At 36.4% G+C, this 72,089-nt stretch overlaps 3 protein-coding genes across 3 annotated transcripts in view; 2 read left to right on the top strand and 1 right to left on the bottom strand.

Moving 5' to 3' along the window:
• The window catches only part of KCTD18 (potassium channel tetramerization domain containing 18), a 23,633-nt gene extending 14,653 nt beyond the window's left edge, over positions 1 to 8,980 (bottom strand). Inside the window, exons 1-4 of the mRNA XM_044666423.1 lie at positions 8,936 to 8,980; positions 5,640 to 5,843; positions 3,162 to 3,373; positions 1,444 to 1,631 (exon numbers count right to left, since the gene is read on the bottom strand). Coding sequence (XP_044522358.1) covers positions 1,444 to 1,631; positions 3,162 to 3,373; positions 5,640 to 5,796 — 557 coding nt within the window. The 5' untranslated portion in view covers positions 5,797 to 5,843; positions 8,936 to 8,980. The remainder of the gene's footprint in view (positions 1 to 1,443; positions 1,632 to 3,161; positions 3,374 to 5,639; positions 5,844 to 8,935) is intronic.
• A 28,226-nt stretch (positions 8,981 to 37,206) lies between these two features.
• Positions 37,207 to 59,906, top strand: SGO2 (shugoshin 2). The gene is made up of 8 exons (XM_044666422.1): positions 37,207 to 37,354; positions 40,501 to 40,676; positions 42,933 to 43,010; positions 46,716 to 46,801; positions 47,765 to 48,042; positions 50,386 to 52,482; positions 54,069 to 54,216; positions 59,703 to 59,906. The coding sequence occupies exons 1-8, from the start codon at positions 37,207 to 37,209 to the stop codon at positions 59,791 to 59,793; spliced, it is 3,102 nt and encodes a 1,033-aa protein (XP_044522357.1). The 3' UTR covers positions 59,794 to 59,906.
• A 10,966-nt stretch (positions 59,907 to 70,872) lies between these two features.
• LOC123242136 (aldehyde oxidase-like) overlaps positions 70,873 to 72,089 on the top strand; it is a 104,795-nt gene continuing 103,578 nt past the window's right edge. Inside the window, exon 1 of the mRNA XM_044669665.1 lies at positions 70,873 to 70,929. Within this exon, the coding sequence (XP_044525600.1) occupies positions 70,873 to 70,929 (57 nt within the window). The remainder of the gene's footprint in view (positions 70,930 to 72,089) is intronic.

Below are 72,089 nucleotides of genomic sequence, written 5' to 3'. Positions count from 1 at the left end.
CATATGAGTTAGGGTGGGCTACAATGCGTGTGTGAAGAGGATTAATATGACATTATGCAGTACCAAATTGTAGATCTCCATAAAAGACAAAAACAGATCTCAATTTTATTCAGAAGGTAAGAAGAAACCGAAGAATTTATCAGAAGAATAATATGGTCAGAATAAAGTTGAAAAATATTATTCTGATAACCATGTTTTTGATTTGGAGCATAAATGGAAGGGGAGGAAAACAGGAGTTGATAGATTTAATATAAGAAGGCTTTAAGAGGTCTACAGGGATGGCAATGCGGGCCAATAATTAGAGGCAGAATGAAATAGAAAAAAAAAGGATATAGATGAAAGATATGCTATGAAGGTAGAATTGACAAACTTAATAACTAACCAAATATGAAAAATTGGAAAGAGAAATGACAATCTATTTAAGCCCTTACCTTCCATCTTAGAGTCAATACTGTGTATTGGCTCCAAGGTAGAAGAGTGGTAAGGGCTAGGCAATGGGGGTTAAGTAACTTGCCCAGGGTCACACAGTTGGGAAGTGTCTGAGGCCAGATTTGAACCTAGGACCTCCCGTATCTAGGTTTGGCTCTCAATCCACTGAGCTACCCAGCTGCCCCCAAGAGAAATGATAATCTTAAGGCTTTTAACTTGAGAGACTGAGTGAATGACAGTGCCATAAGCAGAAAGAGTGAAGTCAGAGAAGAAACAAATTTAGGTGGAAAGATAAGCTTGATCTTGGACATGTTGAGTTTTAGAGGTCTGTGGGAATTCAGGCAGATTGCTGAAAGCAGCTAGAGGTGCAGGTCTAAATGTCACAGAAAGAATTAAGGAGAAACAGATTTGAGAGACATACATATGAAGATGATACAGGTCACTATAAAATGAACTAATAGAGAGAATATAAAGGAATAAAAGAAGAGGGTCGTGGATAGACCTTTTAAGAACCTCCATTTTAAGGCATTTAAGAGAAGAACTCTGCTTGAAGAGAGGTTAAAAAGGAATGAAAAGAAAAAAGACAACATGGTAAAATTCCTGAACCCCTATTCTACTTTACAAACTATAAGTAAACTCATTTCATTTAAAAATAGAATTTTTTCTATTTTTTATTCAAAGATTTTATTTTCCAATTGCACGTAATAATAATTTTTAACATTTGTTTTCCAAAATTGTGAGATCTAAATAGTCTTCCTTCCTCCCTTCTCAGAGATAGTAAGTAATTTGATCTAGGCATAGATGTATTATCATACAAAACACATAAATAGAATTTATAATGTTTTTAATGGTTCTGGTAAAAATACAAACTTTATATGGTTTGTGTAAATATAATTTGTTTATACAGCTTATTTATGCCAATTATAGTCAAACAATATCATTTTTGTAACATATTGGTAGTATTCAATGTTATGCAAATTTTGCTTTTTTTTCCACATTAAAATCTATACTTACCTTTTGTAAATACTACGAATTCTTCCTCCTAGCTGTTTATCAATAGCATCAGTTCCATCTGCTTTTGTAGCATACACACCAATAATTCTACTCTCACAGCTTGCACCAGATGTACTGAGATAGTGTAGAACCCAAACAGTTGGTTTGTTACAGGCTAACCCATAAGAATCACAAAAGTCTGTCAAAGCCTGTAATAGAAACCAGAAAATCTGAAATTAATTCCATGAAAATGACTTTTCCAGACTGACTTTTACTTTCAGAAAGCAACCCAGGTCAGTCAAAAGGATACTAGACTTGGAGTTGAAAGACCTGGGCTAAATGCAACCTCTAACATTAAATGCAAAATGTAGTGTGAATATTTCATTAGCCTAAACCAAAGAAGCTCAGAACTTTGGTGCAGAAGAGTTTCAACAGCCTTAGTCTCCACAATAACAAGGATTATAGGAATGAGCCACAATGTTGAGTTATTATTCTATATTAAAAAAAATAAAAAGTTCACATCTTCATGTCTTTTCTATCTAAATCACAATGAAAGCTTATGGACCAAGTATCCAATGTGTGTATATATGTATTTTTAATCTTCTATAGTTCCTATTATAGTGTTATCAATATAGAAGACACTCAAAAAATGGGTAGGATGTGAATGTGTATATAGTAATTTCTTTCCTGATTATCAACTGAGAATAAAAGAATCATAAAGTATAAATCATAAGTTCTACAAGAATCTCAAACAATTCTCCTTACAGTAGTCAGTTTTTAAGCAGGTATGGTTTTCAACCCCATTTCACAGAAGAAGCAACTGATGTCCACAGAGATTAATTCATTTGCCCAAATCAATCCCGAAAGCAAATTCAGTAGCAGAACTAGGAAAGCCAGTAAAAGGCCCTATGAGGGTTGATTAAAAGACACTCAGGGATCTTCCTGAGTATTATGGCCTGAAGTCTTCTGTAGTATTACTTCAATTTCATCACACTATAATGATGGACTGCTAACTTAAAGTCTCAGATATGTAAATTAAATAAAGTAAATTAAACAAAATAATTTTATTCAAGTTTAATTGGTACCAAATACCTCTTAAAGTATGTAACATCAATTGAAGTGAAAGGCAACTAATAAAACTTATTGAGTCATGTTAATGGCTAAAGACATGATTAAAAATATATTACAAAAAAAAGCTTTAATGGTCGTAAGATGGCAAATTAATCCTAAATTTTACTAATTTTTACATTCACTAAATCTGGCTAAAATTGTTTTTATTCTATATGACAATCCTCCTAATATAAGGGGTAATTTTGGGAAAGACTGCCCCTTCCTATGACAAAATATGTCACAATAAGAACTTATAAACAAATTCAATAAGTCAGAGCATTCGTAAAAAAGAAATAATCAAGGAATATTGATCTTTAAGGAGGAAAAAAATCATATTCATATATATGTCTAAGTTCTAAAGTAATCTCTCTCAAATTAGAAAGGAAAAACACTAACCTCATGAGAGATCCCAAGAAACAATAATAAGTTCATGTTTTTTGTTACAGAGAGTGGTATTTTGGTCCAGTACATAAAATATGCATGAATTCTCCCTTCTAAATTTAGGAAAATGAAATGTCTTCACAATTTTTATATAAAACATGGTATTCAAAATAAGTGCTTTCACTGTTTTTTGCCGACTGATATGAGTTAATAAATACTTTAAAAGAAACTTAAGAAAATGCCAAGACCTTTTTAAGTTCTATATTTGACCTTAAAGCATATGTCTCCATTTCATTGGCCAAGTGGTCAGATAAACTGTAAGGATAAGGGATGCCAAAGTAATCAGCCTCCTCCTGCAGTGCAATTCGAGTTTGCTCATCTTTAGGAATCCGAACTTCCCCATGAAGATAATCCAAAAGGTACTTAAACAGATTTCCATCACGATCAATAAGACAAGCCCCTAGAAATACACATAATACAAAAAAAAGGTTAAAGTCGTCAGACTTTCAACAAAATTTTACCAAGCCAAATCTTTTTTTACCTAGCCAGTCCATGGATCTTTCATAATCATTTGGTACTTATATTTCTTAGTGGGTACTTTCTATAAAAGCAGTTATTTGTTTTTTTTCTCTAATTTTATAAGATAATTACTTCACCTAGGAAAAAAAAGGATTTTAAAGACTTGCAAAATATTATGGATATAATCCCTTTCATTCTAAGGATGAGGAAACTGGGGGAAAGGGGTGGTGAAATCTACTTGCCCAAGTTTGCAAAGCAAGTAAGAATCATATTGCTGGGCAAGAACTCGGGTCTCCTGACTTTCTTGACATAACTGTTTATAAAAATCGATATTTATAAATAATAGCTACAATGTAAATGATAGTAATCAATCAATCACTTATTTAGAAGTAGGAATTTCTCTCATCAGATAAAGAGAAAATATAGCCAATGGTCCCCAATTTACAAATGGATATTATAAAAGTTCATCTGTAAGTCAGTTGTTTGATGTAGTGATATTGCAACTTAGCTACACTATGGGTTAAATAGACTTTTGTGAATTGGCCTGGGAAACTAACCACTTTTTATAACATTGTTTCTATGAGAAAATGCATTTCAAGTTTCACTTTGGAACTCTGGACACTGAATGCATTTCACCACCAGATGCTGCTAAAGAAGCCTCTATTTGCTTCTGTCCTACAAGGGAATTTGTCCCTCACCTGTAGGTGGGGAAAGAACAAAAGAGAATGATAGCCTTGGTTGGAAAGGAAGAATCTTCTCCAGCCATTAAGCAAGGATAGATTCGCCTCCTTACACAAGAACAAGAGACCCACTATGGTAAGGATTTATATACTCGGGGTATTTTATGTTAGGTACTAATATATCAAGGAATTTCTGTATTTTAAACCTAAGTCCAGTCATTGTTATTTAAACTGGAAAAAATAAAGACAATATAACTGGCCAAATATTGCCCCTAAATATTATGCAGTTTAACAGACCAGCAAAAAGAAATTCTTTTTCTTCATCAATCTAGATATCCCAATTTGTGGATACTCCTTATTACTGACTTGGAAAACAGAGTAAAACAGTAGCATTTTGGAAGCCAAGGGAGAGCGGATGTGTCAGTTAAATGGAATCCTATCTTCTTACTACCTAACTGAGCACCCTAGGCCTGAGATATCAGCCTGGAGTGACAGCTTTGTGGAGGGTTTTAAGGTCTTTTCTCACTGTCTTTCAGCTGGGAATTTTTCTCTAGGCTTCACTAGCAGTAGAACCAGGAATACCTCTATCTTTCATAATCATCCAATTCTTTTGCTCTAACAGGAAACATGAAACAGGTTCCTTGGACCCCAAGGCAAAGCAAAACTGTAAGAATAGCACTGGGCCCTGGAATTGTGTTTTTAAAGTTTTCTTCTCTATCTAGCAGTAACTTTTGCATCTTTCTTATCTTCTGGATACATCACTGTATTGAAATGTTTCCTTGGGCATATGTCAGATCATGTAACAAGACTATGTAACAACTCTAACACTAATTCTACACTTACATTAGTTGTTCTTTGTCAGTTGTACGTCAGACAGCTGCTCTCTCCACAGAAATAAGCGCTCTACTGTGAAGAACACAGGGAGAGACTAATACATCTAATCATCCTAAATACCTTTATCCATGAAGTTGCTCTAATGTATCTTGACTTTCCAAATATAGTTAATCACATTTTAGATCTCAATTGGTCCTGATGCTTTCTGATTTCTTCCCTAAATTTGAGCCAAAGCAACATGGATTTTGGACATTGGCCTAAAGTAAATAAAGATGCACTTCTTTCATTTTCATATAAACTAACAAGAAAGAAAATGCCAAATATCATCAGTCAATGACATTATTAACTAATAAACTTATTATTACTAGCTAGCATTTATATAGTGCTTTAAGGTATGCAAAGCACTTTAAATATTACATCATTTTTATACCTCACAGCCGCCCCAGGAGGTAGTTGTTATTATTATCCCCACTTTATAAATGAGGAAACTGAGGCAGACAGCAATTAAGTGACTTGCCCAGGATCACATATCTAGGATGTGTCTGAGGCTGGATTTGAACTCAGGTCTTCCTGACTCCAAGCCCAGCACTCCATCCACTATACCACTTAATTTTAGAAAGCTGAAAAGCAGTTAAACTTGAAACCCCCTTTAATGAAGATTCACAACAAGGTTTATAACTTTAATACATTTACCAGTTTCATCCACCTTTAGAGGAAATCGTCCACTGAACATAGATGCAAGCATCGACTCCTTAAAGCGGCACAAGGACTCACGCCTGGCTGTATAAATACAGCCTCCCACATTAAGTCTGAGAATATCCAGCACCTCTTCTGCCTTGCTGCCTTCCATTGCTCCCACCAACTGTCCTAATTAATAGGCCACAGTACTATCCAAATCTGCAAAACAGTTGTGCTCACATGAATTTCCATGAGTGAATAAAAAAAGAAATATACAACCACTATTTCCTACAATACATGAGAGGTAATCTATTTCCTGTGTCTTTTAATTCTCCTTAAGTGACAATGACACTAATTAAAGTGCTTTAAAACATAAGATAGTTCAATTTATGCTAAAAGGTACAATATCATAAGGGTTTACTTGTTTCAAATACCTTATTCATTTGTATACCAAATATGAGGTGACTAAATGGCTCAAATGGTAAAATTAACCTGAAATAAAAATAATGAGCTATTTTCAGGTATTTTCTAAAGTATAATAACTAAATGTTAAGCTTGATAGAATTAAATACTACCATTCAAATTCAATTTAATAAATCTTCACCAAAGCCACTATGGATAAAATCAGTGAAAATTAAGGATGTGTGTTATCTGTCAAAAGGACTCAAGAAAGTCCTGTTAAAACACCTAGAAAGAACCCCACTCGCCCATGGCAGATTTATGGAAGGACAAAAACGGACCCAGAATGGAAAAGAAATGGATGGGCTACAATTTTTACATCATAGGAAGAAGGACCTACATCCTATATCAATGAGATCACAGCTCCAACAGTTTTGGACAATATACTATAGATAAACACTTTATATAGATGAAAAAAACTACATGGTCTCTGCTTCTAGAGAATGAGGTCCCTATATTTTAATTGGTGAAGAGTGAGTCAGACATATAAACAAATAACTACATTAAAACTTAGAATATTATTAAATGTATAGAAAAGATCAAACAAAGATTTGGGAGGTTCAAAACAGGGCAATATAACTAGCTGAGTGGAGCAGTCAGGGGAGATTTCATGGAGAAGGAGGCTCTTCAGTCTCTTGAAGAACTATTTCAAAGAGGAGAGATATTTATGCAAAAAAGGGGAGAGGAGACCAAGATTAGGTTGGGGAATGGAAAGAACTCAACTTGGGGACAATGAGTGGTAGAAAATAAGGCTTTAAAGATAGCAGTAATCAGGCTCTCAAGAATTTATTTATTAAAAGTATTTAAACTACTAAGAAAATAAAATATTCAAGTAAGTAGTAACCCATAATTGTTGCTGAAAAGATAAGGATAACAGTGATAATCATTGCTGAAATTTTGGTAACTAAGGCCTTTTCTACTAAAACTCTACCTTGATACCTAGCTCCAACACAGAAGTGCCAATGGATTGTCAAAAACTATGCTAATGGTTTGCAAGCTGTGACAAGTTCTACCAAGCTGAAAAGGCTTCAAGTGAGAATGCAGTGATGTTTGTCTGTCTGTCATCCAAGAATTAGCTTCATTACCAGAATAGCTCATCATCAGAAAATTAACAACAGGTAATAAATACTTTCAGCTACAGCAATTAATGAAAATTGCATTGTGAACCAGTGGAAAAAAACACTCACACCTGTTATATTTTAAGTATTAAAAAAGATATACTTTGTCATTTAAGTTCAGAATTCTGAGCATGCTGGTGGACAACACATCCTCCAAGTTCTATAAGAAATTATCTTTAGGTCTGCTTCATACTACAGTAGTGGAATTTTTCAGCATTAAGTTAACCATCTTAAAAATGGTTAAATGCCTTAAACCATGAAAGAAGTTGATGAAATATCACTGACAGAGATAAATATATGAAACTTAGAAGGTTCCTTGACAGTCATTCATGGTTCTAAGAATTGGATCACCTAAAATAAGAGACCAAATTTAAAATCTCTAGTAGGAAGTTCAAAAGACAATTCTGCTTTTTTCCTTTACACTTTCCTTTGGACTCCATTCTAAGAAAAATTGGAAAAAAAAACAATAACCACATTGCCATATCCCAAATTTTAAAAAAGTACAGGACCTGTGATTTCATTAGTATAGGAACTGCCTAAGTGAGGAAACACCCTCTTCCAATCAATTCAAGTTAGCACCTTCTCTGGAAATTATACTCTTTATAAAGAATAGTCTAAATACTGAATGTCTGAGGCCCAAGGCCACTTCATATTCTGTCTCTCTCTCCCTTTCTGACACCCACCCGCACTCCATCAGAAAACCACCTCTGAATCAACAGAACAACTGGCCAGTTGTTATTAAGGATAGTAAGACAGTTAAAATACTCGAACTATTTCCTAAATACCTTTGGCTCAGGTGCTATCTCATCAAGAAACCTTCCTTGATCTCTCCTCTTACTTGTGCTATCTCCTCAAATTTTTCTGCAGCAGTTTGTCAGTTTTCTGTAGGGCCTAGTTCCTTAACCTGGGGTATGTAGACTTATTTGTACGCTGTTTTTGTTTCTGATGATAATTTCATTATTGGTTTATATTATAGTTCTATATTTTTATGCATTTAAAAACATTAATCAGAGGAGTCCACAGGCTTCACCTTACCAAAGAGGGGTCTATGGGACTACAAAGATTAAGAACTCTTGTTCTAAGGTTCTTAATTACCAGAAGTCATAGTTACCTTTATGCAGTCTATTTTCCTCCTCTGCACCCAGGAAAAAGTAAGCTCTTGGAGGGAAAGAGGAACTAATGGCTTGAGTCGATACCTGGAAGCTTCCCAGCAGTGGAGTCCATCCATTTGTCCATTCATCCATCCATCCATCCACAAGCATTCATTAGGAGCTTACTATAAGGGATTACTATATGCCAAGGCAGGAATGCAAGTACAAAGAAAGCATCCCTACTAGCCAGGAAGCTGGACTCCCTTATTCTTCCCAAATCCTCACTGGGGATCGTCTTTCTAACCCATTCAAACCTCCATTCCAGGTCAAAGGAAACACCTCAGGAATCAAGGTCCTGGCTGAGGCGCCCCACAGGGCAAAGGGGGCCGAGGGAGAGGGAGGAGTTGCGTGAGCAGACAGGAACGGGGGAGGGGGTATGGTGCTCTCGCTCGCGCCCCCGCAACATGGGCGGGAGGAGCCGGCCCTGGGAACTTTCCCTCTCTCTAAGGGCTCACCGAAGACAGGCGCTGTGGGGGGCCAAGGGCGAGGCTGAATCGCTCCCCTCTCACTCCTCAGAGCTCTCCGGCCTCGCCCCTATCCTTCCTCCTCCTCCTCCCACCGCCGCAGCCACAGCCCTTCTTACCTGCGTCCCCGCCTCTCCTGGGTCTCCTGCCCCGGCCAGGAGCCGAGGCCCCTACCGGCTTTAGAACGGGGCCCGACAGAGCGTAGAGAGTTAAGCCGAGGCAGGGTAGCCCGGGCCGAGGCTTCCCTCCCTCCCGTAGGTCGACCCCTGGTCGGCGGCACAAAGCCGGCCCAGACACGGAAGTGGAAGCGGAGGCGGCGGAGACTGCGACTTCGGTGGGGGCGGCTTCAGTGACGCCTCCTTCTCCTACGACCTCCAGGCTGCGGGCTGCGCCCCCGTGCGGCCCCCGTGGGCCACTGCGGGCCACCGAGGGCAGCCGTGGACGGTGAGATAGAGAACGGGGCCCGAGCCTGAAACCCCGCCCCCTGGCCGCGCGCTTACCTCCACTACTCCCCCGAACCCTCCCACCCCAAACCTTGGCCTGACCGGGCTTCTGGGAGGGACTGTGACCCGAGGTGGAGAGAGAAGTCTTCCGAAGGAATCCCTGAAGGGGGAGAGCAGGCCTGGCTGGGCCCTGCAGCTCCGCCCTATCCAGCTTTTCCTGATCTGACAGACCCATCTTGCACACAGGTGCATCCATAAGCGCAGCCTTGACATTGGCCCTGCCCTCCTGGACTACCTCCAAGGCTTAGTCTTGGAGAACTGGTCCCATCGTATCTTTTCGAGCCTTATCTCCCCATTAATCTCTTAGAAGTAGGGTTTCCAGTCTTTTTGCCTTGGGAGTCTCCTCCCTAATGGGAGCAAAACCACAACTGAAAAATATAAGCCATAACTAAACACATTGGATCATTAAAATAATATGAGCTCAAGAAATCAAAATTGTTAAAATGCCTATTAGATGAGTAACCTATAAACTATCCTTTTACACTTCAAAAATCAACTGAATTGCAATCACAAGTGCTTGAAGTAAATCAAGATATAATAATAAACAAATTGGGCAGGTAGGTGGTAAAGTGGATAGAGCACCAGCCCTGGGTCAGGAAGACCCGAATTCAAATCCAGCCAGAGATACTTATCTGTGTGACCCTACACAAATCATTTAACCCTGTTTATCTCTGTTTTCTCATCTGTAAAAGAAGCTGGATGGCACACCACTCCAGGCTCTTTGTCAAGAAAGTTTGGCTGTCCCTAAAATAGATTTACCCCCTCAAATATATTCCCCAGAATACCCAGTACAATTTTTAGTCATTTCCCCATTGTGTCAGACTTTTTTCTGATATCATTTAGGGTTTTCTTGGCAAAGATAGTAGAGTAGTTTGCCATGTGAAAAAAATCAGGGGTTTTTATTGAACAGTGGAATGTAATATCAATCAAATTTAATGTCTTCTATGAGCCAGTCACAGTGTTAGGCACTAGGGATTAAAAAACAAAAATGAAACAATCCTTTCCTCAAAAAGTTTACATTCTATATTGAATGGTTACTTTGGGAAGGAGTAGATTCCCTCCCTTTACAGTTTTTCAGGTAGAGGTTGTTTTAATTTTCCAGCTCTGCAATTTCTTCAGATTCCATATCCTACTCTTTCCTTTCACTTCAAATACAAAGGAATGATTACACCCTAGATCTAGCCATCACTCACAAGTATTCCATTTACATAATAAAAATTTCTGACATTCCTCTATCTGATAATAACTTATCATTCCAACTATCCTTATGTCTTACCCCTCCTCAACCCTTTCTTTTTCTCAGGCTATTATCACTGTTTTAATTTCACTCTAATCCAGTCTCAATTTCAACTCTATAGTTAACAGCTCAACTCCACACTTCTAATCTCAAATCTCTTGCTCCTGTGTCCTATGGGTGTAGTTGTCTTGCCAAAGTACAACTAGAGTATTCTAACCAGCCATTTCTTCCAATCATACTTATATGCTACTGAATGAGAAGGAAACAAGCATATAGCTCCTACTATGTGCCGGGCACTGTGCTAAGCACTATACAAATATTTCATTTCATCCTTGTTATAATAACCCTGTGAGGTAGGTGCTTTTATTATCCCTATTTTATAGTTAAGGAAATTGAGGAAGCCAGAAGATTAAAGTTACTTTCTTAGAGTCATGCAGCTGGTAAATGTCTGAAGTCATATTTGAACCCAGGTCTTCCTGGCTCTAGATCTACCACTCTTACCTACTGTATCACCTATCCAGAAGTCACAATCCTGAACAGATTGGATTTACTACAAATAAATGTCTAACCTGACCTGAGCCTACACTGCAATAAAATATCCCATTTAATTCTCCCTAAATTATTTCCTACCCTACTACAGCCCCTCTCAGGAATTAGTCCAAGCCTCCTCTCTCCAATGTCTCACCTATAAAGATCTCATCCTATACTTTACTGAGAAAATAGAAGTCAATTACTATGAGCTCACTCTTTTTCCTTCTCTTCATCTGAAAACCCCTTGACATCATCACTTACTCTATATGCCCTTTACTCCAGTCTTTGATAATAATACTACCACTCTCCAAAACAAAGCAAACCCCACTACATACACTCTTTACCCATCTCTCTTCTTCTTCCTTCTAGTTGTTGCCTTAGATGATTATCATATACCTCATAAATTGTAGTATGACTGAAATAGTGAACTGTAATAGAAAACCATCTTTAATATTCTACCTATTCCCTTCTCATTTTCAAGGATTCTTTCAATGAATATAAATAGTTGTTGATTAGGCAATTTTCAGTCATGTCTGACTCCCTGACCTCATTTGGGGTTTTCTTAGCAGAGACACTGAAGTGGTTTGCCATTTCCTTCTCCAGCTCATTTTATAGATGAGGAAACTTAGGCAAACAGAGCTGTTACTTGACCAGGATCACACAGCTAGTAAATGTCTGAAGCCATATTATAAGTCACAAAGATGAACCTTCCTGAGTCCAGGCCTTGGAGTTTTATCCTCTATGTCACTTAGCTGCCCTTATAAGAATTTTATTTGTTTGCTTATTTTGTCCAAACTCATTATTTCATTAGTGTGGGAGTATTCTCAGTATGACTATGTGAATTAAATATCTAGGGGACCCCAATCTTGGAAAGACTTACCTCACACGTACCATAGAGTCATACACTTTAATTTGCCAGCATGGCAGGCAAGATTCCTGACCAGAGGAAGTCAATGTATATAATATGTTGTCTGCTAAGGTGAAGACTAAAGTAAAACCCTGGCCAATTAGAAAATCTAGGGAGATGGGATTAAAATAAAGTTTAAAAGGCCAACAGATCAAGCAGTTCTCACTCTGCCTTTTTTTTTTTGCAGGACCATCCTCTCTCTCTCTCTCTCTCTCTCTCTCTCTCTCTCTCTCTCTCAGCTTAGAGACCTTCTACATAGACTGCTCACTATTTTTACAAATCAATAATTATAAATTTAATATGTCTCCAAAGTTCATTTTTAATTATAACATTGAATTTCTTCCACTTATGCATATCAGCAATTCATCAAATTTATATAACATGAGATGGTCCTAGTCTTGGAAGCATACTCAAGGAGCTCACATTTCTTCTGGAAGTGCTGGACTTAGACTTCAGAGGACTTGATGAAATATACCTTCCATCTTTGGGCAAAAATGTGTAAGATGATAAGGACATAATATATTTTCAGACATAACCATGTGTTCTAATTTGTTACAAGGGAGTGTTCTAGTGGGAAAAGAGGGCTAGAATCAATAGGAAGTAACAATGATGAAAAAGAAAGAGCATCATTATAACTTTTTTTTCATAGTCTTAAAGAGTTTTTTGAAGCATTGAGAGATCATTTTTTCATGATTAAAGAGCTAGTAAAAAGCAGAGGTAAATTTTTTTCTGGATTAAGATGGTGGCAGAGTAAAAAGCAGCTGTTTAACCTCTCCTAACTGAAACATACAGGACTCCTCAAGGGGACATAAAAACAAATCCAGATGAATGGAGGGACCCCACAACAGGGCATAGTGTGGAAGGTATGTGGAATTAGGGCATTTCTATGCTATAAAGGGGTGAAACAGCTCTCACTAAATTGCAGACTAAGCAACCCCGCCCCCCCACATCACCTACAGTGCCAAAGCCAGCTCAAAAGAAGTAGAGCTAGTTTGGGGCACCCATTGAGTCATTGGCAGCTCCAGGGCCTGCTCCTGAGAGCAGCAAGACTTAAGACCCTAAAAGGCTAAAGAACACATGCGGACTTTGAGCACAGACACTGAGCGCAGGCACGGGTGGAGGCAGACACAGGCGTGAGCGAAGGCTCTGAAACCTTGAGTGGGGAACCAGTGCAGATGGGTATACAACTGTGGAAGCAGCACCCTGAGACTTGTAAAGGAAACTCCAGCAGAGGATCAAGCAAGGGGGACCACCAGGAGGCTTGACCTTGAGAACAATCAGACCTGAGGCCTCAGGAGCCTAAAGTGCACAGACAGACCCTGAGCGTGAGGATAAAGCAGAGAAGGTGCTGGGCTAAAAATGGCAACCAAGAATCAAAAAGCCCAGAAGAGAAAGATTAACAACAAGAAGAAGAAATCTTTAACACTCAACAACTTTTACACAGAGAAAATCCACACAACAGAGCAAACAGAAGAGGAGAACAAACAAGCAATCACATCCGAACGCTCCCAAAATAATGAAAACTGGTCACAAGCTCTTGAAGAGTTCAAATCTGAGATGACGAGAAAGTTGGAAAAGATTTGGCTAGAGAAATGGGAAATAGCTCAAAAGGAAATCAGGCAAGAAGGCAGAATGTTGCAATTGGAAATGAGGCTCAGAAATCAAATGAACTGATAAGCAAATTGAACACCAGAAATGACCAGATTGAAAGGGAAAACCAAAAGATTATAACAGAAAACCAGTCCCTAAAGGCTAGAATTGAGCAATTAGAAGCTAATGATCTCTCAAGACAGCAAGAACAAATAAAACAAAGTCAAAAGACTGATAAAATAGAAGAAAACATGAAATGTCTCAATGAGAAACTGACAGACCAAGAAAACTGATCTAGAAGAGACAATCAGAGAATCATTGGTCTTCCTGAAATAGCAGAAATTAATAGAAATTTGAACTCCATACTAAAAGAAATTATTCAGCAAAATTGCCCTGAAGTTCTACAACAAGAGGGCAATATAGACATTGAAAGGATCCATAGATCACCCTCTACACTAGACCCAGAAAAGACAACCCCCAGGAATATAATAGCCAAATTCAAGAGCTTCCAAGTAAAAGAAAAAAATTTTACAAGAAGCCAGAAAGAGACAATTTGGATACCAAGGAGCACCAATCAGGATCACACAGGATCTGGCAGCCTCCACGCTAAAAGACCGCAAGGCTTGGAATATGATATTCAGAAAGGCAAGAGAGCTGGGTCTTCAACCACAGATCAACTACCCATCAAAACTGACTATATACTTCCAGGGGAAAGTATGGGCTTTCAACAAGATAGAAGATTTCCAAGTATTTGCACAGAAAAGACCAGGACTAAATGGAAAGTTTGATATCCAACCACAAAAATCAAGAGAAACATAAAAAGGTAAATAAGAAACAAAGGGGAAAGAAAGAAAACTCATATTTTTAAAATTTGCCTCTTTAAGGGCTTTAATAAGATATAATTATCTGGATTCCTATGTGGAGAAATGCTATGTATAATTCTCTGTAATGAACTCTATTCACTATTATAGTATTCACTATTATAGTAATCAGAAGAATAATTCATAGAGAGAGTTTGGAATACTAAATGGTCTAAGATGATATAGGGGGAGGGAAAGAAGGGGGTGAATAATAGGGGACACTAAGAGAAACTTCAATGAATAAGAAAAATAGGATATTCTATTGCACACAAAGAGGGCATGGAAAGGGGAGAGGACAAATACTATTATAAGAAGGAGAGGAAGAGAGCATTAAGAGGTAATATTTAAACCTTTCTCTCAGTGTAATTAACTCTGAGAGGGAAGAGTAGCTATATTATCCATTGGGATCTAAAACTCTATCTAACCCTATTGAGAAAGACAGAAGGGATAAACCAAGGGGAGCAAGGGAGTGGGGAGGTCAAAAAAGGGAGAGGAGAAGAAGGGGGAGGGAATTAATTAGGCCTTTAAAAATAAAAAGAGGGGAATAATAAGGGAGGGGGTAGAAAGGGAAGTTAATCAAGGGAGGGGATAAGGGTTACCAGCATAAAGCAAACCACTGGTTTAAAAGGAAATAGTGTAAGAAGAAGGAGTAGACCTAAGGGAGGATACAAAAATGTCAGCGAATGCACAACTGATAATTATAACTCTGAATGTGAATGGGATGAACTCACTCATAAAATGGAAGCAAATACCAGAGTGGATGAGAAACCAAAATCCTACCATAGGTTGTCTACAAGAAACACATATGAGGCGGGTAGACATACACAAGTTTAAGGTTAAGGGCTTAAGCAAAATCTTTTGGGCATCAAATGAGAAAAAGAAGGCAGGAGTGACTATTATGATTTCTGACAAAGCCAAAGTAAAAATAGATATGATTAAAAAAGACAGGGAAGTCCATTACATCCTGATTAAAGGCAGTATAGACAATGAGGAAATAACAATGCTCAATGTGTATGCACCAAGTAGCATAGCATCCAAATTCATAAAGGAGAAACTGGCAGAGCTCAAGAAGGAAATAGATAGTAAAACCATAATAGTGGGAGATCTAAATATTCCCCTTTCAAATCTAGATAAATCAAACCAAAAAAATAAATAAGAAAGAGGTAAGAGAAGTGAATGAAGTCCTAGAAAAATTAGATTTAATTGATATGTGGAGAAAAATAAATAGGAACAAAAAGGAATACACCTTCTTTTCAGCTGCACATGCTACATTCTCAAAGATTGACCATGTAATAGGGCATAGAAACATTGCAAACAAATGCAAAAGAGCAGAAATAATAAATGTAACCTTCTCAGATCATAATGCAATAAAAATAATAATTAGTAAGGGCACCTGGACAGGCAAATCAAAAACTAATTGGAAATTAAATAATATGATTCTCCAAAACCAATTAGTCAAAGAAGAAATCATAGAAACAATCAACAATTTTATTGAAGAGAATGACAATGATGAGACATCCTACAAAACTCTGTGGGATGCAGCCAAGGGAGTACTCAGGGGGAAATTTATATACTTGAGTGCATATATTAACAAATTAGGGAGGGCAGAGATTAGTGAATTGGGCATGCAATTTAAAAAACTAGAAAGCAAGCAAATTAAAAATCCCCAGATGAAAACTAAATTAGAAATACTAAAAATCAAGGGAGAAATTAATAAAATCGAAAGTAAAAGAACTATTGAATTAATAAATAGGACTAGAAGCTGGTGTTTTGAGAAAACAGATAAAATAGACAAAGTACTGGTCAATCTAATAAAAAAAGGAAAGAATAAAACCAGTATCAAAGATGAAAAGGGAGACCTCACCTCTAATGAAGGGGAAATTAAGGAAATCATTAAAAACTACTTTGCCCGATTATATGGCAATAAATATAACAATCTAGGAGATATGGATGAATATTTACAAAAATATAAATTGCCTAGATTAACAGCAGAAGAAATAGAATACCTAAATAATCCCATATCAGAAAAAGAAATTGAACAAGCCATCAAAGAACTCCCTAAGAAAAAATCACCAGGACCTGATGGATTCACAAGTGAATTCCATCAGACATTCAAAGAGCAACTAATCCCAATACTATACAAATTATTTGATATGATAAGCAAAGAAGGAGTCCTACCAAATTCCTTTTATGACACAAATATGGTACTGATTCCGAAGCCAGGGAGATCAAAAACAGAGAAAGAAAACTATAGACCAATCTCCCTAATGAACATAGGTGCAAAAATCTTAAATAGAATACTAGCAAAGAGACTCCAACAAGTAATCAAGAAGATCATCCACCATAATCAGGTGGGATTTATACCAGGAATGCAAGGATGGTTCAACATTAGGAAAACCATCCACATAATTGACCATATCAACAATCTAACAAACAAAAATCACATGATTATCTCAATAGATGCTGAAAAAGCCTTTGACAAAATACAGCATCCATTCCTATTGAAAACACTGAAAAGTATAGGAATAGAAGGACCTTTCCTAAAAATAATAAACAGTATATACCTAAAACCATCAACAAGCAGCATATGCAATGGGGATAAATTAGAAGCCTTCCCAATAAGATCAGGAGTGAAACAAGGATGCCCATTATCACCTCTATTATTCAACATAGTACTAGAAACACCAGCAGAATCAATTAGAGAAGAAAAAGAAATAGGCAATAAGGAGACTAAGCTATCACTCTTTGCAGGTGATATGATGGTCTACTTAAAAAATCCTAGAGAATCAACTAAGAAGCTACTAGAAATAATCAACAACTTTAGCAAAGTTGCAGGATACAAAATAAATGCACATAAATCATCAGCATTTCTATATAGTTCCAACACATTAGAGCAGCAAGAGGTAGAAAGAGAAACACCATTTAACATCACCCTAGACAATATAAAATACTTAGGAATCTATCTACCAAAACAAACACAGGAATTATATGAAAACAACTACAAAACACTTTCCAAACAAATAAAACTAGATCTAAACAGTGGGAAAAACATTGATTGCTCATGGGTAGGATGGGCTAACATAATAAAAATGACCATTCTACCCAAATTAATTTACCTATTTAGTGCCATACCTATCAAACTACCAAAAAACTTTTTTACTGAATTAGGAAAAACTATAACAAATTTCATTTGGAATAACAAAAGATCAACAATATCAAGGGAAATAATGGAAAAAAATGTGAAGGAAGGGGGCCTAGCAGTACCAGATATTAAACTATAATATAAAGCAGCAGTCATCAAAACAATATGATACTGGCTAAGAGACAGAAGGGAGGATCAGTGGAATAGACTTGGGGTAAATGACCTCAGCAAGACAGTGTATGATAAACCCAAAGAGCCCAACTTTTGGGACATGAATTCACTATTTGACAAAAACTGCTAGGAAATTTGGAAAACAATATGGGAGAGATTAGGTTTAGATCAACAACTCACACCCTGCACCAAGATAAATTCAGAATGGGTGAATGACTTGAATATAAAGAGGGAAACTATAAATAAGTTAAGTGGACACAGAATAGTATACTTGTCAGATCTCTGGGAAAGGAAAGATTTTAAAACCAAGCAAGAGTTAGAGAAAATTACAAAATGTAAATTAAATGGTTTTGATTATACTAAACTAAAAAGCTTTTGTACAAGCGAGAACAATGCAGTGAAAATCAGAAGGGAAACAACAAATTGGGAAAAAATCTTTATAACAAAAAACTCTGACAGGGGTCTAATTACTCAAATATACAAGGAGTTAAATCAATTATATAAAAAGTTAAGCCATTCCCCAATGATAAATGGGCAAGAGACATGAATAGACAATTTTCAGGTAAAGAAATCAAAAGTATCAATAAGCACATGAGAAAGTGTTCTAAATCTCTAATAATCAGAGAAATGCAAATCAAAACAACTCTGAGGTATCACCTCATACCTAGCAGATTGGCTAAAATGAAAGAAGAGGAGAGTAATGAATGCTGGAGGGGATGTGGCAAAATTGGGACATTAATGCATTGCTGGTGGAGTTGTGAACTGATCCAACCATTCTGGCTGGCAATTTGGAACTATGCTGAAAGGGCTATAAAAGAATGTGTGCCCTTTGATCCAGCCATACCATTGTTGGGTTTGTACCCCAAAGAGATCATAGATAAACAGACTTGTACAAAAATATTTATTGCTGCACTTTTTGTGGTGGCAAAAAACTGGAAAAGGAGGGTATGTCCTTCAATTGGGGAATGGCTGAACATATTGTGGTATATGCTGGTGATGGAATACTATTGTGCTCAAAGGAATAATAAACTGGTGTAGTGTGGGTAATTGAGGAAGGTGTGTGGTATAAGGGAATTGAAGGAGGATGTTGGAGACTTGCTAAGTGGGTAATCTCAGTTACAGGTAGGCTGGGACTAAAGGAGATTCAGGGTATAATAGGACTGAAGTCAGGAGTATAACACAGAAGGGAAACAGAGATCTTCAGGGAGAAGAGAAATTAAACTAAACAGGCAAACACAGCAGGCTTACAGACTGGGACTTAGACTCAAACACAAGCTAAGGGAAATAGACTAGACTGAAATTAACAAACAGGCTTTAGTTAATTTCACAGGAAAGGACTTGTTTTGAAGTAACACCTTCCTTCAAGATGGATGCCCAGCTTTCCTCTAAGCCCAGAGTATGTTGTTTCTTTCCCTCTTCTTCCCTCTTGATAACTAACAGACAAATTATACTAATAGGGCTGTTGAAACACAAAAGGGTTTATTTTCTTTGAAGGATGTTTGTTAGGAAGGTGGATCAAAGGAAAGCCCTATCAGTTGTCTCAGGAACCTCAGGTGGGGGAAGGGAAACAAAGATGAAGTCTGAGTAAGGACCTGCCTTTAAAACTCAGTTTTATAAAGTGCTATTGCTATCTAAAGGGAATAAATGATGACTGACTAACTATAACTAATGCTGTCAATTAGGTAACCCTTCACAGATTTAACTCCTCTCTAATTACTCTCCTTATTAACTCCACAGACATATAAGGTAAGGGAGGGAAGGCAGGGATGGTATTAGGAAAGGAAGATATAAAGGGTTTATCTAAAATAATAATTTCTTAAGTAAATATGTCAAAGCTAGGCTAAATTTCAATATTAAAGTTAGGTAATCAAGGCAGCTCGGCTGACTGACGACCTCCCTCCACGGAAGATCCAACTGTCTTTCCTCAAGATTCCAAACCTCTAACAGCTTTTGGAACTCAGCCAAAGCTAGAAAAAACTATATCACCCCAATTTTGTATACTACACTGGAGGAATTTCATGTGAACTGGAAAGACCTCTAGGAATTGATGCAGAGCAAAAGGAGCAGAGCTAGAAGAACACTGTACACAGAGACTGATATACTTTGGTAAAATCGAATGCAGTGGACTTCTGTACCAGCAGCAATGCAATGACACAGGACAGTTCTGGGGGATTTATGGTAAAGAACGCTACCCACATTCAGAGGAAGAACTGCAGGAGAGGAAACATATAAGAAAAACAACTGCTTGAAAGCATGATTTGGGGTGGACATGATTGGGGATGTAGACTTGAAACTACCACACCAATGCAATTAACAACAATTTGGAAATAGTCTTGATCAATGACACATGTTAAAAGCAGTGGAAATGTGCATTGGCCATGGGTGGGGGAAATGCGGGTGGGGGGGTGAAGGGAAAAGTAGGAGCATGAATCATGTAACCATGTTAAAAATGAATATTAATAAATGGTTAAAAAAAAGCAGAGGTAAGACTTGAATTCAAGTCTTCAGGATTCCAAAGTCAATCCTCTATCCATTACAGTGATGGGCAAACTACTGCCCAGAGGCCAGATGCAGCCCCCTGAAATGTTCTATCCAGCTGCACGACATTTTTCCTAATCTGACAAATACAATGAGTAGGTACAATACAATGAAAATTTGAAAGAGTTACCTTAGAAACAGACTGACAGATGAGCATTTCCTTTCCTTTGGCCCCCTCTTTAAAAAGTTTGCCCATCACTACATTATACCATATTTCTCAAAGATTTTTTAGAGATAGAAAATAAGGTGATGAATTAATAGTTCTTTCTCCCCCTCCTCCCCACCCATTCTTTTCTTCTTTTTTGATAAAAGGACTATCTCTGATCTTTCTATTCTTTTGAAATCTTTCCCTTCCTTAGCATAAGCAGAAAAGTTGGGTAATTAAGCTTTGGATCTGAAAGTCTTTCACTCCAGACTGCAATAGAACTGAAGTTGCTTAGATATAAACTCTGGGTTTCTAAAGTAGCATATTTTCACGTATAACTGACTTTGTGTAAAGTGGGAAAATCACAGAACTCTAGAGAAGACTTTGCTGTCATTTTGGCTAACTAGGTTTATGTTTGTATTGTATTCCCACTGTCATGTGTGATCTAAGCAAAATCTTGTTCAATGAGCTATACTTAAAGCTGCCAAAAGGTTGACACCCCAAACAGCTTGGCCAGTATTAGGACTGTGTCTCAAGATCGAAGATGGCTTCAGCCTTATTTGACAAGACCTTTCAGAGACCCAGAGAGTATAAGACTAGCCTGGGTCACATAGGTAATAAACAGTAGTCATATTTTGAATTCAAGTACTCTGAATTGCTTTCCTATTTTTTGGCATGATCTGCCCATGTCAAAGTTCAGGTGCCCTGATACTCTCTTCTTTAACAGAAACCCGTAAGTATCCTTGAAATTGTTGCCTCTGAAACAGATACTTTTCTCTACTTTCTCTTCCTAACTTCATCTTAATTGCCAGTGTTTCTTATATTTCCTTGTACATATCCAAATGTGATGAGGCCCTACATATCAGGAGAGGCTGTTCCCCCACATGGGAGGTCTCAGTGTGGGGCTTGAAGAGAGGAAGAATAGATATCTCTAACCTCCTTCCCCATAATCCTTCACCAGTGGAGATAACTTTTTGTAAAAGAGAGGAAGTAGGAGAACAAGGGTCAGAGGCTGCTACTCTGCTCTCCTCAGAATGAAAGGGTACTGGTTTATAATTCTATCTATCTACTCTCTTAAGTATTATTAGTCTAGGTAGGAGATATGATAAGGTTCAAGTTAACATCTAGTTTTTATTCATTATTGGGGGGAAGCAAAACTCTTGAGTTTTATAGATAAGGTCTGACCCCTTTCCTGTCAAATATGGGTTCCACGATGAATGAAGTACTTGACCAATACACACAGTACTTGGCAAATCTGTGGCAAAACAGAAATTAGAAAAAGGATACAGATGAGACTATGTACTGGACATGAAGGAGCTCTACCATCAAGAACAAGGTATCTTAGCTCAATCAAGAGAGAGTGTTCTAGATCTCATCCAGGGGAAGTTCCCCAAATTTCATAGTATAGCAAAGTAGGGATAGGGATATGATGGAGACTTCCAGCCCCTCTCCTGTCTAAATGTTTTTGACTTATATTATTAATTTAAATTAAATATTTTCCTTGCTTATCATTAATAATTTTTAAAAAGAATTACATTTATGACCCTTTTCAAGGTTTTAAAAATATAATTTTGACAATAGTTTATAAAGATTAATAGGTTTTACTCTTACATATTTTATTTACTAATATAAAGTTAACTCCTTTACTACTCTGCCACTGGTACCTTTTTAAAGCTGAAAGGCTCCCTGAAGAAATATCACAAATACAGAAATATTTCCAAATCAAGGGACTGTTCTGCTCTCTCACAGTAACCTAGTTTTTCAGGCACACCTCTCTAGAGTTTTGGGAAACCCTATATAAATCCTGTTGATGGTGGGGAAAGGTGAAGCTCCATTAGAGGGGAAAGGTAAAGCTCCATTAGAGAGGAAAGGAGAATTTGTCTTAACTATAAATGGATTTGAGTACAAGTCCTCTGTACTTTTTGTGAGGTTAAATGACTATATTTGATGTATGGAATCTGAGAAGTAATTTCTTTTCTGTAGAAACCTAGGCACAAGTGTCTCACAAGAGTAAGTATCCCTTGGCTCTTCTAGTTTTAAGAAAACCAGATTGACAACACAGGGAAAATTAAAATAAATGTATTCCTACCAAATCTCTAGCACTTTCTTCTCCCTTGAGATCTGAGCCTGCATCTTCAATGTCTTCAGAATGTTTCAGTCTGAATTTTTCAACAGTTTATCAAACTCAACATGTACAAAACCCAACTTTTTAATCTTTCATTCCAACCCTACTCCTGGCAGTCATGGTGATACCAATATTCACCCAGTCTCCAAAGTGCTAAGAGTTATCTTTGAATCTTTCCTTTCTTTCACCTTTTATATCCAATCAATTTCGAGGTCCTGTTCATTCTGCCTTGAAATATCTCTTCCAATCCACTTCTTTTTCTTAATGCCCACTAAAACCACAGTAGTTTTTTCCATAGCAAGGGTTAAAAAAAAGTGAGTGGAGAGAGTTGATAGGATGCATCCTTATTTATACCCAGAACATCTCAGATCTTATTGGTCAATCAAAGTTTTATTCCATTGTAACTTTAGTTGCTGAGTAGCAATAAATACTTTTTAGGAATACATTTAACTAAGATTAATCTGACATGTATTTTGAAAAATTTTAAAAGAAAAAAATGTCTTGTTTCATTTCTTACTTTAGTTAAGTTTCTACAGAATGAATCAGAATATAATTCTTTGTCCATCTCCACTTGGATAAAAACATGATGAGATGTTTGCTGATTGTATCAATAAACCAAAGTTAGCTAATTCAAAGAACCATAGAAAGGGGAAATACTATTTTTTTCAAGTTAGCAAGCATTTCTAAGTGATTATTATGTTCTATGCATGTATTAAGTTCTGGGCTTATAAATATAAATAGAAAGACAGTTTTTACTGTCAGTGAGCTTACATTTAAAAAAATTTTTTTGTTGGGCAGCTAGGTGGCTCAGTGGATTGAGAGCCAGGTCCAGAGCCTCAGATACTTCTTGTGTGACCCTGAAAAAGTCACTTGACCCCCATTGCCTAGCTCTTACTGCTCATTTGCCTTGGAACCGATACACGGTATTGATTCTAAGAAGGAAGGTAAGGGTTTTAAAAAAGTAACAAGAACAAAAAAGGAAAAAAAGTCGAAAAAAGTATTCTTTGACCTGTATTCAGACTCCATATGTTCTTTCTCTGGAGCTGGATAGCATTTTTCATGAGTCCTTTAGAATTGTCTTGGATTGTTGTATTGCCAAGAATAGCTAAGGCATTCACAGTTAGTCCTTGTACAATATTTCTGTTAGTATGCAAAATGTTCTCCTGGTTCTAACTATACTTTGAATAAGTTCATGTAAGTATTTACATGGTTTTTTAAAAAAAAATCATCGTGCTTGTCATTTCTTATAGCACAATATTTTATCACAATCATATACCACAATTTGTTCAGCCATAATTGATGGACATCCCCTCAGTTTCCAATCACAAAAAGAGCAGTTATAAATATCTTTGTACATATAGTTCTTTTTCTTTCTCTTTTTTTATCTCTTTGGGTACAGTTTTTCAGGGTTTGGGGAGCATAGTTTCAAATTAATCTCTAGAATGGTTAGTTCAGTTTACAACTCCAACATCAGTGCATTAGTGTCCCAATTTTATCACATCCTTTCCAACATTTGGTATTTTCCTTTTCTGTTATATTAGCCAATATGATGGGTGTGAGGTGGTACCTCAGAGTTTAAATTTGCATTTCTCTAATTATTTGGAGCATGTTTCTACATGACTATAGAGAGTCTTGATTGTTTCTTCTGAAAACTACCTGTTCATGTCTTTTGATCATTTATCATCTGGGGAATGACTTGTATTCTTATAAATATGACTCTGTTCTCTATGTATTTGAGAAATGAGGCTATCAGAAAAACTTGCTATAAAATCTTTCTCATAGTTTTTTGTTGGGATTATTATTTTTTTAAAAAATTGATTCATATTCCTCAAAGATATCCCCTATAATAAGAAATTTTAAAAAGAGGGGGAAAAGTTCAGAAAAACTAATCAACATATCAGTCAAGACTCATGTTTTATGTAGTGTTCTACATCCATAGTCGTACACCTCTGATGGACCCAACACAGTGGGTCTCATTTCTTTTCTCTTATTCTCATTTCTCTTCCTTGAGCCCAAGTTTGATTATTGTGATTTGTTATAAGGGTTTTCTAACCCTTATTGATTATTGGTATAGTATGGTAATACCAATAAATTTGTCCTATGTGTACAGGCTGTTGAGACTGTTTGAGAAAAATGGCTTCTCAGAGCAGCCTAAGAATTCTGGCTCAGTCAGTTGTATAAAAAATATATTTTTATTATAAGTAAAAAAAAACTAATGAAAGAAATAATAAAAGAAAACAAGTGGAAAAGAAATTCTTATAATATATAAATCCCTAAGCTAATAATTCTTACTCTAACCACCCAAAATCTGATCTGCAAAGATCTTCTTCCCTATACAGAGTTGAGGCTACTCTTCTTATTTTATCTAAATCCCCCAAAGTCTTAGTCTATCTACCCTAATCTAAATTATACACAAGAGAAATAAGTTAGGTCTCTCTTTCTCTTCCTTGCTGTATATGAACAAACAGTTTTGAATCTCCACAGCCTCTCTCCACTCGCACAGCAAACTGCTGGGGCTTGCACTGATGTTTCACCCAACAATCTCCTTCATTTGTCAGTTCTTTTAGATGAATGTTAGATGTGAAAAACACTGAGATTTTCCCAATCTCACTGAGTAGCTCTTAGGACCTCCTTTCAGAACAGGGTTAGCCCATAGAGTGAAAGTCAGTTGGGTAACTGTTCCTCAAAGCACTCTGGGAAAATTCTCTCTTACTCACAAATCCATCTGAGATTCCATTCAGATTTTTTAAAAGAAACCCAACTTATAACTCTCATGCATCTAACAATAACTTATGCTACTTAATTCTATTTCCTAATGAGCTCTTAATTAATAAATAATTCTCTACAGATTTCAAAGAATTTGGTTTAGTTTCATTGGTGGTGGTTTTTCCCCATTAACACTGTTGTAGTCATGGTGTACATTGTTTTCTTGTTCTACTTAGATTATTTTGTATTTAGTTTATATAATTCCTCCCATTCCTGCCTGTACTCATATTCATTGCTTCTTTTATCACAATAATATTTCATAACATCATGTACCTTAGTTTGTTTAATCACTCTCTAATCAATGTATATCTATTTTGTTTCTAATGCTTTGCTACAAATGTTATACAATTTCACTCTATTTTATAAAAGTTTTTTGTTAGGAAGCTAAACTGAGGTGGAACACACAAAAACCCCCCCCACTAAATAATTTTATTTTTTATGATAGGATACAAAAAGAAATTATAGTTTTTCTTTACTTGGCCCAAATTATACTTATGACAATTGTATAAAAATATTCCGGAGGATAAAAATTAATAATGACAAGTGAAGAAAACTAAGGACCTAGTAATAAGGAAATTAGAATTAGATGCAAACATATTGATAGTTTACCTCAATAACTAAGGTTCATTTCATTTTTTCAGTAGCACCAAAAAGAGAGCTTATTTATCTGCCTACATATTTTACAATTTTGTAACTGACTGCATACACATTCAAGCATCTGATACATATTCACCAGATAAATCTTTTATATCAAAATAGACCAGTCCCAACTGCTTACATAGAGAAATAATGAACTTCTCACTAAAGATCTTTAAGAGGAGATCTGGTAATTAGTTGTCAGCATAGTGCATTGGGGTTTCCTATGCCTAGAACAAGTTGGACTACACTTCTAGGGTCCCTTCCATCTCTGAGATTTTGTGATTCTGAGAGATAAAGTATTTGAAATTTCTTTGCAAGTAGAAAGAGTTTTATAAAGAATGCATTCTGGAACTGTAGACTCCTTGTGGGTAAAGGTTGTTTCATTGTTGTGTTTATTACTACTAATAATAATAACTAGCATTTACCTACTATTAATAAAACACTCTTGTGTTATTTCATTTGTTCTTCACAAGAAATAGGTAGGAGTACTATTATCTCTATTTTCTCATCTGCAAAATGGGGATAATAATAGCATCTACTGCCAGAAGCCATCAAGGTTGTGACTTTTAGCAAGGCTAATCACCAGCTCTGACAATCCAGCACAGCAGGATGTCAGGAAGATGGAAATTCCACACTCAGTTTCCCCTATGTGATTCTTTTTACAGTGACATTCACTTGCATTGAAATTATTGTAATTAATATCCTTATTTGGCTCCAAGGAGACACAGAAAAACAATACAGGTTCATGGCAAGAACAACCACAGTCACAGACTACCCACTATCCCAAAATAAACCCCTGTACAAACCCCCAGAGTATAGAAATTTCCCCTAGAATCAGCCCAGCAAAAAACCAGCAGTTAGTGAGTTAATGCAAGTTTCTAAAGTTCCTAGCAAGAAAATACCTGGCCTGAGTTTGTTCCCAAACTCCCACAGACCAAAGAAACAGTGAAACACAAGGAAAACAGGGGAATGACAAATTAGCACAAAAATCACTCTTCCAGAACTGCATTCTTATTGACCCTATAGCAAAATGAATAGCAAACATACTTTTTTTTATATCTTTTTTTTTTTTTAAACCCTTGTACTTCAGTGTATTGTCTCATAGGTGGAAGATTGGTAAGGGTGGGCAATGGGGGTCAAGTGACTTGCCCAGGGTCACACAGCTGGGAAGTGTCTGAGGCCGGGTTTGAACCTAGGACCTCCTGTCTCTAGGCCTGACTCTCACTCCACTGAGCTACCCAGCTGCCCCCTAGCAAACATACTTTTAAAAAAATAGTGAAAAATGAAAGAACATCATGGGAACAAAATTTGGACCAGACTGATATTATTGTATCTTATTTGATGCAATCAACTACCATAACTATCTCCTCGATTGATGATGGGAATTAATAGTATAACGTAACTATATACATGATTTAATTAGTTAAAATATAATTAACTATTATGCTTAGCTAGGAACTGATGTTTTTATACCTTACGGATGGCTGAAAATAAGTTTCAACTAAGCCATTCCATAATGAATAATTCTTGACAAACTTGCTTCTTTGTTTAACCACAATAAGATAATTAGTAAATGCCAATTATATGATGTTTCAAAAGTTAATATGTGATTTTGAATATATGGGAAAATCAAAACCTGTATGAGAGCATAAGGAAAAAAAGGGTATAAAAATAAAAATTAGCAGATGGCAACAGAGACAGCCTCTGCAATTTGACTTGTACTCTGGCTCGTTTTCATTTCATTTTTCCCCACACCATCCCACCTCTAGAGACCCACAAGCGAAGAGCAGGCTCTTTGCAATCTACCTCCCAGCAGTTGTTGGGAGAGATGAGATAATAATCATAAAACACTTAGTATAGTGCCTAGCACATAATAAGATCTATATGTGTTAGCTATTATTATTTGGGCAGCTAAGTAGTGCAGTGGATAGAGAGCAAGACCTGGAGTTAGTAAGATTCATCTTCGAAAGTTCAAATCCAGCCTCAGACACATACATAGCTGTGTGACACTTGGAAAGTCACTTAACCCTGTCTGCCTCAGTCTCCTCATCTGTAAAATGAGCTGGAAAAGGAAATGACAAACCACTCCAGTTTACTTTTCTAAAACAGTCCCAAATGGAGTCAGGAAGAGTTGGGCACAACTGAACAAAATTATTGTTTTTTTAATTTGTTACATAAAAATTCCCAGGTTATCTCCCACCTTCTCTCCCCCTCCCTGCAATTATATATATATATATATATGTGTGTGTGTGTGTGTGTGTGTGTGTGTGTGTGTGTATTTATGTATGTATATGCATGTATACTGTGTCTTGCTTGTTTCTATTTATCAGTTCTTTCGCTGGAGGTGGACATATAAAGGGCATTCTTTAAACAATATTTCTGTTACTATATATAATGTTCTATTGGTTCTCTCTATAATTTTATGTAGATCTTTCCATGTTTTTCTAAAATCCCTGTTCAATTATTTCTTCCAGCACAGTTGTATTCCATCACAATCATATGCCACAGCTTGTTTAGCCATTATTCTACAGATGAAGAAATCAAAATACAGAGCTGCTTAGTGACTTGCCCCTTTGGTGTCACAAGGTCAGTAAACATCAGAGATTTGAACCCAGGTCTTTCTGGCCACAACTTGGAGGATTCTCTTCACTAGGCCACAGTGTCCTTCTAGTAAGCTATTGCTATTATTAAATAGTTTCCCTTTGTTTCACGTCTCATAAATGGCCTTTTTTTCCCCCTTTGTTTTACGACAAAACACCAGCAAAACTGCTGTGTGCTAGCTCTGTATAATTAAACTCACAACGGACCCAAACACAGGGGGATTCAAAATCTCTCACATCTGGCCGGCAACCAGCTCAGCTGAGCTGAGCCCCGCCCAGCCCAGCTTCACCCTCTGGCTGTCCCCAGGTTCCCAACCCAGGACCGAGAGGGCGGGTACAGGGGCTCTTCCGCCCCATGCAGACATTGACGCCGACGCAGTTTCCTTTTTCCCCGCCCCCAAATCCCGTCTCCGCAACCTGATTGGTTAACTGTCCGCGATCATTAACGGCTACGAGGTTTGAAAATCCAAAAGAGGCAGCAGAGCCAGAACCTGAGCTGCGGATGGTGTTTGTGGTTCTGGCTCCCTTCGTATGCGTCTCTGCTTAGGCTCAGGAGCCGCAGGTCAGACGCCGAAGGACAGGTAAGCGAACTGCGGCCGGGGCCGGGTACAGCTATCCGAAGGAACATCTTCTCCCCAGCCTGGAGGGCACAGCCAAGCCCGCGGCTGCGGCGCCTCTTAGGCTTCTTGGGCCTGGTGTTTCCTCCTGCCTTCCTTTGACCTTTCCGGGCCCCGTTCCTCCTGCTTGGCCACGGGGGCGGTTCCCAGGCTGCAGCTTACTCCGAGTCTTTGCTCCTCTTCTGCCTGCCTTGCGAAAGAGTTGAGAGTGGAGAGCCCCGTCCTTTGAAATTGCTACTATTGTCTTCTCCCACTAAAGTTAAATTCTTTGACATATGGATAGATTTAAGTCCTAAGAGGGAAAATGACTAGTCCTTTCTTTCCCCTTATAACCGCCCAAATGGCAGATCTGAGACTAAAACTAGTAGGTTTTCCACCCAAATTCGCTGAAATTGATGGATACTTTTCGGACATTTTAAGTTCCACGAGGACCCAGGATTACATACATATACACTTAGTTGTGTCTTAGTGTTGTTAGTCCCTCAAAAAATGCAAACAATTATGACTAGCGGGCATGTTAGCAGATTATGATTTTCTAAATGATGTGCTGGTGATTTAGCAATACTTACCAAGTTGAATAGGGTCTGCACATCAGATTTACTCAGAAAAATGGGAATTTGGAGACCTCGTTGCAGGCTTTGTCATCAAATAGCTAAGTGATCTTGAGTATGTCACTTCTTTACCTCTCTGTTTTCACATTTGTAAAACTAGGAGCTGAGGTGGAATACAAGATTTATAAGGTTCTGTTTGAACTGTGAAATTCCATGAGTCTTTGATTTCCAAATGCAAATCCAAAGATGGTTTGCTACTAGAGCTTAGGTTTGAAAATCTACCAATTTCCTGCTAGTACAGCAGTGTTAAAACCTGAGAAGTCATTCTCAGTCTTTTTGGAGTTGTGACATCCTGTAATTATTTGATTTAGTAATGTCCTCACTTTCTAAAAGTAATATATGATGTATGTTTGTTTTTTTTTTTTGAGTTATAAAGTTAAAAACTTTTTGTGGACTTTTGTATAATTTTGTGACATCCTTGAGTAACTGAAAACATTTTAACTATTGTGTAGACACCACAGATTAAAACTTTGCATTTTACCATATTTTTGATATACAATAAATGTATTAGTCAGAATAGAGTGCAGTTAACAATGCACATGGATAAGAATGGGGATTTGTCCCCCTATTAGTAAAATAAGCCATTAGGTTCTAGGCTTGCTCTTCAGGAATAAAGTATTCCTTTATCATAAAATCACATGCTCCTGGTTCCATCATAGTCAGACAAGTTGTTAGTTTTGCTTAGATTTTTTTTTAAGACTCTTAAGTTAGCCCAGTCTTTTAAAAAATGTGCTTATATCTTTCAATAAAGGTAACAGTACACCCTTATCAAAATACTTTGGGATTGATATATAAGCATCTTTTTTGTGCTAAGTACTGTAATTTGTTAAGAAAACAAAGGCAAAGCAGAAACAATTCCTGCCTTCAAGGATCTTATAGTCTAGTAGTGTGTACTGGTGTAAGCTTAAAAATTAATATACAATAACTCAAAGTATCATACTTTATAAGATTTATTAACAATCACTTGAAGTAAAAGGAATAAAAAGACAAAAGTAAAAGCCTGAATAAAGCCATTTTTCCCAGCTTGAATAAAGCCATTTTTCCCAGCCACAAACACAGGAGAAGGGAGAAAGCCTGCAGAGTTACACACAATGAGGACGCAAGGTGAGGATGAAAGAAAAAGGAATTTGGGGAGGAGAAAAAGAATTCTAGTGGATGGAGTCTTTAGGGTACAACATTCTAATTACACACTGGTCACATACAAAATAGACACTAAAGTAACCTTGGATGGGAATCCCTGGCAGGGGGCTGGAGATATGGATGTAATGGACAGACCATTAAAGACCTCCTAAAGAGGGTGACTCTTTCACCTGATTCTTAGAAAATTAGGGATTCTAAGTGGCAGCAGAAGGGTGGGGAAAAGGAGAATTTCAAGTTTGTGAACAGTTGTTACAAAGACATGGATATAGAAAATGGAGCCTTAAACTCTTCAGTCAATGACACTGGCCTTTTGGCTGTTTTATGACTGGACTCTGGCCATTTTCTCTGGCTGTTCCCTATGTCTGGAATGTTTTCTTACCTCTACTCTGACTACTGACCTCCCTGGTTTCCTTTTAAAGTGTCTACTTGGAAAAACACAGAACCATTAAAATGATTAGAAAAACCAAATCTTTAGTAAGGATAAGAGAAGTTATTAATATTCAGCTTCCACATAAAATCAAGCTCTAAATACCACACAGAGCCAAAGCTCTGAGACTCTGGGAACAGTGTCTCTGGGAGAATGCACTACCAAAGATGATTCTCCAAAGAACAATAGAACTTGGGGTCTTACATATCTTTTGGGGGAATAAAGGACAGGAAAATATGATTTATTAGCTTTACAGTGGAACCAGGAAATGAGTCCAGGCCTGGATCATCAGGGAGAGGCTAATGCTTTACAATGGATACAAAAGGATGATTCTAGCCAGGTGCTGGTCCACCTGGGAAAGGATCTCTGATAAAATGGGGGAAACTTCTAAGACAAAAAGAGTGATTGAGGTTTTGAGTCATTTTTATTATTCCTGTTCAGGATACTTGATGTCTGTTTGGTGATCCATTGTTCAGTCTGAGACTTCCCTTAATCTTAATGCAAGTTCCCACAGGACAGGGGCAGACTTGGGGGTTTCCAAAAACACAGTTGACAAAAGTCCAACTAAAATCATACCTTCTATAGAAAACTTTCCCTAACCCCTCTTAATTCTGGAGTGAAAGTTTAAGGGGACCTTGAAATATCAAGGTTTAACCTCTCTTTAGCCACTATTTATAGAACTGGGAAGCCATTTCAAATGCAGTGTTTTATTAAGAAAGAGAAAGAAAAGGTGACCAAAAAAAAATCTCCAGCTTACAGAAAAATCCCTTATATATAGGAAAATATGATCCTCAGGTTAAATGACATCATCACATGATCAATCACATTCCAGCCTTCCTGAAGGGAGTATCCTCCTCAGTGATTCCCAAAGTGGGCACTATCCCCCCTTGGTGGGTGCTGCAGAGATCCAGGGAGGTGGTGATGGCCACAGGTGCGTTTATCTTCCTATTAATTGCTATTAAAATAAAAAATAAATAATTTCCAGGGGGCTCTAAGTAATATTTTTTCTGGAAAGGGGGCGGTAGGCCAAAAAAGTTTGGGAACCACTGCTCCAAATTAATCCTTTTAGCAAATGGTCAAGGGTTAGACACAATAAAAGTAAATGTGTTAAGGCAGTATCCACTTTTTTCACTGTTAACCTGTTGCTCATTATACCTTACCTAATAAACTTGATTTGTTACCATTTTACCAAGAATTTGCCAAGGTTTTCCTTTATGGGTCTTGTTTGGCTCAAGAAAGATGAAAAGCAATTTGGAAAATGTACTCAAAGTCTCAAAGTGAGAGGATTTGGTATAATATTCTGCCTTTGCTATTTACTACCTGTATATATGTGGGCAAGTCACTAAAAGAAAGTCACTTAAATGCCAGGCCTCAATTTCCCCTCCTGTAAAATGGGAAGATTAAAACTAGATGGCTTTCAAGGCCCTTTCAGCTTTCAATCTGTGAGCTAATAAGATTATATACACAGGAGGCAGCTAGGTAGCTCAGTGGATTGAGGGTTAAGTCTAGAGATGGGAGGTTCTGGCTTCAAATTTGACCTCATACTTTCCAGCTGTGGGGAAGTCACCTGTTAAGATCCTGGGCAAGTCAGTTAGCCCCCATTGCCTAGTCCTTACCACTCTTCTACCTTGGGACCAATACACAGTATTGATTCTAACACAGAAGGTAAAGGTTTAAAAAAGGCTATCTACATAGAGAAGTATAAATACAAAATATATACAAAGTAATTTCTACATTGGGTCAGAGAAGAACACTAATGACTGGAGGAATCAGGACTGCCTCATGTAGGCAGTTGCAGTAGGGTTGAAGGGAGCTCAAGGTTTTGAGGGGCAGAGGTCTCACAGGAAGAAGTATTCCAGGCTTTGGGGGAGGATGAGGGAGGAATCAAATGTGTAAAAGAACATAGGCAGAAGATAGAATGTTATGTATGCTGAACAGTATTTGGGGCAAGTTTGTCTGAAATGTAGCTTGCATGAAGGGGCATAAAATGAGAGAAATTTGGAAAGGTAAGTTGAAGTCAGAATATGTGGTCCTTTAAAAAATATTTGTGCATTCTTTTTTTTTTTTTTTTTTTTTTTTTTTTTTTTTTTTTTAATTTTAAACCCTTAACTTCTGTGTATTGACTTATAGGTGGAAGAGTGGTAAGGGTAGGCAATGGGGGTCAAGTGACTTGCCCAGGGTCACACAGCTGGGAAGTGTCTGAGGCCGCATTTGAACCTAGGACCTCCTGTCTCTAGGCCTGGCTCTCAATCCACTGAGCTACCCAGCTGCCCCATTTGTGCATTCTTTATGTAACTATTGTATTCTGTGCAGACTAAGTTAACATTTTTTTCACTCAAGGGGTTTACTTGCTATTTGGTGGAAAAAACAACATGTATACAAATTAGGAAATATAAAGTAATTTATGGACCTTGGAGTTTATATTTTATCATAGAGGCAATATGGAGACAGCAGTTTCTTGAGCAAGAAAGTGTTGCAATTAGACCTAAGCTTTTGGAAGACTATTTTGGCAACTGTGAGGAGGGTGGACTGGAGAGGAAAGTCAGGGGCTTGAGTCAGGAAAATCCCTTAGGAGGCAGTCTTTTATTCCTGGAATCTCTTCTGTCTCACTTCCATGTCTTAGAATACTCAAATTCCTTTAAGACTCAGATGCTACCTTCTGAGGAGAATCTTCCCTGATTTTTTTATTCCATTCTTCCAATGGAATTCTCAATTTATTTTCTCAGTTTTCTCAAGTTATTTTCTACCTACTGTGTATCTTGAATATGCCTATTAATATGTTGTCTATTCCTTTAAGATGTATCTTTTTGATGGCAAAAAATGTTTTTGCCTTTCTTTATATCAGATCTCCTGTGCTTACCACATAGTGAACACAAACTTATAATTGGCTGTTGCAATGAAGGTAGAAAGTGACAAAGTTTGAAGTATGGCAGTGGCTATGTGAATGGAGATAAGGGGACCTGTACAAGGAAGACTGACTTCATAACCAACTGGTTGTTGGATTGAGTGAGAATAAAGGATTTCTCTGAGTTTGTAAACCTGGGCAACTAGAAGGAATTTTAATGCTCTGGAGAGAAATAGGGAAGTTAACGGATGAGTTTCTGGGAAAAATAATTAATTCTGTCTTAGGGATGTTGAATTTGAGATGCTTATGTCTACCAGTAAGCATTTATATCAGCCCTTATTATGTTCCAGGCATTTTGCTAAGTTTTGGGAATACAGAGGAAGTCACAAGACAGTCTGCCCTTCATTAGTTTGGAATCTAAAGGGGAAGACAGCAAGCAAACAAATATCTATATAGCAATCTATGTATGTGAGGAAATGAGGATGACACCTAAGTTGCCAGCCTGAGTGGGAGAGCTAGGAAGATGGTGGTACAGTTGTCTGTAGGATATCCAGTTTGAGACATTTCTTTGGAGGGCTCTTAAGTCTAAAAGATTCCCCATCCCCCATCTGTGTTCTTGAATTCTTTCAGTGAAAATAAATCTCTTTACTACAAAAGTACATACTTATTTGGTTTAAGGTTGAGAGGATCAAGAAGAGGTATTTGACTACTCTGACATCCAAGTAGAGATCTCTAGGTTGTTGTGATGGCCTGGAGTTTATTCAGTACAGAGAATAGGAGCAAAATGATATAAAGATTTTGGAGTCTTCTGCAAAGAAATAATTATTGAACCCATGGAACTTATATTCACACCAAGAGAAATTTTATGGAGAGAAACCTCATACAGTTCCAAGCTTTGGGATATCTATGAAAGGAAGCAAGATATGGATGATGGTCCATTGAGGAAGATCAAAAAGGAGTAACAATCAGGATAACAAGTTTCTTTACAAACTCTGAGGTCAGGGACAACAATATCAGAAGCTACAGGAAAGTAAAGAATGAAAACTTAGATTTAGCAATTAAAAGATAGTAAGCTTTCAGAAGACCATTTCAGTCAAATTATAGGATCATTGAGGTTGAGAAATGAGTGGAAGTTGAAGTGGAGATGACTACTGTAGGTGGTTTTTACTAGGAATTTGGCAATGAAAAGGGAGGAAGATATGCATTCAGATTCCTGACAGTTCTTTCTATAACTATGGATAGCATTTTTCATCAAGTCTCTTACCGTTGTCTTTGAATCCTTATATTGCTGATAATAGTTTAGTTCTTCACAGTTGATCCTCATGTAATATTTCTGTAACTATATATAATATTCTTCTGGTTCTGCCCACTTCACTATGCATCAGTTCATAATGTGTTTCTGGAATCATCCTGTTTGTCATTTCTTATGTTATTCCCTTACAATTATATCTCACAATTTGTTTAGCCATTCCTCAGTTGATAAGACATCATTGAGAGAGTATGTTGAAGGGAATTTGAGGTATAGAATTGGGGAGTTCATATTTTTTGGTAAAAGATGGGGTATGCCCGTTACTGAAAAAGGGTGAATAGAATAATGGTACAGGGAGCTTGAGAGAAGGCAAAGTTTGGAGTAGCAGCTATGGGGTGTGTGTTAGAGACAGTTAATGAAAGGATTGGTTAGATCAGTGGTTCCCAAACTTTTTTGACCTACTGCCCCCTTTCCAGAAAAAATATTACTTAGCCCCCTGGAAATTAATTAAAAAAAATTTAATAACAATAGGAAAGATAAATGCATCTGTGGCCATCACCCTCCCCCCCTCCCCCCATAGCTGCAGTACCCACCAGGGGGTGGTGGCGCCCACTTTGGGAATCACTGGGTTAGATCATCAAGGGTATAGTTGAGATTAAAAAATAAAATAGAAATGTTGAGGGGACTGAGGTTTTGTTAATTTTATCCACTGGCATTCAGCAGCACTTAAAGAGGTGAGGAGAAGGTAGCTGTTGGAGGTAATACTTTGTTGGGGTTTGGAAACCTTTTCTTTCTTGACTGTTATACCTCTTCTCCAGTTGCCTTGCCTGCCCAGGTATGACTGGCTCTAAGTCCTGCCCCTGATTGTTGAATCTTTTCCTTTGAATCTCCTTTTTTTTGAGAATCTTTCCGTTTCTAGCTGCTCTTTGTTTTGACTTCCTGTGTTAAGTTCCTTGTGTAAGTTCCTTGAGAATAGGGACCATTATATTTTTCTTATGTTTTTAAATCCAATGATTAGCACATGGTGGCCTGATACATAGTAGGTATTTTATAAATGTTCTCCTCTATTTAATTTAACTTCTTTTTTTACTGGCTCATTGGCTGCAAGGGAATCCACTTTGATGATCTAAATGCAGGAACTCATGACAGCCTGCATACTAAAACTTTTTTCTTTATTTCCAACTAGACCTTTGTAGAGCTTTGGAAGATTTAAATTATCCATTAAAATGTGTTAAAGAATCAATATCTTTCATATTTCATTCCCTCTCACACTTCAGAATGAGTTAGGCCAATTTGCAAAGGCAGCAAAGCCCAAAATTGAGGCTAAAGCTGTGATTGCTTTGATGCAGCTTCCTGGTGACCCTTGACTGTTGATATGCCTTCTTGTCATGTCTAGAGGCATGACAGATCCCACCCTTTTATGAAGGATGGTACCCTTCACACTTGGTGGATACCTGAAGATCATGTAAGTCACTCTGTCCTGCCCTGCTGACTAAATATATTTCCATATGAAGACAAGAGGGGCTCTGTTTGCTCCAGTTAAGTACTACTGTATATCCTTACTATGATAGGATCAAGAAAATCTCTTATGTTAATTGTTCATATACCTGAGTATCCCAATTTCCTCAGGTATCAAACCTGAACTACCAGGTAGCTGATATCAGATATACAAAATATAAAACTTAATTCTGGAGGGAACTAATCTTGTCTTTTTTCCCCCTCCTTTTTCAGCAACCAACTGTGTGCAATGTTTGCTTCAGAAATGGAGGATCCAGATTCCTCTGGAGCTTTATTTTTCACTCAGAGAATTAAGAGATATGTGAAAGATAAGAAAACTTCAAAAGTCAATAAGTTGAATACTTCTCTTGCATCAAAGATAAAAAACAAAATAATAAGTAAGTTCATTGCTTTTTTTTTTTTTAAACCCTTGTACTTCGGTGTATTGTCTCATAGGTGGAAGATTGGTAAGGGTGGGCAATGGGGGTCAAGTGACCTGCCCAGAGTCACACAGCTGGGAAGTGGCTGAGGCCGGGTTTGAACCTAGGACCTTCTGTCTCTAGGCCTGACTCTCACTCCACTGAGCTACCCAGCTGCCCCCAAGTTCATTGCTTTTTGTAACAACAGTAAAAAATAAAATGTTAGTGATGTTTAAATGTAAACAAATTGTGACTTTCACAACCATCCAACTGCTTATATAATTTCCCCCTTATTTTGTGAAGTACAAAAAACTCTTTTAAATTATATTATTCATTTGTTTTTCATTTATATGCTTTAAGACACTTTTTCATTTATTCTCCCCTATCCCTTAGCCCCACTTAGAAGAATTTATGCGATACAGCATCAATAGTAGGAAAGGGGGAGTTAACGAACAATAAAGCATAGATCTAAGGATGTCTTTATAGTAATTATTCCCGACAGTGAAAGATAATTCAGGATCAGTTTTAAAGGATAAATTAGCACATTAGAAGTAGGCTGCCTCTGTTCTTCTGATAAAAAGTAGTCTGAGGTTAGTTCTTTTGGAACATGATTTCTTCACAAGAAAGCAAGGCTAAATGGAGCATAGCAACACTGCATTTAGCAGGAGACCCATGGGAGTTTTGGGGACTGGAAACTGGCAAGACTCTAAAAGCAAATTTTGACTATACAACATTTTTGCCTGCTATCTTGGTGGAAACAGCTTTCTTTATGTAACAATGAAAATTGTTTCCATAGTTTGTTCATTAATGTCTTCTCTAAAAACTATGGGAAAGTATTATTCTGACTTTAACTTTGGATAAAGAAAAGCACATTTTGCATTTGCAGTCTATTAATGACAGATAACTCTGCCCCTTATTGTGGTTAAAAGAGCTTCATGTCACTAATTTATTCTAGCCCTAGGTAGGTTTATTTGAACCCAAATAGCTTTGTGGAACAGCTAGAGTTATACTCTGGTGTAGTAGAAAGAATGCTGAATGTCAAGTTCAAATTTTGCCTCCCTAGTGTGACATGGGGCAGTTCACTTCTTAAAGCCTTAGTTATTATCTTATGCTTAGACTGCACATGATATATATTTTCACTTCTGCTTCCTAATACTATTGTGAAGAGAGCATTATATAAGCCCAGAAGTGTCATAGGTATAGGAATTATTACTAGGAACTTCAAGGGTATCACTAGAAAAATATGCTTTTGCTTCCAATAATTTTAGATTACTTTCTCTCTAGTCTTTGTCATCTCTCTCTTCCAAGTATTGACTTTTTTGGAACCTATTTTAGATACCTATGGACTATGACTTTCAAGATTGCTCTAGAAAACTCCTAGGTTTCCTAGTGTTTTTGACAGGATTGCTCAATTTTCATGGGATGGCTCTATTTATAGTTGCTTTTCTTTATAAAAATGAAATGTGTTTGAGACCTCATTTGAACAGAGGACCTCCCATCTCTAGGCTTGGCTCAATATCCATTGAGTCACCTAGGACTATTATTTATCTTAAAGAGAATTTTCTATAATAAAAATATGGGAAACAAACTTTAATTCAGGGACTATTAACAAGAAAACCAGTTATACTCTTAACATAATTATCCAAAATATTAATAATTCCAAGTTCAAGAATCCCTTGAAATCTATCTATAAACATCAGGGAAATGGCCTACTTTTATATGTTGGTAGATTTTTTTTTTTTTTTTTAAGGGGAAGGTATAAGATCCTTTCTTATTATCTAGGCCTGTAGTGGCGAACCTATGGCACACATAACAAAGATAACATGCAGAGACCTCTGTGTATGCATGTACCATCACTGGCAGAGTTAGCTACTAGAAAGGCAGAGGGACTCTGGTGGAGCTGCTCCCTTCCCCCTCTCCACTGCACCTCTCCACCCCTCTGTGTTTACTCCCTCTCCTGAGCTGAGCACTCAGGCTACTCTTATCTGGGGTAAGTGGGGGAGAGACACTTCATCTGGGGGAACGGGACATGGCACATAGTCTCTAAAAGGTTCACCATCACTGATCTAGGCTAAGAGTACAGTGATCTTTCACAGGCGTGATCTGACTGCTGAATGGTATGGGAGCTTTGACTTGGACTTGGACCAGTTCACCCCTCCTTAGGCCAGCAGCCTGCTCTTGGGGTTCATCATACTGGTGCCAGGGTTAGTGCAGACACCTGATCTGCTTAGCCCATTGCAGCTCAGAACTCTCAAGCTCAGGAGATTCATTAGCCTTGGCCTCCTTGAGAAGCAGGGAATCAGGGAAATCGATATTTATCTACAATGTAATTCATCTTAAGTAGTTTATGTGTTCTTGAATTGTTACCTACAAATAACAAATCATAAATCTAGTTATACTTTTAAGTTCATTAAAGCAGTGCAGTTTTAGGAAACTTTACAAAGGATTCATACTAATAAAGCAATTCTATTAACATGTTTTAGGATTTATTTAGAATATGACTATGTAGCTCTTATACTAATGAGTTCAAGTTTAAATTGCCATGGATACCCAGAAATAATTGGTAGGTGATTTGTTTGGTGAAGGTAAAAATGTCCACTGAGGTTTAGATAATCTGCCAACTTTGAAGTGAGTACCTAAAGCTTATCTCCTAACTATTAGCAGGCATAACCATGTTTAATTTTAAAAGCCATTTTGCTTTGCATTTTCCTAATCCTATGAAATACTCTTCCTCCCTTTTTCTTATCTTGTACCTTCTCCCCACCCACCCCCACCCCAAACCATTTTGAAGTAACCATACCTCTCACATTGGTGATTGGGTACCAAAATCGGGTAACTTCATTTTGAAAAAATTGTTTCTATGATTTTCATTTCTGATTTACCACACATATGGATTATCTTTGGATGCCTCTGTTCTGTCTTCTGACACATTCTATATCCCCCTTGATGCTAATGCCTCCTCCTGTTTATTGTTTCCAAATTATCCTGTCTAAATTTTATTTGTATATAGTTGTTTGCATATTGTCTTTCCCCATTAGACTGTGACCTCCTTGAGAACATGTAGATATGTGAAAGAAATGCACCTCAAAGGATAATATATTAACCATTTTCTTCTCTTTCCATAGACAATTCTTCTATCATTAAGATTTCTTTAAAACACAACAACCGGGCATTGGCTCAGGCTCTGAGTGTAGTCAAAGAAAATTCTCGAAAACTTACAACTGAAAAAATGTTATTACAGAAGGAAGTGGAGAAATTAAATTTTCAAAATGCTTTTCTTCGTCAAAAGCTAAATAATCTGGTATGGCTTCTCTGTGTTATGTTTGAATTTATGTGATCACTTAAAACCTTTTACCTGGATTTTTGTAGTCACTAAATAAGAAAAATTGTAAAAAGCATCTAGGAATATTGTAGAAATTCCTTGCTATAAATTGTTGAAATTTATGATGCCATGATAGTTCAGAAAAGGGAGAAAACTGCTGTAGAGATTTCTTTTAATTTTACATATTGTAAATATACATATTTCTTTGCCATAGATTATTATCATCAACATGGAAGCAATATTCTTTCCTAAGGCTGTAAGGTATTTAAAGAGATCTTAATCCAGCTCAATCAGTGTGAGGAGGAAAAAGAATTCCCAGACTATTCTTTAGTATTCCCCTAGATACAAGTCAAATAGGATAAAGGCTTCTCTGATTCATCAATCCTCTCATAACAAACACCTCCCCACTCCACTACCCTCAATATAGATGGAATTTATTTGGGGGGAATATTTTAGACATAGACTCAAGACTAAAAATCAATAAAAATTTTAATTAATTTTAAAAATGAACCCCCAGATGAGGAAGTTCCCTCTGCCAGTGCAGGTTGGTGGTGCCTTCTCTGTAACTTAGAGTCATAGAGAATTGCCTAAAGGTTAATTTTTCACACTTAGTGTGATGGGTCACCAACATTGAACTTGTAATGAGATCCAGGCTTGAATTTAGACTCCTAAACCAAATGGTTATGTAAACATGGATAAGTTATTTGCTCCTTGGTTCCCTTATCTGCAAAATAAGAATAGTAATGCATCTATCTCACAAAGTTAGGAGGGAACTCTGTAAAATTTTGCTCTGGAATCACAGGACCTGTTTAAAATGTTGCTAGTGACCTCGGAAAAGTCACTTTATCTCTGTGGTCTCTAGTTTCCTCATCTCTAAAGTGAGGTAGACTAGATGGACTTGAGGCTCCTATGAACTTAATATCTATGATCCTTAATGATAGAATTAGTTTCTGGAGCTATGATTTCATTGAAGGAACTCCCAGAGGAGGAATTTCCTTTTGCCAGTGTAGTGTAAAGATGATTTTGGGAGTCCCAAAGATGTTATTTGGATGGACAGGCTTGGGAGTGTGATAAGCCTATCTAGGAAACTCTTCACCTCTACTTTGAGGGTAATCAAGAGGTTATCTCTGTGAATGGTATAGCGGACAGAGATAGACAGGAACCAGTGTTCAGTTAAGGGGTTTCTTTGGGTTTGGGTATAGACTGTTTTCTAGGACTTAAATGCCTGGACCTCAAGAAACCCTTACTGAACCTAGCCCTGCTGGGGAAAGACTGAATGACTGGCAGCCTTGGATTTTGTGTAACTAAAACTATAGACAGTCTCCCTCAGTTCCCTCTTCTTCCCTCTATTTACACTGTATCCCTTTAAGAAACTTTTATCTGACTGCTATTCGTTAACAAGATGATTTATTATATGGAAGGAACAAGATGGGTGAGGTGAGTGGGGTTAGGAAGCCCTGCTCTGTCACGATAACAGGTCCTTGGTGCCAGGCCAAGCCCTCAGGCTTTGGCCAGGATCTCTCTTACTCCCTCTCTTCTAACTGTTATCTAAACTAAACTACAGACAGAATAGGATTATGAGGGTCTTTCTCAATTGACACAGGACAGAACAGTGAGTCTTCAAGGTTGGCCCATTGAGCTATTCGGGTCCACAGACCCCTTTCAACTACTGGCAGATGTTTAAATTCTTCAATGATATATGTAAGAAGCAGGAAGCTATCAGGGAAAAGAGATATCCAGGGAAACCCTCAGGTAGTTAGCACCTTTTCTGAAACTTAGAGTCTTAGACTTAGAGAATTGCGTGTTGTTCTGAGAAGTTCAGTGTCTTGGCCAGGATTACACAGTAGAAGGAGGACTTAAATTCATCTCTTCCTAATTAGAGGCCAGCTCTGGTGTCAAACTCAAATAGAAAAAGATTCCTGTCAGCCACAGATTGACTTAGAAAACCACAAGTTAACATCATCTATGTTATATTGTATTTTTATTTATATGAGTTTTAACACCTCTGCACTAAGGTCTATAACAATGGAATCATTAATAATATTTTATCCTATGCTACTGTTTATCACACTATACAAATCATATGTGATACTAAAAAAATTTTGCAAAGCTTCAACAGACTATACAAATACATTTATATATGTGCGTGTGTATATATGTATGTAGATAGATATATAGATATATCACTGTTATTATTGAATTATATTTGACTAAAGAGTCTATTTTATCCTACAGAATAAAACCCTCATAGAAATAGAAGCCTTCATGAGCAGTAACTTGATATCTGCGATTGAAATGACAAACCACACTGAGGTAAATACTAATTTTATAAATATTATAGTTTAGTCATCCTTACAATTCAGGAAGATCCAAGTACTTCCCAATTATTTTCTTGTATTCTTAAAAACTCATGTATAAAATACATTTTACCCTGCTCAAGTATGTTTTAGTCTTATTTTTGTCTTTTGAATTACTAGTGTAGTAAACTATTCTAGTTGAAATTTTAACAGCTACAGATTAGGGCTCTTAGAGTATTTTGAGAGAGGATATTTTTATCTGACTTTAAAAATAAAATTGTAAAAAAATTTGGTGCTTTAAAAATTACCAAACTATACCCCATTATATTATCTGTTTATATAATTTGTTTTCCATTGTTGCCTTGACATCTTTTTCTTTTTTGTTACTATACATTCAGTTCTTTCTGAATTTTGTTATTGTTTACAGTTCTACTATATGTTACAGGCTGCTTTGAAGGTGGTGAGGTGCATTGGAGAATATGAGGTGGACCTGGGTTCAGTTTTGGCATTTACTCCCTTTGTGACCCACTACAAGTTGTCTATCTTATTTTCTCAGGATCCTCCTCTATAAAATGAGAGGGTGTAGATTATAGTGTTGTTAAGGTTTCTTCTTGACTAAATCTAAAACCCCATGAGAAAATAAATAGATTAAAAGATAACACAGGAGGCAGCTGGGTCACTTAGTGGATTGAGAGCCAAGAATAGAGACAGGAGGTCCTAGGTTCAAATTTGACCTCAGACACTTCCCAGCTGTGTGACCCTGGGCAAGTCACTTGACCCCCATTGCCTTCCCTTACCACTCTTCCACCTATGAGCCAATACACAGTATTGACTCCAAGATGGAAGGTAAGGTTAAGAAAAAAAAAAAAAGATAACACATTTCCTCTACAGGGCATAGAAGAAATAGAATCTAAAAGAAATCCATCTGTTTTCATATTGAAATAATATCATATGCAATAAAAATAAAATTATTGTTGTGTCTAGAAAACAATATCATATAAAGAAGAAATGCTACAAACATTTCCTTTTCTCATGAGACCTCTATTCACAGTGGAATATCTGGGTACAGTGGAGTGCATTTTGAGAAATACCAATTTAATCTCATTTATTTAAAAAAATTTAGTATAGCCCTGTGTGATTTCATTAATTTTTTTTTATCAATTTGTCTTTGAAATACTAATTTTCAGATTTGGCTTCCTAGTTACTTAGATATGACTACATAGGTTAATTTATTCTTTCAGCTCTCTTTGTGTAAGATAAGGGCAGGAAATATTTCCAACTGTACTATTAATGCATAGTCCTGCTTGCAAAATGTACTTCTGAGATGGCAAACTGGAGAAATGGACATAACTCTTAAGCTGTTAAAGAAAATTATCTTTGTAGATGTTACTTTAAGCCAATAATATTCAGAGTTGGTGTAATGCATGGGATTGTAATCATTATCCTGACAAAGAAAACCAACTTTATAAATTCAGTAAAAATTTACCTCATACTTTTATAAATTCAATTAATGGTAAGCATCACAGCAGATAACAGCAAAGTATTTAGTTCTTGTTTACATTTGTTTAAAGATCTTTCTATCTTCATTAAAATACTGATTTTTCAGGAAATTGTGTATTTTAATTTTCTGAATGGCAGTATTTACAGTGGCACTTGAGTTCCAAGACAATGTCTTTCAAACTTTGTTGCACATTCCTTTCAATACAAAATGTTTGAACCCTTACTGTAATATATGTAATTTGAATACTTACTGTAATATCTATAATTTTTAATTTAAATTATACAAATGCATGTAAAGAAATACAATTTAAGTTGATAAATTATATGCCTATATTATTATGTGACTTAACACTCATCAAATTCATAACAAAAAGGGAGGTGAGGCTCTTATTGCCCCAGGTGATGTGAGGACAAGGAGTGGCAATGCTTTGGGCTATCAGAAGAATTTTCTCAATGGCATCTCCCAACAGTTATGAATTCCTTATTATTACTGTGCTGATGGCCATGAGGTTATATTTGTCTGTTGCCTTGGGCAAATAAGGGGGAAGTTGAAATCTTGCAGAATTGGGAAGAGGGATTTGTCAAAGGATAATGGGAGAAAGATAGGTGTGGTTGTGTTCAGAAATGTACCATGCAATAGAGCAGGGATAATAAGATTCCTCTTCCCATTAGTTGGCTACATACCTCTTGGAGCATCCAACTTTGCATACCACTGTCCTAAGGAATAGAGATGTGAAGGGAGCTGCAGCTGACAAAATTAAGAAGTTGTAATGTACCAAAAAAGACCTTTGTAAGCAAGGCAGCTATCTTAAGTTAACACTGTTGTCATTCATAACCAACAAAATGGGATTTCATAAATTTATTCATTATTCATATAATCCTGGTGATAATTCAGTATATGCTGTATCTCTCAAATGAATACAGATATTTTCTCTTAGGCCACATAAATGTGAAGTGAGGAAATTGACCATTAATCAATGAGTTTTCTTAGGCCAGCCCAATTCATTATCACTCTTGTCATCAAATAGCATCTATTCAACACCTATATAATACCTTCATAGATTCTATATCAGTAAGAACTTAGAATTCTGGTTTCTAGAAACACTGAAACAAGACTTGGCAATTAAAACAGAAAATATATTTTATATTTAACTAGCCTTAAGGACCTAGTTAATATTCTTTTTGAATCAAAATAATAACCAAAAAATTGAATTTTCTTCCCCAAAAAGAGATTTACTTGCGAATTCATTAGTATTTTCTAATGAGTCTTCTTAGGCCACACTTTTTCTCCTCTCAGTCAACTGAAGCTGGTCTTGCATGTCCTCATTGGGAATTGAATGAGCAGGACAGGAGTTGTCTCTTTTATGGACTGTTAAAAGGCAGTCTTCTTCAATGGGTAAAGATAACTATGTAGAGGATAGAAAAGATAAAGTAAAAAGAAAGATTGTTCTCCTTCCTTTCCACTCTCTTCCCCAATCCCTCCAATCTCTTGCCCAATTGAAATTTCTAATACATTCATAAAGTAGAGGACTTAATCCTTGATAGGGTGATATAGTTTGTCAGAAAGAATAGTAAACTGGACTATACTAAAATGTAGCATAGGCTATGCCACCAACTTGTTGTGTTCACTCTAATGACAAAAGTGGTAAGAACCAATGACAGTGTCTTCTGTGACCTTGGGCAAATTATTTAATTTTAACTTAATTTTAAAAACCAATTAATTATTTAATTTTTGCTGGATTATTTAATGTCTATGTACCTCAGTTTCTTCATCTGTAAAATGATGAGGTGGAACTTAATTACCTTAATAACCCATTTTATTCTATTATTTATTCTATTATTCTATTCTAGGGTATCTGTTAATTTTATTATATTCTTTAAAGAAATTTTAAATTCCTATTGGATTTCACTTCTAGAGTAGATGGCATTAGTACTGTTAGGAATTTCTAGAAAATTCATTTTAAAATAATGTGCTTTCTTTCTCAGTAATTTATCAAATGTATGTAGACTGTTGTAACTGATAGGATATAATTTTAATACATCACTGAATTCATAGTGGCTTTTTATAATTTTAAAATCAGTTAGTGTTTTGTAGGTCACTTAATTTTTAAATTTACTTTCAGAAAGGGTCCTTGTAATTGAAAAAGCTTGGGAACAATTATACTAATAAATATGTCATCTTTAATCCTCTCATTTTCTTTTTGTTCTTTTTCTATAATAGGATTATCAGAGTCCCTTTCTATTGACAGCTTGCCAGAAGAAAGATGTTGGTAACCAGTTGGATTTATTACGACATTCTTTTGGGAGGTAATTTTTTATGGCTTAAGAGTGGACATTGATATTTGATTACTCAAGCTAAATTAAATTCAGAGCTATTATTTCAGGTGTTTATATTTGAGATCTTTCTACTCCCTAGTACCTTGTCTCTAATTTGTCAACTTCATTGTGACTATAAATTCCATTTTAGTATCTTATGTTTAGTTTAGTTAACCATTTTCCCATTTCCCAAAAACTGTTTGATGTGATGTTTGGTTCTATCATCCTTATATAATGGTAATTTCTTATGTAAATATAATTTACCCCCAACAAGGGGTTACATGTCTAATTGCAAATCATGATATTAGAGAAATTATATATGAATGATTTAGGGATAGTTACTTTACTCAAGGTAGGTAAATATTCTTCATGAATCACCATGTTAAATGATTCATAGGGCCATGTTTCACATGAAATAGTTAGATAAAAGTAGCAGTACACATACATAATAATATATGTAGTTCTAAAAATGTTATGCAAAATGTCCATGGACAGAATAAGGAACAAAAGATTTATTTTAAAGTTGATATTAGCTCTTTTAGCCAGCATATTTCTCTTGTTTTTCTCTTTTCCTCCTACCTTTTTTCTCCCTTCAGATCCTAGAATAGATAGCAACTTCTTACCTTTGAGGCAGATTATTTCCTTAATTGTCCAATTAACACAGTCAAGGCCATAAAAATGGGCCGTGTTTGTTGAGAATGAGATGAGCATGAAAATTAAAACCATGAAACTTTTTCTTACCTATAATTATCTCTGGAAAAGTTATAGGAGAAAATGGAAAAGAATTATACAGAATGGGTTATAACCTACTTCACTGGAGGGAATACCCACATTAATGAGTTCACAGAAACATTTAAGTTATCATTACTTTAGAAATTCTCTGGTCCCAGGTAAGTGTCTCTTTTAGATACTATCAATAAAATGTACTAAATTATAATCTCATTTATAAAATAGGACTGTTCCTCACATCAGACCTACCCAGTTGCCTATGAGAGTTCTGCTTACATCAGCAGATGATGACAATGACAGTGGTGATAAAGAGACATTTAACTATGACAGCAATTTAACATCCAAGAAAGTACCTCATTCTCTCACTCCAGTAGCATGCAAAGCATCTTTATCTAATCAGTTCCATTTGGAATTATTGGAAAGTCCTGAGAAAAATAATGAGAAGATAGATGCTCTAGATAATCCAGAAAGAAATGTTTCTGTTGTCGGTGTACTTTCCACAGGTGAGACCTTTTTAAAGAATTAATTTTTTTAAAGTTTACACAGATATGTTTTTTCTTGAGGTTATTGTGCTTCTTTCAGATCAAAGAAAATTCTATTCAGAAATCACCTTGATTTGCCCCAACATCATTTCTGGTGAAGATAAACTTCTTAATCAGTGTTATAATTACATTATTGATAAGGTGGTACTTATTAAAAATATTGTGTTTATTTTAGCCAAAGACTGGGGAATTAGGGTGATGAATACTAGCTGTATCATTGTGATTCTGGAGTTCAGATCTGATTGGTTTTCTTGTTATTTTTTTTTTTATTTTTTTGGTGGTTCTTTTCAAGAAAAGTATAAAAAAAGAAGATGAAATCCTAACTTGTATCAATCTGTTAGTCTCCTGTCAATAACTACTTTTCTTACAGTTATTGGTAGGATATTCTTATTTAAATTTGCTTCTGAAAATAGGATGATGGGGCTTTTATTAGATGTTGCAGAAATTAAATTTTATGAGCTTACACTGAACTATTTAGCTTCAAGTTCTTCATCTGTAAAAATAAAGGCGAGAGAGTACCCCATGTCATTTGAAACGTTAATTCCAGGCCAAAAAGTGAAAACATATTGGATATAGTCCATAAGCATGATATTTGCTTTTTAACTATTATAGAAATCTAAAATATGTACTTTTAAAAGAGAGAGTCTGACTTTCATAAAATATCATGTTAAGTGTAAGTAAGCAAAAACCTGTTGGGTCTGATAGAGGCTTAAATTTAAAAAAACAGATCATTTTGAAAATCCAAAGCAAAGCTTATAATTAATTTTAAAAATGTCTTTGTTTTTAATAGAGGAAGGAAACATTTATTAAGCACCTGCTGTTAAGTGCCAGACACTGTGCTAATCACTTTACAAATATCTTTTTTGATCCATACAACAATCCTGAGAGATAAGTGCTTTCATTATTCCTCTTTTATGGTTGAGGTGATTAAGGCAAATAGAAGTTAAGTGACTTTCCCAGAATCACACAACTAGAAAGTGTCTGAGATTGGATTTGAACTCAGATCTGCCTGACTCTAGGCCCAGCAGCACTGTGCCATCTTGCCAAATGTCTTAAGTATGTTTTTCATGCCAGATAAAAAATTATTAAACATAACATAGTAAAACACTGGCCTTTTAGTTAGAAGACCATTTGAATCTTAGTTCTCCTCAGTTCTCTCTCCCCTAGTAGTAAGCCCTGGGGCATATTTTATCACCTCTCTGGTTTTTAGTCCCTTCATCTGCAAAATGAGAGACTCATAGTAGATCTCTAGAACTTAATATTTTGTGGCTATTATAAGAGCCTAGCTCATGATTTATACTTGAGGGCTTTCTTTGGGTCATAGTTCAGAAACTTTTTAAGGTTGGTATTCCAATTTTGTTTGCAATTCCTCTTATTCTAAGGCCTTTACTGTTGCCCTGTGCACATATAGTGGTGCGGGATTGTAGTTAGGAAGCCACAGTCATTTCTCTGTATCTACATAGATTTCTCTGTTGTGTATCATGATGATGACTCTTTGCTAGGGAGTCTTTAGGTTCTTGAAACAGAGACCTTTCCTATTAATGCATATGTGAAAACGAGAGGTTGTGTATATAGAGGACTCACAGAGAATGCAAGAAGACCTGAGTCTGGCTTACCTCCAAAACCTACTGGCTGTGTGCACAATAGGCAAGTCACTTCAGGTTTTAATTCCTCTAGGCAATTTTCTAGCCCTAAAAGTTGCAGAACAGTATCTAAATTAGTAAAGAGACTTTTGAAAATTAGGAGGTTATTTTTCCTTATCACAAATTTGATCTAAAAAAAGCTTTTTAGGAAAGACATGTGCCAAGAGACTTCATCTTAGCATTTTTTCCTACTATTTTGCAGACCTTTGAGAGTAGCATTTAGAATAATCACATGCTGCTTTGGCCTCGAGGGCCAGAATCCAGCAAAAATGTTAACTCTCATGTACATGTTCTTGAGGAAAAGGGGAATGATCTGAAGTTGTCTACTAATGATTCTAAAGTTCTAGAAACTTGTGGTAGTGGCTCAATATCACATGGGTTTGGGCCAGGGTTAGTCCTTTAATTCTTGGCATCCTAGGTCATTGGAACTGTTTTTCTCTATAGACATCATTTTAAACATTTCGAACAAGTATTTTCACAATTTCTTTTTTGTTTTAACCAGTTGTCAAGGACTCTTGGAGCTTTAAGAAACTTTCAGCTGACCACAATATCAGAAGTCATATTTATCTATGAAGTAATTTTTAATCAGCCATAAATGGAACAGACAGATGCTTTTTTTCTACCTATTACTGAAATACATTTATTTCTCTTTATTGTGTAGAAAATCAGGCCCATCCAGAAGAAGGTTCCAAAAGTTCATCAGCAAGTGAACTGAATAATATTCATTATGTAGGAAAGGTAAAACAGAAAAGATCTCGTAGTAATAGTCAATCTGGAAATGTGACTGAAAGAAAAAAGCGTCTACCCTCTTGGGAGTCCAGTAATCTTCCTACAGCAATTCCCCTTGCAGTAGATTTGGAACAAAGAGAAGTTTCCAATAATGTTTTAAATTGGAGCAACAAGGTAAATGACAACTCTACAGAAAAAGAAACTAAAACACATCAAAATGGATTATGCCATCTTGACTCACAATCTCAATCTGCCAGTGACCTTAATGAAAAGTTCCCCATTGTGGTTCTGCCAAATGATGAACAGCAGCTGCACAAAGAAGTGTATGAAACTGATACAGATTTAACTGCCACTAAAGTTAGCAAAATTGTTACAGTTCAAACAGGTGCCCAGGATAAAAGTAATCCTAAAACTAAAGCTTCTGGGAAAAAAGCTTTTAGAAAAGTGAAAGATTCAAGTACTGACAAGAATAGAGAGAAGTCAAAAGTACAGCCTAAAACCAGTTCATATTTACCTAGGAAAGAAAGGGATAAAAATACAGAAGAAAGCAGTTCTCTTGCTTTGACTGATAGTAGTAAATCTGAAGATCAGAAGCTCACCTTGGATACTGAACAGTTCACTCAGTTGAACACCTGGAAGAACATAATGTGTCAGGAACTCAGTGAGCAGAATGTAGTACAAATTTCACAGCAGCATGATAAAAAGAAAAAAGTAAGAAAAACATATGTACTGAATAAAGAAGAGAAAAAAAGAGTTTCCTTTTCCTCTCCCTTGTCAAATGAATCCCACCAAGACAGCAGTTGTGGTATGGGACATAGTTTCCAAAATTTTGATAAAGTCAGAGAATTTAGACGGACATTTGTGGTTAATAATTCAAACAAAGATTCGTGCTTCCTAAGTCAAAATGATAATGAATTAGGCTCTGGCATATTAGAAAACTTAGAAAATGAGTTACAAACCATTGATAATTATACCAAAGGTAGCCAAAATTTATCTGATTTTAAGACCCCAAATTCATTGAGTAAAGAAAAGCAGACTTCCAAGCAAAGCAACACAGATTTAAGCAAGAAGCCTTTGAAATATAGCAGAAAACGGACACATGAAATAATTTTTGAAATGAACCAAATACATGAAACTTATAACAAGGTCATGCAACACAAAGAAAGCCACATAGAAGATCTTAATTCAGAAACATATAAACCTAAAAAGACCCCTAAATACCAAGAGAACAACATTGAAAATGGATCTTGTGTAGAAGTCACTAGAAAAAAAATGGAAAATCATGATCAGTGCTCAGATCTTCAAAAACTGGATAAGATGTGTGGCAAGAATTCATTAGACAAACCATTGAGTTTATTGATAAAACCTAAACCCAAAATGTTCATGCAGCCAGCAGATCATACTCAACATTCTGTTCCTTTAGAGTCAGGCTTAAAACACTCTATGAGAAAGTTGGAAAGTGATCCCAAATACAGTGAACACCAGAAGGGTCAAACACAAAACACAATTACAACCCCAAGTGAAAAAATATTTCATAATTCTTTAATGACAGTGACTAAAGAAAGAACTAAAGTACCAAATAAAAGAGAATCCAAGTCAAAAAAGAGCCGGAAGACTTATGTAGTTGCTCCAGTTGATCAAAATGAAATCAGGGAAAAAATACCTGAGGCTCTTGAGGAAAGATTAAATCCATGTGATTCTGAGCAAGTTATTCAGGAACCAAACTTGGAAAATGAAAATGTATTAGTCAGAATAAAACCAGATAAGTTCACTTGTAACCCAGTAAGGGAGAACACTTCCTGTCATTTAAACTCTAAAACAAAGAAGTTTTCTCCCTATACCATGTTGAAGGAGGGTTTTTTAAACTTGGACAAGCCAGTTGCTAGGAACCAGAAACTGCCAGAAAATGTTACTTTGAAGGAATCGCCCATCTTTCATGTGGATAACACTGAGCAAAAGCGTGTTTCCCAAGAGAAGACAGAAGGGACAGTATTTCAAGTCGGCAGAAGAACAGAAACAGCTGGAAAAGGTAAGTATAAAAGTGATAATTAAGATAAAAGACCTATCCATTTAGGAGATAGAATGTTGCTATGTCTATCAACAGGCATTAAAAACCTGTGTGAGACATTCTGTTCTTGGCTTTGGAGAAACAGACAAAAATGAAACAGCCCTTGTCCTCAAGGAGCTTTCCTTTGACTGAAGAAACTATATACTTTAAAAAAATGTTTTATGCTTGTACATAAAATCTATATTGACTTTGAAAGGTATCTGGGATCTGTGGGTTTAATTAATATCTTGTATTCTCCAGACTTGGTAGCTTTCAGGACCTTTATCCCCAGGTCTTATTTTTAAGTCTTTCCCACTTTCCACATCTAATAAATTACCAAAGACTATCAGTTTCTTCTTAAGGATGTCTTATCACTCTCCCTTCTCATTTATACATTGCCATTACTCTTGTACAGGCCCTCATTACCACTTGGCCAGGGCTATTATAATAGACTTTTTTAGTGGTAAATTCCTACCAGATTTTATGCATTCCTTATTCTAAACCATCCTTCATAGTTTTGCCAGATTAGTCTAGATATGTCATTCCTTTGCTTAAGCCACTTTCTAATTTTTTTTTAACTTGGTATTGAAGCTCCCTTACAATCTGGCATCATCAGAGACATTAGTGTATACTCTTAGAGATCAGGTACTTTTTCTCTTTTGCTTTCCAGCACAACGCCTAGAATTGAATCAAACATTTTCAACTTTATTTCATCATACTGGTCTCCATATGCTTAAAGCTTCGGCCAAACCTAGAACTTTCTCAAAGTCCTGCCTTTGTGCTCTTTACATATGAAATATTCTCCTTCCTCTTTTGTATTGGTGAAAATTTACTCGTTTTTTCCAAGTCCAGCTCAGATGCCTCTGCTTCTGTTAAGTTTTAAGCTTCTGATTTCCTTTCTCTTGCCTCAAATCAGTAATGATCTTTCCTGCCTTACTCAGTAATTTTCTCATATCTCTTTTATGCCCTTATCATGTATTATAGGCATTTTTTTGAGATCTCATTTAACTTCTCTGCACATAGCTTAGTATTCCTTACATATTAGGTACATGGTCAATATCTATTAAAATGGAACTTTCTGTATATGGTCTTAGATACATCAGTTTTTATTTCATTGATCCAATTAGTTTTTTTAAGTGAAAATAACATTAAGTTATACCAGGTTTATCCAAAACATTAATTCATGCATTTGATTATGATTATTAGTTTTTGAATATTACACTTATGCTGTTATTTATCCTTCTCAGTGATCTTAATAGGTACTTGATATGTAGCTACTGAATTAATTTATTTGCATCTATAACTGCCAAATGATTTATTACAAACAGGGTTTATATCATTACAAATACTTTATGAAAAATAATAGAGAACCTTTTAAAGCATTATGTTTTTGAACTTTTAAATAAATGACTTCATAGTAGTTAATGTTGGGTAATACTGTGTTGGTCTGTGCTTCAAATTAAGCCTTAATTTTTTCCTCTCCAAAAATGTTGAAGTTTATTTTAAATAACTTTATCATTTACTATTAAAAATTCCATAAAAGATAATAAGATATTCTTTCTTTCCAGGTACCAAACCACTACAAGATTTGACAAATGCTAGTTTGGTTTCCCATAATTCTCCTAAATCTCAGAGCGCGTTGGATGAGATTTCTCCAATCAAGCCAACTAAAAGAACGCGAGATGCTGTTTGCTATAAAGAACCAAGTCTTAAAAAGTAAATATCAAATTTTTGTGTATCTTAAAAGTAAACTTGTTTATTTTCTCCAGCATTATTTTTCAAGACTCTGCCCAAATTAATTTCTATACAGATGATCCAAAGAGTTAATTGTCAATTAGTTATATGTATTGGTTGTTATCATAGCAAATACCCTAGTTCAGGTACTCATTAACTCTGATTTAAACTATTAGCTTAGTTTCTTAATTTGGTGGTTTTGCCTCCTCTCCCTCCCTTTTCCAAATCCTCCACCATTAAATTATCAAATTACTATTCCTAAAACATAAATATTATTGTTTAATATCTCCACACTCAAAAATTTCCAACAGTTCTCTAATGCCTCTAAGATAACATTAAAAAGTCTTTGACATTTCGAGCCTTCCACTTCTAATTGCCACCTACCCTTCCACTGTTATTTCATATTAATCCATTTCAAGTACTCTTTATTTAAATCAGAATGGTCTGCTACATGTTCACATACATGTTATTCCATCTCCCATCTTCGTACTTTTACCCAACTGGTCGCCAATGTCTGGAATGCACTCTGTCTCCACCTCTTAAGGCAGAGTTCAGGCACTACCTGCTTCATAAATATTTTCTGATTTTCTCTTCTCCTCTGTCCTTGTAGTTTATTAGTACTCACCTGTTTGAAATTACTTTGATATATTTTTGCATTTCCTTATAACATGTAATCCCTCAGGAGAATATAAGCCCTTTGAAGGCATGAATAGTTTCTTTTTCTCCCATCTGCAACATAAGGCCACGCACCTAGGATTTTGTTGTTGCTTTTTGCTTTTTGTCTAGACTCATGATTTCATTCATATATGGAACAACTAGAAATGAAGAAACTCCTTCAACCATGTGAATCAGTGATTATTCTGTAATCTTAAGAGAAGTGACTAGAACATAAGAAGTTAAATGGTTTACCCAGTTTGGCACAACTAATTATATAGCAGAGGCAGGAATTGATTCCAAGACTAGCTCTCACAAAATTGAAGAATTTTTAGTTACAAGGGCCCTGAGTGTCCACTGAGTGAATCCAACCCATAATTGAAAGGCATCCCCATTGCAACATAGGGGACAAATAGATATCCTCTGTTTGATGGCTTCCAATAAGGGGAAATCAACTCTAAATTTGCTGCTTTGCAATGTTGAAGGTGGTGCAGTTCCAAAATCAATTGTGAAAAATGTGGGGTAAGAAATTTGAGGCTAAGAAATCGAGAGGGAGGGCAATAGATAGGCAATGGAGGAAAAAAAAAACAAACCCAATCAATTTCCTAAGATAATTGAGCAGTCAGAAAGTAACTAGAGAGGCTGGCATCCTCTATGCCGATGGGCAAACTACAGCCCATGGGCCAGATGCCGCCCCTGAAATGTTCTATCTGGCTGCCCGATATTATTCCTAATCTGAGGAATACAAGGAGTAGGATATAATACAATGAACTTCAAAAGAGTTGCCTTAGAAACAGACTGACAGATGAGCATTTCCTTTCCTTTGGTCCCCTCTTTAAAAAGTTTGCCCATCACTGGTTTATGCCACACTGCCTTATATAATGCAATTTTTTTGAGAGTTTAAAGAAATTTATCCTTTTAGTCATAGATTTGGTACCTTGAAGTGATTTTACATTGATTCCATTTGATTTGTTCCAAAAAAATCTATCTAAAAACTCATTTATATTGCACTTTCTCTACACCTGTGAGATGGAAAATGCAAGTGTCGTTATTCAACTAGACTTCCACAGATCATGCCTGAGAGGAGCTAAGCTGCTCAGCTCTAGCCAATGCCTTTGATAATGTGCTTCTTCATCTTGGCTATATTCTACTTTGCCACCATCTATAATACCACCCTCTCCAATAGAATCCCATCTGGAAAGAGCATGTCCATTGACTGCCCTGTTGATCTCTTCATTATTCTAGGGGCTTTCCAGACCAAGACACCCATCTCAGGCCACCACTCCACTATATGTGGTGTTTTCCTCTGTTTGAATATCAGCTTTTAAGGGCAGGGATGGTCTTGATTTTGTATTTATATCCCCAGTGCTCAGAACAATGTTTGGCTTACATTAAGTGCTTAATAAATACTTATACGCCTCTTTTTTTACAAAAGGGGAAATCAAATCACATAGTAACTTACATTCATAGTTTGACAAGTAATTCCAGTTGTCCTCCATTTAAGTATATAGTTATTGTATCCAATTTGAAAGCATTTTTTCTTTCTAACATATGCCATGTTAAATGGGAGGGAGACCCCAGTGTTATAATGTGGACGGGTGATCAGGATTTTCCTTCCACCTGATCTGACAGGGTATCTCCTCTCGGACAGAGAGCCAAGATGTCTGCTCTCTCTGTCCTGGACCAGTACAATTCTGTTGAGAAGGTCAACACAGTCACTGAAACAGGGGAAAAGGAACACCTGAGGAGATGGTGTAAACGTTTGGCTAGGGATTTGGCTTAACCTAGCCTCTCCAAGGTGTCCTGTCCTGAAACAGAAAGCTGACCTAGAAGAGAGATCAAGATGGTTGACTGGGAAATTGTGCACATTACCTAGTCTAATAAAATCTCTCTCCAGCCTAAATTCTTACTCAGTCTTCTCCTGCTTTCCTATATATTTTGTGGTTATTTATTAAATAAAGGATTACAAGGGTGAGATCAGGGAAAGAGATTCATTAGGGTTCCATATCTGCGACACCGATCAATGGCAAGTCCTTCAGCCCCAGCTAAAGCCGGCAGCCTGGAAATCCCTCTCTGTCAGATGGTTCTTTCCCTATTCTAACTATCCTAGACTGATTCCCAAAAGGGTAGGTCTCTAGGTAGTAGTTGGCATGGGTGAGAGATCTGTCTTCAGGACCGTTCCAGCCTACCCTTCAGGTAAACTGACAGTTTGATGGGTCCACTCAGTTCTTCTTTATTCGTGAACAGAAGCAATGGCAGGGATTCAGTAGTTGTCAGGGTAAAGTAGGAATCTCTCAGGAATGGGTTTCATCTCCAATCCTGGAGCTGGGTCAGGAGCTGCTCTCTCAAACAGAGTCCCAGAGGATTCCCCCTCCTCTTCCTGAGAGTTCATTGTTTTTCCCTCAGAAGCCCCTTCTCTCAGTGTTCCAACTGCCTCCTGCTCTCTCTTCTCTGTTTCACTCTCTTCTCTGTTCCATTCCATGCCCTTGCAAAATTCCCTTTCTTCAACGACCCCTATTAACCTAAAAGAGTGCTTCCCATAAAAGATGAAAAGCAGCAGCTTATTTTGGAGAACCCCATCTTTTGGGTGTTTTTTTTTTTTTCCACTTAAGTCAATACTCTTTCCAAAGGACTTTAAATTTGCTGCTTTTATGTTTGGTCTAATCATAAAAAATAAACCTCACTTTTTTTTTTTGTCAAGAACATGAGGGTTCTGATAGCTAAGTAGAAAATTACTAAACCAGTAGAGGGCAGCAACACAAAGCCATGAGACAGGGAAAATTAGATAAAGGAAATAAAAATAAGCTCATTTTTCATAGTTTAGGAGCTTCTAGAGCTGGAAACTTAGAGATCATCCAGACCAATCTTTTCATTTCTCTCATGAAGAACTGAGACCTAGAGAAATCCAAGGATACACAGGTCCCAAGTTCCTAAATAACAGAGACAGGATTCAAACCTGGGTTTGGACTAAGGTTAGATTTAGGGTTAGGTCCCCCAAACTTAAGCTTTGCCTTCCCCATAATTTAAGATGGACAATTTGAAGTAGAGAGAATTTCAAATAAGAATTTTCTTCCATGATGTGATCTATTACCAGGAACTATTTGCATCTAACAGCTATAACATTGTTATCTTAACCCCCAAAGGCAAAACTAGAGACAATTTGAATAGGGAATATAATCACCTTTTGAATAATGTCTCTGTTCAAGATATAATCATATTTCGCCCACTTTACTAATTTTTTCATCTTTTTACATTTCAAAAAAATCCGAGTGTTCACTTGGATTCCCTGTTCCTACAGGAGGTTAAGGCTAACGGATCTTTGGAACTTGGGAGTTCTGAGCTGCATTGGGCTAAGCAGATCAAGTGTCTGCACTAATCCTGGCACCAGTATGATGAATCCCAAGAGCAGGCTGTCTGCCCAAGGAGGGCTGAACTGATCCAAGTCAAAGCTCCCATACCATTTAGCAATTGGATCAGGCCTGTAAGTGCTCATTGCATTTACAGTCTAGATGAGTTAGGAAAAGCTCTTTCCTCCTCTTTCCCATCTAAAAAAGAAAAAAATCTACCAACATATCAAAGCAGATAATTTCTGTGGTGTCTACTGACAAACTTCAAGGCATTCCTGAACTTGGAACTTTCAGTATTCTGGAGAATTGTTAGAATATAATTGGTTTTCTTAAAATCTTATGTATTTTATGAATTTAAAAAATTCTAAGAAGGGATTCATAGGTTTTACCTGACTGCCAAAGGGTTCCATAACAAAAAAAATTAAATTAAAGTTTATATTTTCTAGCTTATGTATTTTATGATTCTCTTTAAGATAAATAACAGCCCTAGGTAGGATGATAGTGAGCTTGGCCTGGAGATGGAAGGTCATAGTTTCAAATGTGGCCTCTGATACTTCCTAGCTGTGTGACCCTGGGCAAGTCACTTAACCCCAAATGGTTAACCCTAATCACTCTTCTGCTTTAGAACCAATATTTAGTACAGATTCTAAGACAGAAAAAGGTAAGGGTTTTAAAAAAACAAGATAAAAAACAGCCTCCAAAGTGATTAAATTCAATCTAAATTTGAATTTTTTGTTTATAGGTTGTGTTATAAACTAGAGATATGTTTCTTGGTATTTTAAAATTCATTTTTAGGTGCCTTTTGTTTTTATATGACATTAATTTCCAAATATATTCCTCCTCTTACCTTATTCAGACATTTGTTCTTCATTTACAAAAATTAAAAAAGAAAGCAAAAAAGCTGGTCAATAAGACCAGCCAACATATCATCTACCTCTGGCATTATATACAATAATACATATCCATAGTCATCCAACTCTGCAATGAAGGGAAAGAGGTGTGCTTTTTCCACCCTTCTCTGGGTCAGAATTTAACCATTAGCTATAGTACTCAGCTATTTCAAGCTATCCATTAACATTAGTGTGTGTATGTTTCTAATTTTTTTTTCCTTTTGCTTCTAAATAGAAGACCTAAACCACTTCCTTTTACAGTTGAGGAAACTTGAGATCCAGAAGTGTTAAATTATTTGCTCAAGGTCCATAGGGAGTCATTTTTTCTTTATATCTCATGGTAGTAGTAGATGTATACTTAAAAAAGTATTTAAGTTGAATTTCTTCATAAAATTTGTATCTGAAACAAATTTTACATTTCAAATGACCAATTTTTTGGAATGTGAATAATGATGCTTTTCTCTTCATTTTGCACAGTATGAGGGGTTTTTTTTTTTTTGTTGTTGTTGTTTTTTTTTTTTTGCACAGATTTGAGTTTTCAGGTCATGTGATATGTTCATTTAACTCTGTTTTGCAGAAAACTGAGACAAGGAAATAATTCCAAACCTAAAAAATCAAAAGGAAGACAAAAGGAAGAAGATAAGGAAAGCCTTCAAGAAATACTTTAAGTAGTCAATTTAATTTTTTTCTTTTTCTAAGAAATGGAATGATGCAGCTTTTATTTTTAAGCTTGAGCAAATGTATATAAATTTTCTAATTTTGCCATTTGCAAATGGCTTTGATCAAGACCATGCTATGTAATCTCATATTTTTGCTATTATAAGTAAATAAATGCAGATTACTACATAAGTATGTGATTCAATAAAACATTTTTATGTGTGTTTATACAATTAGTAATGTTCTATTTTATTAATAAATTTAATTCTGTATTGGTTACCTTTCATCAGCTGAGTGACTATGGTAGTGGAATGTAGCCTCTGTAAGCTTTTGCCAAGAAACTGAAGACCAGGATTTAAATCCTGCCTTTGGGCAAATCATTTTACCTCCCTTGGCCTTAGTTTCATCATCTGCAAAATTAAGAATGTTGGAATGAGACCTCTAAGGTCCCTTCCAGCTATAGAACTATGAAGCATTCTAACAGGGACCAAGTGACAGACTGTGTCTGCTGCCAGAAAACCAGATTAACAAAAAAGAAACTCATCAGAAAGTTGGTATTAAAGATGGCCTTTTTTTTTAGACGCAGTGACTTATGTGATTGCTGCAGTTCGCCTTCCCTTTTGAGGAACACCTGATGTCTGATTTCTCCCTATAGAAGTAAGGCTATGTGATGGGTTAGTCTCTGTAGGACTGGATCCCTCTGGTCCAAAACTTTGCAGAAGAGGGCTGGTACATACACTGAACTAAAAGGAAAAATTCCAGGGTGTGAGGGAGATAAAAAAGTAAACTCACAGAAACAGTTAGGGGGAGTGTTACTATCTCTTCAAGGAGTTCAAAGAGAGTACTTCCTGCCATTGGTTTGACTAAGAAGAAGGTTACCTGACTTTGTTTGGAAGCCATTGGTTCCTGGTTTTTTGTGATCCAGCCATCCAGTCATCGAGCCCTTGAGTGAGATATCCTGTCCACCTTGTCTTCACTATAGTTATCAATTAAGTTCTTGAGATCCAGTGTTATTAGGGATTTTTTGTTCCAACTAAGAAGAACCCTACCAGAGCCTAGTGACTTGTCTGTGATTTTCTCTCCTGCACAGTACAACTTCCCAAATATTCTGAGCTCTACTCAGTAACCATAGCATCTTGCATCTCTACATGTTAAATTAGAAGTACATCTATCTCCTTTGTATTTTTTAAAGAAATGAGTGTTTTGCTACCAATAGTATCTTTCCCTACTCCATTTATTCCACACATTCTCTAAGCCAATGGCCTCCTCCAAATTTGATGAATACTCCAGGGACTACTCAATCCACTTGGGTAGGGGAAGAATATATTACTATTTCTAGTTATTTTTTAAAAGGAAAGAAATTAAGCTTTACTAATATTATAGAAATTTAATATTATGTCCTTGTTTCATGTAAGGTGCTGTGTCATGAGATTTCTAGGTTTCCTGAGGCAGGAGTTCATAAAATGCTTTGGATTAGATCCTTCCACAATGTAGAGGGATTGATGGCAGCACCCTCATTCATTCTCAGTCATCTATACTGAGCATGTTGCAATTTATGTGTGCCCAGTTAAACAGACTTATGTCTTCACTAACCCCCATGTGATTTAAAAGGTTTCTGCAAAAAAAACCCAACATGGATTAAAGAAAATACTAATGTGAAGAGCTCAAGCAGACAAGACAGCAGCACTGACACTTCTATTCCTAAGCTCTTCTCTTCATTGGCCGCATTATAAGATAAAGCAGTGATGATCTATTATCTAGTGAGAACTTTGCCGAAAAAATTAAAAACATCAAAAATGTTTGAAATATGGATTTGCATCTACTATCAATTAACCTATGTATAGAGTAAATGATAGAATAAAGACATTGTTTATTTCAATTTATCCTACATGTAAATTGTAGTTTTTTCATGACTCCCCATTTAGATTATAAGCTCTTCAAGAGGAAGGACTGTGTATCCTCAGTACTTAACAGCATCTGACATATTTAAATAAGTGTTTAATGACTGGCTGTGGGAATGAGAATAGGCCAGGCAGCAGCCTGAGGCCCCAAATACTGCCAGAATTTGTTGTAGTATTTGTGTATTAACCATATAAATATATAAAATGGTTATTATCTTTATTAGGTTTCTTTTTTTTTATGCATTACTGACAAAACTTGTGAGAGTGGTTCCCCTAACCCCATTTTCCCTGTAAGTCCTATGGTTTTTATTGTATGATTTCGTATAACCCAGTGATTTTTAGGTACTTACATGTATGAGCAAAAAGAAAGTTATATTCCTCTAGGGAAAGACAATACATAAAAGGGAGCTGAAATGTAGGAGTTGGCGAGATGGGATGGAGTGGGTGGGATGTGAAACCCTTCACAGGGGCATGATGGAAAAGTCTAGACTTCCAAGAGTAGAGCCTATTAAGTGAACTGTGGCAGTCCAGACCCCAGTGGAGGTTGTAGGTCAGAAATCAACAATGAGAGGAGAGGTTGAGAGGACACCTGAGGCAGAAATGTAGTGGAGCTCAGAGGGAAATGGAATTAACTCCAATAGAGCTATAAGTTACTGAATTCTGCCTTGAGTTTCTTTCAGTGACCATTTGTGTGTGTTTTGGAATTTTCCTTTGTGTTTAGGAAATAAGTACTTGATCTGTACCTTATTTAATAAGAACTAGCATTTTAAGGTTTGTAAAGCACTTTATATGTTACCTCATTCAACCCTTACAGTAACCCTGAGAGATGGGTGCCATTATATTCCCCATTTGACAGATTAGGAAAATGAGACAAAGTATAAGTGACTTACCCAGGGAGGTGGGAATTTAACTTGGGTGGTTATGATTCCCAAGTCCAATGCTTCTGTGCTATCAAGCTTCATTGTACACTGAACACTTTTCACTCCTTATCATCCTCTCCCTACTTGGGGACAACTAGATATGAGGCCAAACTCAAGATATTAGTAATTTTTCCTCCAGAGTACAGGTGAAATGAACTGAAAAAGGGTGAGAGAAAAAAAGACTAATTAGAAGCCAAGTTTTCCTTGGAAGCTGAGTTCTCTTCAGACCATTATCTAAGTCCAAAGCAAAGTGGCACTTTAGGGAGAGAAAAATGGGTGTAGTGCCCTAGCAGCTTTGGTTCAGGAGTGTTATAAATGTTAAAAGTTGTTCATCCTTCATTTTCAAAGAGGATCAATGACAGCATAAGGATGAAGTCTTGATATGTATGAAGTGGATTTAAGTGAGACAGAGTTGCAGTGGATGACCTTGGCGTCTTTTGATATCTTGGTAAGCTCTAAGCATTCCACAACATTTGTCTTTGCAGCTGTTAGAACAAATTGTTCTCTTCCCCACATTCTGCTTAGAGAATTCACATGCTTGCAATAGACATTCTCCTGACTCATCAACAGGTTTGAGGCCTTTTGGTTAAACCTGATTTAGTCCATTTGAGGAGCCCCTTTTATTGAAGTGCAGCTGCTGTGCAGGCTAGAGTTTCTTGGAGCCATAGGTGAGAGTTGGGTCAAAGGTGGATGAGCATCTTTCACTATCAAATTTATGAGTTTGTTTCTTTTTTTTTGTAGTGTGATAGTATGTGATCTGAAATATGTATTGCATGAAAACACTGATGTAACCTTTAAGAGACCATTAACCTTCTATGGGGTGGGGAGGTGAGAATCTGAATCACAAGATGTCAGAAAACAATTACAAAAAATTTTTACCATGAAATTTTAAACAATAGTTAAAAAAAGATGGATGAACAGCTCTGTAAAAGGCTCAGCAAGTCCTGACATCAGTGATGCTAGTCCTCTATACACCCTATATAAGAAGCATTATAAGAAGTAGAAATGATGCTGAAGAGATCAAAGTTGGGGGAAAAAGCAGCTCAATATGAGCAAATGTACAGAGAAGACCCATACTGGATTATAATTGTGAGAAGAGGAGGGACTGATTTACAAAGTATCTGAACTTCAAATCACTATCTCCAAGTGTTGAAGCAATCTTTTTAAAAATGTAGCATATTCACATACTTGTTCACTTGTTTCAGTCATGTCTGACTCCTTGTGACCCCATTTGAGGTTTTCTTGGCAAAGATACTGGAGTGGTTTGCCATTTCCTTCTCCAGTTAATTTTACAGATGAGAAAACTGAGGCAAACAGTTAAATGACTTGCCTAGAATCACACAGCTAGTCTCTGGCCAGATTTGGATTTGGGAAGATGCATCTTCCATACTTCAAGCCTGACAATCTATTTACTATCCCATCTAGCTGCCCCCAACAAGCACAGAGTAGGCACTTAATAATTATTTATTGATTAATCTCAGGCAAGGCATAACATATGCTCCCAAGTGTTTGCCAATGTCATAGAGACGCTAGAACGTAGCGTCCAAATTGGAGAGGGATTCTCTGTAGATGGGAGGATCCTCCAAATGTTCTTACCTGTGGATGACATTGGGCTGGGTACATTAAACCTCATTATACTTTAGAATATCCTAGATAAAAGCCATAACTCCTTAAAAGATTTTGATGTACGTGTTCATCCTGAAAAAGCAAGTGGCTGAAGAATGTTGTCTTGGGGGAATGGCTAAACAAGTTCTGTCATGTGGTTGTAATGGTTGTATTGTGCCATAAGAAATGACAAAGAGGATGATCACCAAAAAAAAAAAAAACAACCCTCGAACAAACCTGGAAAGTGATAAAGTGATGCAAAGTAAAGTGAGCAGAATGAGAACACTGTACACTGTAACAGTAATGATATATCATGATCAACCATGAATGACAACTATTATTAGCAATGTAAAGGATCCAGAACAATTTGAAGGGACTCATGATGAAAAAGATTGTCACAGAAGGAAATGGCAGAGTCTGAACACAGACTGAAGCCTGTTGTTCATTTTATTTTCTCCATGATTTTTCTCTAGTGTAAGTGATATGTGTCTTCTTTCACTACATGTTGAACATGGAAATATGTATTGTATGATAACACGTGTACAATCTATATCAAATCACCTGCTGTCTTGGGAAGGGGAAGGGAGTGAGAGGGAGAAAACATGCTCAAAAGAGGTATTTTGGATAGATATTTTGCCAATGGTCAATGAGTTTGGCCCAAAACTGAACAGGAGGAGAGCAGGCTGTATTGTTTTTAGCAAATCACAAAATTCTTTTAATGACTGAAATGTCCAAAAAGGGGCCATTGATAAAAAGAAAGTCCCCATTTTATGCCAGAATATAGTAGCACTTTTTTTCTTGTGAGAGCAAAAAATTGGAAACAAAGTCGATGCCCACCAATTAGAGAATAGCTGAAAAATTGTGGTGCATGAATGTAGTGGATTATTACTGTGCTATAAAAATGATGAATGAGATGAATACAGAGAAGCATGGGAAGATTTATATAAATGATAGAGTGAGGTAAGCAGAACCAAGAAAACAATGTACACAATGAATATAACAATGTAAATAACAACCACAAAAAAGTAAAAATTAGTGTTACAAAATTATAAAGTACAAGCATGTCTGGAAAGAAAAAATCTGAGAAGCTATACCCTATTTGCAGAAGTGGGAGGTCCACAACTGTTGCACATTGCATATGCATTCAGATTTTTAAAAATATATTTAATAGTTATGCTATTTTTCTTCCTTTTTTGTTTTATTTATTATGAAATGATTTTCTTAGATGGGGAGGGAAAGGGATATTGAAGAAACTATGATGATTACCACTCCTTCTTTTCCCCACCAAGCAAAGTATTAATAAAATTCTTATTAAAAATTATGTATGTGTGTACATTGAATTGCATCAGCTCAAAACCTGGGATTCTTATTGCTGACAGTGTGTACATAATTGAAGCAGCATCAAAGGACTGGAAGGAGACCATGCTGATGTCTGCTAAGACAATGATCTTTATTGGCTTACTTTGGGTATTTGTTCAAATTCAGTCATATGACAGGGAGACTCAAAGCATTTTAGGAGGTAGAGAAAACTATGAAGCACCAAAACCCAGCCAACCTTTTGTAGTTTTTTGAAAGTCAGCCCTACATTTGAGGGGGATGTGGGCTGGTAATCAGGAATCAATATGGAGGACCTTCTTACTCTTAAGTCACTATGAGGAGAGTATTGGAATAATCAATGTTTATTAAATACTATGTGCTAATATTTGGCTTTATAAAAACCAAAGTGAAACATTCCTTGCCCTCAAAAAGCTTACATTGTAATGGGGGAAACATGTTTATATAAAAGCATATTCATAATATATATAAGACGAATACACGATAATTTTGATAGGGCAAACACTAACAACTGAGGGGATTAAGCAAGGCTTCACATAACAGACACAAGTAGTTGACATAAGAGGTGGAGGTGAGGAAGAGAGAGTACATGACAATCTTGAAGACAGCCAGTGTTGTATAGTAGGATAAAATATGCCATTAATATATATATGAGAAAAAGAAGATGGTAAAAGGAATCATATGGCAAGTCTGAGGGATAATTGATTGACAATTTATATGTTCCTTTGGTTTCATTGTGTTGTCAAGGAAAGACAAAGAATTCTGGACAAGATGGCAGAGTAGAAGGGAAGAGTACAGTTCAGCTTTATCCCACCATTAAACAACCCAATTACTAAACAATCTAAACTCATCTCTTAAACAGTAAATAAATTTTATCCAGATCCCTTTAGGAATGAACACAAAAGGCTATAGAATTCATTGATGAGAAATTCTGTGAGAGAAAAGCAAAAGTGAATGATTAAAGTTTACAACTTGATCCCTATGATGACCAAGAAGAAACTGATGGACTTACAAGGTTTAAAAAATAACAAACAACCTTGCACACTAGGGAAAAGGAAACATCCTGATGTGTAGAAAAGGAAACCTTAGTTCAGGTTGACAGTTGATTAAAAAAATCCTTAACTACTTCAGCAAGAAGAAATCTGACTGACTATAGTAAAAGTAACAGATTTGGGATACTAAGGAAAGATTTCAACTAAGTCTCTCCTACCAGTGAGGGGCATCTTCTTATTTAATTGAGGATTAAAGAAAAAAGTCTTTGTTTCCTTTACTTGTCTAAAGGAAGGGACTTCAATTAAGAATAATCATAGAGGAGAATTTTCAACTTGATTTGTCTCCCAAAATATAGGAGACCTAGAAACTTCTGAGTCCTCAGTAACAAAAATGAATATAAACAAAACAAGGGACTTTTATGATTCGAGGGATGAGCAATGTACAGATTTAGAAATGGAGAATTACTCAAAAATGCCTATAATCAAAATAAAACCAAAAAATATGCCCCACAGAAACTAGAATTCTTTGAAGAAATGTTGCAGGAGTTTTAAAAAGATATAAAAGAAATGAGAGCTATGGAGGAGAGAATTGAAACAAAAGTATCAACAGCTTAACTGAAGAGTTACAAACCCTCACCCTAGTAATAAACCTAAAAAAAAAAAAAAAAAAAAAACAAAGAAATCCATTGAAAATTAGTGATGCCAGGAAACCAAGAATTTTTAAAAATAAAATTTAAAAATGAGAAAGAGAACATTGTAAGATATTTCATAAAAAACAATTGGCTTAGAAAACAGACCAAGGGACCTTGAAAGTTAGAGGATTACCTGAAATCTATGATCACAAAAAGAACCTACACAACATATTTTAATTAATCATTAAAGAAAATTGCCCTAACATAGAAGGATAGGACAATGTAAAACTAGAATCCACTATCACTTCCTGAAACTCCAAATAAAAATTCATAGGAGTGTTATTGCCAAAATGCAGAATTCCCATATAAAAGAAATAATGCTACAAATATCCAGAAAGAATTAATTCAAATATAAAGAAGGCAAAATAAGAATCACACAAGATTTAGCAGTTATAAAAGACAGTGGAAGATGAATATTCAAGAAGAGAAATTACAAAAGTCTATATAACCAAGAATGACTTATCCAGGAAAATTGATTCTCATATTATAAGAGGAAAAAGGGGATAGTAAATGAAGTAAAGGATTTTCAAATATCCCTGATAAAAAAAACTGAAGCTGAAGAGGAATTCTGAAATATAAATATTGAAATTAGAGAAAAAATGAAAGAGGTAATAACTGTATGTGAACAATCAAAAGGAACTTTTTGAAGGGTAAATTATTTAAATTCAAATGGAGAAGGATGATGTTAAAGGGTACTTTAAAATTTTTATTGTAAGGAGGGGTCATAGAAGAAGTCGGTTGAAATAAGACACCTATAAAAATTTTTGCTATGTTTTGAAGTAAGAAGAAAGAAAAGGGATGAAAATATAAGGTAAAATGGAGGAACAAAAAAGGGGAAGTTATTAAATTATCTAAGTTGTAAACAGAATTATATTAAAACATGAAAGGATTAGGGGGGTTAGGCATTATCTGAAATTACTTTGATCTAAACTGGTTGAAATAGAGCAGAACATACATATATACACAGGTTTGGTAGGAATACATTCAACTCAAGAAGATACAAATAGGGACAGAAAGGGGAAAAGGAGATTTTAGAGGTAGGGTAGATTCAGAGAGGGATTAGTTATAAACAAACAAATCTTGGGTTTTTAGAGAAGTTAGTGAAGAGAAAGTTAAAAAGGAAAAGAAGAAAGGGTAATATCTTGAAGTAAACAGGAAGAGAAAAGCATAGAGAAGAAAAATTATGAAAGAATAGAATTGAAGGAAATAAGCAATTAACTATCATAACTATGATTGTGAATTATGAACACGATGAACTCACAGATAAATGGAAGAAGTTAGTCAGTCAGTAAACATTTAAGACAATACTAAGCAATGAAAATAAAAATATAAGTGAAAAAAAGTCCTGCCTTCAAAGAGTTTACATTAAAATGGGGTGAAAGCTCAAAAGTGGAGGTGGGAGGATCAAGACTATGATGAAGGTACCTGATATGAGGAAAGGTAAGAGTACAGCATGGAGAGGAATATGACATGGCTGACATGAACCTCCTTCAGTGGAGGTTCTGAGTGGATCCATCTAATCACATAAAGAGGCTTCAAGATAAAGGATAAATTCCAACATGTGAATTCTGGAGTTAGAGTGAACTTTCAGGATGGAAGCACTGTAGAGAAAGTCTGGTACCATAGTATGCAGAGGAATGAGAGATTGGTAGAATATATTAGAAAGCAAAATCCAATAATGTGTTGTTTATAAAATATACTCAAGTAAGGTTAAAAAGAATAGAATTGGAGTAAAATCTACTATACTTCAGCTCAACAACTCAAAAAAAGCAGTGTTAGAAATTATGATTTCAGATTAGGCAATAGCAAAGATGGTCCATCCAGCTATTATTATCTTTCCTTCTAAGGTACCTTCCATCTATTTTATATTTTTCTTGTATGTATCAATTAATGTATATAGCTAGGTGATAAGAGTTGGAGTCAGGAAGGCCTGAGTTCAAATCTTGTCTCACAGGTTATTTCAAACTGAGGTTAAGTATAAAATAAAATGAATCATAAACCTTCATTGCCTTATCAAATCCCTTTAATTAAAAAATTTTATCCAAAACATAAATGTAGTTTTTCAAAATTTTTGACATTTTTGAGGGATATTTTATAACTGGAAAGTCTACAGAAACTAATAAATTTATTTTAAAATATTTAGTAGAATTCTCAATTAATTCTCTTAAATAAATTAACAAAAACCCTTTGATCTCTGAATCAGAACTTAAAGATTTCTAAAATCACACAGTAGGCATATAGTTTTCTGTCACCTCTCTCTTTTTTCTATTATGTAAAGTTGTTTCAGTCACACCCATGTCCTCTGATTTTACTTGATGCCTGAGGAACTATACAGATTATCTGACCCTTTTCGGAGCTCTATAGCTGATCCTTGGGGAACTAGGAATATATCTGATTCTTGGGAAACTATAATCATATCTGCTAAAAATTATTATACCATAGTGCAAGTTTTTGGGTATATAAGGAGGGCACTCACAAGGCTTGGGGTCTTTGGTTGCTAGCCAGAGATCTGCTTTACTGCGAGACCTGCCCTCTCTCAATAAACCTATTTCTTTTTGGCTGGGAGACTGTTTTACTTTTTGGCATTTCTGCTAATAAATTTTCGCCACAAGTTAAAGTTGTGAAAGAGTGGAAGGAGTTTCTCTCAGAGGAGTGCCCTTTATCTATGAAAGACAGACCCAAATCAAGAGTAAAAAAAAAAAAAAAAAAAGAGGTTATGTAATGTGTTTTGGTCACACAAAGGTTCTGAGCCATGAAGCTGCAATGCCAACCTAAGGCTTGTGAGGGCAGACCCTCCACTGTCAAAGACAGACATTTATTAGCACCTTCTATGAGCCAGGCTGTTCAGAAAATAAGTGATTTGGATTTGGGTAGAAGAGTATATCTGGGTAGGGGTGATTAGACTGTTTTCTTAGTTTTTTGCTATTATACCGTGCCAACTAGATGCTTTATTCGAAAGGAGGTGACCTGCAACATGAGGAGATTTTTAATCTGGGTTTTTGTTTGGCTTTGGTTGAGTTTTTAAAAGCAGGTCTGATTGTTTTTAGACTACTCAAAGCTGTGTGCAGTTGAAAATCCTCTGGGTGAGGGAGGGAATTTTAGTTGTTAGGGTGGAGGGGGAGACCAGAGTTGGGTGGAGGAAGTGAAGGGAAACTGGGAAAGAGGTTGAAGGAGGGAGGGGAAAGGAGGGAGGGAATGGGGAAAAGAAAGGAGGCTTTTTCTTCTAATATGCTACTAGGAGAGAGGAAAGGGGTTCAGTTAATAAATATTTGTTCCCTCCCCTTTTTCTTCCCATGTTTGGACACCTCGTCAAGCCCACTCTTAAGACCATCTTCAATTAACTCATTCACTTGGAAAAGTAGTTCCAACGGCCCGTTTAAGTAAAAAGACACGATGACAAATGAGTGATCTAGTCAGCTGGGGCTAGTAAAGAGTTCTCGGAAGCCTAGGCAAAGCCCCGCCTAGGTCAGAGGAGATTGGGGCGGCGCGGACAGTTAGAACTATGCCCCTCGCTTAGCTCCTTATTTACACTGTGGTGCACTGCCTGGGTCAGCTGTGCTGAGCTCCAGAGCCTTGAAGCCCTCTTCTGTGTCGAGGCTTCAGTGAACTCTACCAGCCCTAGCTGACCAGTACACTTTTGCTATCATGTCTTTTGCCTTAAACGGGCCATCGGAACTGCTTTTCTATGTGAATGGCAGAAAGGTGAGTTAACTGCAGGTGGCCTTGAGGGTGGGCTCGACGAGGTGCCAGAAGATGGGAAGAAAAAGAGGAAGGTACAGAAACTTATTAAATGCCTCCTGTGTGCTAGGTATTGTGTTAAGTAAGTGCGTAACAAATATTATCTCATTTGATCTTCACCACAAACCTGAGAGAGGGAGGGGATATTATTATCCCCATTTTACAATTGAGGCAAACAAAAATTAAGTGACTTGCCCAGGTTGTAGTGTTTCAGGCTGGATTTGAACTGAAGTCTTCCTGACTCCAGGGCCAGCTCGCTAATCACTGTATCACCAACCTACTCATATAAATCGATATCTCTTTTGCTCTGGACAGAGAAATAGATCTATGTAGACCTATTAATAAATTTGCATAGATAGATAATTTTCTTTCAATATAATTCGTTTCCTTTGTAATCCTATGCATTTTATATTATGCATTTTATATTTTATATTATTAAATAAACATTATTCAGAGAGTAGAGTTTACCAGACAGCTAAAGGGATTTAAAAAGGGAACAAAAAAGGCTAAGAATCCTGTTTAGCTCCTTCCTTGAAATTACATTTCTCTGCCCCCTTCATTAAATACACATAATCTCAAAGAGGTATTGGGAGTGATGTAATTTACTTGAACTAATTCATAGGCATATAGTCTATTGACTATAGTCATTAAAATGATATCCTTAATCCCTACGACCATCCCACCAACACTGAACTCAGTGCATTGCACATAATAAATACTATTCATTTTTGACTCTGCCTGATTCAAGAAAAGTTACCAAGTTTTAGTGGCAAGATCACTGAACTTGAATTAAACTTGGGATGGAGTTCCACTTCCACTATTTAAAAGTTCTTGGACAAGTAATAGCCTTATTAAGCCCCAGTTTCTCATAAAGTGGCCATGGGCCTCAGGATGTTGTAGTGTATAAAGAGTTGTACTTAGAATGAAGAAAACTTGGGTTCAAGTTTAGCCTCTGACATATAGTGACTGTATGACCATGGGCAAATCTCTTGACCCCTCAGTTATCTAGGCAGCTCTCTTTGTGTCTCCAGGCAGCTTTCCAAGACAGTTAAGTTGCAGAAGAGTTTCTCTTTTCCAGAAGTAGGGATAATAATTGTACTTCCTTCTTCCCAGTATTATTAGGA

Source organism: Gracilinanus agilis, chromosome 3 (genome assembly GCF_016433145.1).
Source record: "Gracilinanus agilis isolate LMUSP501 chromosome 3, AgileGrace, whole genome shotgun sequence".
NCBI classification, from domain to species: domain Eukaryota; kingdom Metazoa; phylum Chordata; class Mammalia; order Didelphimorphia; family Didelphidae; genus Gracilinanus; species Gracilinanus agilis.
This window is presented reverse-complemented; position numbering and strand designations above follow the sequence as displayed.

What these genes read in the sequence shown, in the direction of transcription:
- SGO2 (XM_044666422.1), top strand. Translation starts at nt 37,207, where the DNA reads ATGTTTGCTTCAGAAATGGAGGATCCAGATTCCTCTGGAGCTTTATTT. An exon ending in GTCAAAAGCTAAATAATCTG is followed by an intron (nt 40,677 to 42,932) that starts GTATGGCTTCTC and finishes TTTATCCTACAG; the next exon opens with AATAAAACCCTCATAGAAAT. An exon ending in AAAGAACCAAGTCTTAAAAA is followed by an intron (nt 54,217 to 59,702) that starts GTAAATATCAAA and finishes TCTGTTTTGCAG; the next exon opens with AAAACTGAGACAAGGAAATA.